The sequence below is a fragment of the Sminthopsis crassicaudata genome, chromosome 1, assembly GCF_048593235.1.
Source record: "Sminthopsis crassicaudata isolate SCR6 chromosome 1, ASM4859323v1, whole genome shotgun sequence".
Taxonomy (NCBI): Eukaryota; Metazoa; Chordata; class Mammalia; order Dasyuromorphia; family Dasyuridae; genus Sminthopsis; species Sminthopsis crassicaudata.
Genome location: NC_133617.1, coordinates 619,055,610 through 619,109,447, shown reverse-complemented (window position 1 = coordinate 619,109,447; position 53,838 = coordinate 619,055,610). Strand labels below are relative to the sequence as shown.

Genomic DNA, 53,838 nt, shown 5'->3' with positions numbered 1-53,838 from the left:
GGTAGTAATGTGAAAGGTAACTGGAGCCAAATTATGGAGAGTTTTAATTTCAGACTATGGAGTTTGTTTCATCTAGTAGTCAATAGAAACTCTGTAAGGGTTGAAACCTTGTAAGGATTAAGTTTTATTTCTGATTTGGGGGCTATTAGTGGGAGAGGAGAGTGTGGAAAAGAGTTGAAGTTAGTGATATGTTAGTAACTGCATTAAAAAGATTATTTCTGTAGCTGTATGAAAAAGCAAATACTCCACAACATTCAACAAACATTAAGGACCTGCTGTGTATAAAGCCCTTTCCAGGCCCTGAAGATGATACAAAATTTAGATAAGTCATGGTTCCTGCACTTATGTAGCTTTTAGTTGAGTAGGGAGAAGGTATATAATGACAATAAGTAAGCTGAAATTGGAGAAGAAAATGGCAAACCACTTCATTATCTTTGCCAAGAAAACCCCATGAACAGTATGGTTCATGGGGTCATGAAGAGTCAGACATGACTGAGTTTATGCTAAAAATAAAATTATTTAAAAATGTACATAGCTGATTAGTTTCAGTTAATTTTTTTAAGTATAGGTTAGAGAGACTATTTAACAAGGATTAAATTTAATAATGAGATTTACTTTGTGTAAAGAATGAAAAGCAAAAGAATGTATTCTTTCTTCTACCTAATGTCAACATTGCTGATTTCCAAAAAAGCAAGCAAAGACCAAAAAAGAAAAAACCACAAAGGAGGGTGAGGTCTTCTTTGAAACCATAACTATGTAACTTTTGGCAAGTCACTGTAGCTTTCTTTGCTGCAGTTTCTTAATCTCTACAACATACCCCCAAAGTGCTTATCTGACTTCTGCCTGAAAACTTCCATTAGTGAAGGTAGAGTTGGGGGAGAAAGAAACCAATGATTTCCAAAGACAGTTCATTCTACTTTCATACAATTCTAATTGTTAGGAACATTTTTTTCCTATATTCAGCCTAAATTTTCCTCTTTGTAACTTTTAACCATCACTCCTAATTCTGCCCCTCAAGCACTAAGCAGAACAAGTCTCATCCCTCTTTTCCTTAACAGCTTTTCAAATACTTGAAGACAGCTTTAAGGTTCCATCTAAATCTAGACATGAAACACAATTAAGCCATCCTAAGAGTATTTAAGTATGAAAATGGAAAAACAGAGAAAAAAAAAACCCTCTCAAAATTTTTCAAACAAGTTGTTTTCTTTGTAAATGATGATGGAACCCACACCCTTCAGCATCCAACCACATTTGAATCCTAAAATCAAAGTGCTAGCTGCATTGTATGGAAATAGAAATGGCATTAATGAAAATAAAGGTGGGAAGAGTTATTGTATCAAATCAAGTTTTCACAGAAACTGATGGAAGGGATATAATTTTAGGGCACAATAAGATTTTTAGGGTATTTCAAGTAATCTCAAAGAAGGGTAAAAGGTAAAATACCTGGGGGAAAAAGTCGACATTACTTTAGAAAACATGCAGTAAGGAAAAAAAACAATGAAAAATCTAAACCCATATTCTTGCTTTCTCATTTCTACAAAATCTTTATGAGAATAATCTCTATATAGTATTGATAAACGTATGACAGGAAAACTACAGATTTTGGCAAATGATATTATGTGGCAAAATGTGTCTTTTGCAATCAGAGTTTACTGACAGGTGTGGAGAATACAGAGTTACATTATGCTTATTGTTTATTGACTATACATTTTTTTTAAATTTTGGTCGAGCAAAATGCAACAAGGTCCATTGTTGTTCAGTAGTTTTTCACTCGCATCCAACTCTTCATGACACCATTTAGAGTATTCTTGGCAAAGATACTGGAGTAGTTTGCCATTTCCTTCTCCAACTTATTTTACAGATTAAGAAACTGAGACAAAGTGAAATGAGCAGAACCAGGAGATCATTGTATACTTCAACAATGATACTGTATGAGGATGTATTCTGATGGAAATGGATATCTTCAACAAAGAGAAGATCTAATTCAGTTCCAATTGGTCAATGATGGACAGAAGCACTTACACCCAGAGAAGGAACACTGGGAAATGAGTGTAAATTGTTTGCATTTTTGTTTTTCTTCCCAGGATATTTTTACCTTCTGAATCCAATTCTTCCTGTGCAACAATCTGCACACATATATTGTATCTAGGATAAACTATAACATATTTAACATGTATAAGACTGCTTGCCATCTAGGGGAGGAGGTGGAGGGAGGGAAGAAAAGGAAAAATCGGAACAGAAGTGAGTGCAAAGGATAATGTAAAAAATTACCCAGGCATATGTTCTGTCAATAAAAAGTTATAATTTTAAAAAAAATTAAAGAAAAAAAACTGAGACAAACAGGATTAAATAAATTTGCCCAAGGTCACACAGCTAATGTCTGAAACCAGATGAGAACTCAGGAATATGAGTCTTTCTGAATCCAGGCCTGGCCCTCTACTGAGGGCACCACTTAATTGCCCTATTAGATATACAAATGCATTTCCATACATCATCTATCCATCCATATCATATCATATATCTTGTAATATGCTTTGAATGATGTAACAAGAGATTAATAATCATTACCATCTACCATTCTAGTCATTACCATCAAGCAAAGCAAAAGATGAAAATATGTTGCCCCAAAATGTTTGACACTAATATGGAACATGTTCTAGTAGAAGAAGGATCCTTCTTCTGGTAAGATTTTCTAGATATTTCTTTTTTCAGATTACTTTGTATTGATTGCATTAAAAAAAAAAAAAACCTAAGTAAAATGCACATGCACTTTTAAAAGTCTGAAGAGTATATATACAGGAAAATCAAATGGATAAAAAGTACATATTGTTTTGATTCTGCTCTACAGTTGAATGGACAGCCCATAATGATGTTCTGTTAGTGCATATATCTTGGACAAACTTTGCTGATGGACCTAGAATTGAATGAAGGCAAAAGACAAGCTGAATTCCATTTTTGGGAAATTGTAGCACTTTTTAATGAACTCCAAACTTCTCTCTGAAACAAAGGTCCATTTCTTTTAGTACCAATATTTTTTTTTGGCAGCATCATATGATTGTAAGGAATGGAATACTAGAATTTCAAAACATTAAAGTTATGAATAACTCAAAAAACAAAAGGGAAACACATTGGTGGGCATAAATAGGCTGCAACAAGTTAACTTCAATAAATAAACATCAGAAATGGAATAAAATCAAAGAAAATTTTGATCCAAAAAGCAAATGGGCTGGTCATGTTACAAGACTAAGGGATAACAGTACATTGGTTCTCTTGGTAACCACACAATGAAATTGGTTTTTAAAAAGACACTCAGAATGACAAGGGGGGGACCCCAGAAACTCTCTAAAACTACTTGAAGGACAGATTCTCCTTGAATCCTGGTTTCTGTAAAAGATCCCAACCAAGGGAAACAGGACAAACAGCTTCACTCTGTTGTCTAGGTGGGGCTAGTTCAGTGCAGGAGTTGGAGATTCTAACCCCACTGAATTTGAGATTAGTGGAGAAACACTCATTCAATTCCAAGATTCTTTTCAAATTTCCACCTCAAGCTAAAACCAGACCCCATCAAGAGCATACCCCAGCTTGTTTCCAGAGCTTCTATTATAAATAGAGCCAATTTTAAACTTAGTCTTTACAGAGTACCTAATATGCCAAGGAATCTCTCTGCCTGGCATAGCAGCAACCTCTGCCCACTGAAATGATATTCTCTTTCAGCATTACCCTCTCTTTATCTTCCTCACCTATTTCCCTAACAAGACTTTATATCTCTCTGTCGGGATTTCTCAATAGAAACTTTACTTCTGCCAGACCTTGCCACTAAGGAATTCAGTCTTTCTATTCATGCATAGCAAAGGCTGACTTCCCAATGCCAAATAATAAACTTCTTTTTACCAGTCTAACTTTTCGGGTTTGTAAATTCCTTTACAGAGGACCTCTGCACCACCAGAAGGGGATTCCCACAACTCCCTACCCTGTACCGAATCCTAAGGGGATTTAGGGGAGCCAAACATCTTCACTTGGTTCCCTGAACCTGCCACTAACCTCATCATCACCCTGACCACCAGGAACCCTAATCTCATGAGTTGTTTCCCTAACCAGAAACTCTGAAATCTATATCTCATCAAGACTATTAGGTGGATTTCTAGAATATAAGTTTTTTGCTGAGGTAATTGGGGTTAAGTGACTTGCCCAAGGTCACATAGCTAGGAAATGTTAAGTGTCTTGAGGTCATATTTGAGCTCAGGTCCTCCTGACTTGGGGTCTGGTATTCTATCCACTGAGCCACCTGACTCACCATTCTATCCAGCTGACCCTGTGAGATTCTCTTCTGATGAGAATACAAGTGTAATGAGTACATCTTTGAGAGACTTGAAAGCCATATCTATCCCTCAGGGTTCTAACATACTTTTGAGGGATCAGATGCTATAACTAGCCTCCCAGTTTCATTTAGTCACTTAACAATCTAATGAAAGAGTCAACTTGTTAACAGCTATGAAAAAACAAATAAAATTCAGGGAAAAATAGAAGATGGGGTTTTAACTGGCTCTTGAAAGTGATAGACTAAAAGGATGCTATAGAAGTAGAAGCAAGACTTTGTATTTGATTTGGTGAGGTAGATAAAGAAGATGAAAGAATAAAAGATAGCTCCAACATTTAGAACCTCAGTGATTAGAAGAAAAATTTTACCCTTGACAAAAATTTTTTTAAAATTAAGTGTGCTATTTTTTATTAATTATTATTAATAATCATTCAAACAATAATCATTAACAATTTTCTCTCCTCACATCATCTACCCATCACTGGACAAAAGAAAGAGAAAACTTTTAATACAAATATGTATCATGAGACAGAGCAAGTACCCATTCAGACCATGTCCAAAATTGAAGGTCTCATATTATATTATGAATCTACCACCATTCAGTCAAAAGGTGAATGGCATGCTTCATTTTTAGTCCTTTTTTTTTTTGAGGCAATTGGAGTTAAGTGACTTGCTTAGGATCACACAGATAGTCAAAGGATACAGATTATTTTCAGATGAAGAAATTAAAACCATTTCTATTCATATAAAAATGTTCTAAATTAGTAATGATTAGAGAAATGTAAATTAATACAACTCTAAGGTACCACTTCACACCTTTCAGATTGGCTAAAATTAGAGGAAAGATAATAAGTATTGGAGGGCATGTGGCAAAACTGGGGCACTACTACATTATTGGTAAACTGATCCAACCATTCTGGAGAGCAACTTGGAACTATGTCCAAAGGACTATAAAAGTGTGCATATCCTTTGATCCAGAAATGTTTCTGCTGGATCTGTAATCCAAGGAGATCATAAAAAAGGGAAAAGAACCTATGTGTGCAAAAATGTTTGTGGCAGCCCTTTTTGTAGTGACAAGGAACTAGAAACTAAGTGGATGTCCATCATTTGGGGAATGGCTAAATAAATTATAGTATGTGAATGTTATGGAATAAAAATGTTCCATAAGAAATGATCAGTGGCTGATTTCAGAAGACTGGAAGAGACTTACAAGAACTAATGTTAGGTGCAGTGATTAGAACCAAGAGATTATTATACACAGCAACAAGATTATGTCATGATCAACTGATGGACTTGGCTCTTTTCAACAATGAGTTGATTCAGGCCAATTCTAATACACTTGTGATGGAGACATCCATTTGCATCCAGAGAAAGAACTATGGGGACTGAATGTGGATCACAAAAGTATTTTCACCATTTGTTGTTTGCTTTTTTTTTTTTTCTTTCTCATTTTTTCCCCTTTGGATCTGATTTTTCTTGTGCAGCATGATAACTGTGGAAATGTGTTTAGAAGAATTGCATATGTTCAGCCTATAGTAGATTATTTGCTGTCTAGGCGAGGTGGAGGAGGTGAAGAAGGGAGAAAAATTTGGAACACAAAGTTTTGTAAGAGTGAATGCTGAAAATTATCTTTGCATGTATTTTGAAAAATAAAAGCTATTATTATAAAAAATAAAACATGGTTTACAAAGAATGGAAAAAAGAAGAAATGGGTTACTTAGTATAATTGTTTGTTGTTAATGACCTCTGAAAACAATTATTCTAAATGTCTTCCAGCATTTGTTCATATCCACATTGTGGTATGTTGGGAAAAGTACTGAATTTGGAACCAAAAGTATCCAGCTTCTGTGTGACTTTGAACAAATCACTTAAACTTTGTGGGCCTCAGTTTACTCAGATGTAAAATGATGGGAATAGACTAGATGATATTTAAGGTCCCTTCCAATTCTAAATCTATGATCCTTGATCTAGCAATCACTATAGTATACAAATGGCCAATGTAAACAGTATGGAAAAGAATCAAAAACAGGCATCTTATTTTGAATTATTTATTTATAAGTCAAAAGGACCTGAGCTCAAATTTGGTCTCAGACACTTAACACTTCCTAGCTGTATGACCCTGGACAAGTTACTTAACACCAATTGCCTCAGCAAAAAAAAAAAAAAAAAAAAAAAAAAAATCTTTCTAGTTCAATTATTTACATCTTATCTGTTCCATTAGTTTGTGAATTCTTTTTATTGTTCTTTGTATATCTTCTATCCCAATAGCACAGTGCCAGGCGCATAATAGAAACTTAATAAACATTTATTAACTTGATTAACTTAAAATAACTATGAATAACTAATAGGCATAGCACTCCTGGATGTTATTTGTGAGAGCTTGTTAAAATAAAAGTCTTGGAATGGCCAAACTTAATAGTTCTTTATTGTGATCGTTTTTATTATTATTGACTACTTGGAAATTTTACGAAATGCTGTTATTCTTATGTTCATGTAAAAATGCTTTGTAAACCTTGAAGTATTATATTAGCTATATTAGTTAGGTGTAAACCTCTAATTTTTGGAAAATTTTTATTAAAGGGGCTGATTCAATATAATAAAAATCACAAAATTAATCATACTTTTTGACATAGTGATTCCCACTATCATCACTTTACTCTAAGGATCCTATGTGAGGAGAGGGGAAGAGCTGTCTTTATAAAAACATTCATAACATTTATTCTGTTTATAGAATTTATTGTGTAAAACAATATATCATATATTTATTACACAATATCAGGATATTATTTACCTATTACATGTAGAATTTATTCTAATATTTATAGAAACTATCAGACAAAGGAAGAGCAAGTCAGCAGATGAATGCTAATAATACAAAAGAAACAAATTTATATAAGAGAGTTAAAGCAATGAAGTTCTATCATGGGACAGGGCATTCATCAAAAGGGAAGCAATAAATCAATGAAATACATAGACCTCTCTGCCTGCTTTATAATAGCAATCCCACATACATATACATGAAATAATCTATATGTCATACATTGAAGAATAACTGACAAATGATAGTGTCTGAATGGAATGGAAAAAATGTTGCAACATAAGAAATGATAAATATGAAGAATGAGAAGTAAAATAGTGCATACTGAAGAAAGCATTGTAGCATAGCATACCAAAGCAACAATTAAGTAAAAAATAAAAATAAGCAAAAGAATAGGACCAGAAAGAAAAACTAAAACTTTTATTAAAATTTTGTGAAAATTAACACGCATTCTTTTATAATAAACTAGCAGTACTTTGTAATTTGTAATTTGATGAATGATCGCTCTTGTTCATTTGGAAATCAATTCTAATTGATGGTTATAAATTTAAAATAATTTTTAAAAAGATAACACAATGAAATTGTGATTGTCAAAACAGATAAGGGGACTTAAGATGTTTTTACTCATTGTGAAAATCCAACTCCTGGTTACATTTGCATATTGCCTTGAAATGTGGTTTGAGTATAATATGGCTAAAGTTTTCAAAGGTTCCTATAGGAATAACTCAGGATGGGAGTATTTGTTTTTGAGGTAATCAAGAGTTGTATAACTTGCCAGGGTCACACAGCTAATAAGAGTCAGAGACCAGATTTCATCTCTGTTCCCCCTGATTCCAAGACAGGTGTGCTATCCATTTTGTCACCTAGCTATCCTTGGTTATGGGAGTGTTCTTAAGATCAAAGGTGCTATAGTTTCAAAGCCTTTCGATGGTTTTATCTTCTCTCTATAAAATTTTTAATCATCTTTGAGTTTTGTGGATGCTCAAAACCCATCTGTATATATATGTGTGCATATATGTATATAGAACTATTCATTTTTAAAAATTCTTAAGTAAATGTAAAGTCTATGTTAAGTCTGACAATAAAATAATTGAAATTGAATACTTAGAAATTATAATGACTAAGCATGGTATCAGAGATATAAGTAGATACCACCTCCTACCCCCTACATGTTCTTTGCAGGAGCTGGAGACAATAAGTGTGGAACACTGTATATAATAGCAAAGCTTTTCAATATATTGCTTGGTTTTGCCCAATTTTTCCCTACTTCTTTTCAATTCTTCATCATAAGACATGATTCTGAAGGAAGCTGGTTGTTGTCCTTTGTTCTCGAAGAGGACCAAAATGATACCACTGTGTTAGAGTCAAGTTACGGTGTGTCCCACGGTGGCTAATCACACTAATATAAGCTAAGAAGGCTGTGCCACAGGTTGGACACAAATAATCCCAATGAACATTTGGGGTGGCATATCAAGCATTTCTTCTGAGCTAATTCAATTCTGCTTCCTTATAGAACAGAGCATCTTTTGTGATGAGAGCAGGCTATGCTGGTGTCTCCAGTGTCTCCAATGTCAATACAACCAAGTATTTAAGAGAGACGTTGAGAGTGTACTTGTGTATGGCTTTTCCTGATCACCTTGTAAACACTTGCCCTATTCATAAAATACTCTTTGGTAAGCATACATTTGGCATTGAACCAATTGAGCTGGACAGCTCAACTGAGTTGTGCCCTCTGCATTAGAGTTGGAATGCTTGGCAGTTTAGTTTGAAAAAAGATCTCAGTGGGTACTACCTCACACCTCTCCGATTGAATAAGACGAGAGGAAAAGATAATGATAAATTTTGGAAGGGATGTGGGAAAACTGGTACACTAATGCATTGTTGATGGAGTTGTGAAATGATACTACCATTCTGGAGAGCAATCTGGAACTATGCCCAAAGGGCTATAAAAATGTACATACCCTTTGACCCAACAGTACCATTACTAGATCTGTATCCCAAGAAAAATCATCGAGGTGGGAAAAGGACTCACATGTGCAAAAATGTTTGTAGTAGCTCTTTTTGTGATAGCAAAGAATTACAAAAGGAGTGGATGCCCATCTGAACAAGCAGAACCAGGAATACATTGTACACAATAACAGCAAAAATGTGTGATGATCAGCGGCAGCTAGGTGGCATAGGAGAAACTGAGTTCAAATCTAGCCTCAGACACTTAACACTTCCTAGCCATGTGACCTTGGGCAAGTCATTTAACTCCAATTGCCTCAAGGGGTGGGGGGGAAGAATATGTGATGATCAACCTTGAAAGACTTGGTTCTTCTTTAATAGTTCAGTGATCCAAAACAATACCATTAGACTTTGAGCAGGAAATACCATTTGCATCCAGAAAAAAAAACTGAGACAGAATGTAAATAAATCAACACATGATACATGCTATGTTCACTTCTTATTTCTTTTTTTGTTTGTTTGTTTGTTTGTTTTTTTGTCTCTCCCATGGTTTTTCCCTTTGGTTCTGATTTTTCTCTCCCAAAATGTGTATTAAATATAAATAAACTTACTACTATTAAAAAAAAGAAAGAAAGAAAAGGATCTCAGTGTCTGGTAACTTGTTGTGCCAGGTGATCTTCAGAATCTTCCTAAGGTAATTCAAATGGAAACAATTCAGTTTCCTGACATGTCACTGGTATACTGTCCAGGTTTCAGAGGTATACCACAAAAAAAGTCAGCACAACATCTCTGTAGACTTAAGTTTGATAGTTTAATATCTCTCCTTTCCCACACTTTCCTTCTGAGCCTCTCTGGTAATATGTGTCTGGTAATATGTGTGTCAATCTCATTATCAATATGGACATAGCTGGAAGGTAAATGAATTTATCCATAGCATTCAAAAACCTCAAAACCTCACCATTTACTTTAATTCATGGTTCCACATATGGATGGTTTGGTGCTAGCTGATGGAATTCCAAGGTTTTCATAGTGTTAATTGTTAGGACAAAATTAGCACAAGCAGCAGAGAATCGATTCAGTATCTCAGTTTTGGAGGTTATATTGAGTGCACAATCATGAGCAAACAAAAAATCAAGAATTCACACTCCCTCCACTTTAGTTTTGGTTTGTAGCCTTTCAAGTTGAAGAATTTACCATCAGTACAGTACTTGACTTTGATTCCGTTTGTCCTCATTAAAGGTGTTTGACAACATAAAAGGTGTTGACAAAGCATGGGAGCAAGCACACAACAGCCTTGTTTCATTCCCTTGGTGATTGGGAAAGATTGAGAGCATTGTCCAGAACCTGAACAAGCATGTTATCGTGAAATTGAATTACTATACTCATAAACTTCTCCGGGCAACCAAATTTTGACATGATTTTTCATACGCCCCACTACTGACAGTATCAAAGGCCTCGGCCAGACTATTCTGCTCCTGGCATTTCTCCTGGAGTTGTCAAGTAGTAAGCAGCATATTGACTATTCCTTGGCCCATTCTGAAGCCGCACTGGTTCTCAAGTAGATGACCTTTTTCAGGTACAGGATTCCCTGTATTCATTTTTAAAAAGAACCAGAGAAGGACTCTGTGAGAATCTTGCCAGCAATGACAGAGAGAGAGAGACAGAGAGAGAGAGAGAGAGAAAGAGAGAGAGAGAGAGAGAGAGAGAGAGAGAGAGAGAGAGAGAGAGAGAGAGAGAGAGAGAGAGAGAGAGAGAGAGAGATTTCCTTTTGGTCTGTCACAGAACAAAATATTCCTTTTATCTTTATAAAGATGGACAATGAAGGCATCCTTGAACTCCCAAGGCACATAATCTGGAAAATTGCCATATAATCTGGAAATTTTTAGTTAGCTTTTATATGAGCAATGTACCTTCCACCTTATAAATTTCAGTTGAAATAGAATCAGTACCGGATGCTTTGCCACACAAAAGTAGCCTAATGGCCTAAAAAACCTCTTCTTCAGCTGGAATTAGCAGTAGCTCAACACTGATTAATGATGGTGTATTGAAAATACTATGAAAGTGTTCAGTCAATCTCTAGAATTATGTCCTTATCACCATCAGCAATGAGTAGTTGAGATCCACCACAAGTCTTTGACCCATTAATAATCTTTAGTGCATCATAGACCTATGAATAGCATTCAGTGCATCAGAAAAATGCTTTAGATTCTTATCATCATCATCCAAACTGGATTTCATCTGCCTTTTTACTGAATCAAGAATCCTGTATCTAAGTTTTCCTTGTATTTTATTTTTGATGGAATTGAATACTACCTTCTTAGAGATGAACTTTTCTGCTAATACACCCTGTGGAGTTTTCATTTATCATTTAGCAACTTCTGAATTTCCCCATCATTTTCATCAAGCCAGTCTTGATATTTGTGAGTGTTCTGACTCAGGTTATGAGATGCACAAGTTTTCAATAGTAAATAATCATTGCTCTTGCTGTTTCCAACTCCATTCCTCCCAAGGACTTCCTGATATGTCTGGTAGTTTGAACCTACTCTAGCCCTAAAGTCAGCCAGAATTATAAGCTTGTCCTTTTATGGCACATTGACTATAAGTGTCTCCAAGTTTTCATAAAAATTTTCTTTGACTTCATCACGATTTGTCAATGAAGACATTGTTGAAGAGAGCCGCATCCATTAGAATTGAAATGTATAATGATCTCATTTCACTCAGCATTAATTCATCTAAGTCTCTCCAGGTCATTCTAAAATCATTCTGTTGATCATTTCTTACAGAACAATAATATTCTATAATATTCATATACCACAATTTATTCAGCCATTCTTCAATTGATGGGCATCCACTCAGTTTCCAGTTTCTTGCCAGTACAAAGAGGGCTGCCACAAACATTTTTGCACATATAGGTCTCTTTCCTTTCTTTAATATCTCTTTGGGATATAAGCCCAGTAGTAACACTGCTGGATCAAAGGATATGCAGAGTTTGATAAATGTTTGAGCACACCTCCAAACTGCTCTCCAGAATGGTTGGATCCATTCACAACTCCACCAACAATGTATCAGTGTCCTAGTTTTCACAATCCCTCCAACATTCCTCATTATCTTTTCCTGTCATCTTAGCTAATCTGACAGGTGTGTAGTGGTATCTCAGAGTTGTCTTAATTTACATTTCTCTGATCAATAGTGATTTGGAACACTTTCATATGAGTAAAAATAGTTTCACTTTCGTCATCTGAAAATTGTTCACATTCTTTGACCATTTATCAATTGGAGAATGACTTGATTTCTTATAAATTTGTGGCAATACCTACACCAGCTTCATGGTGCTCCATTTCACTTCAGGCACTCCAGAAAAAGACAATATCCAACTCCTACTTCAGTAAGTTGGCCTTCATTTGCCAGCTTTGTTTCAAGCAGGACTGCTATTTGGATGTTGAGTTCTCAGCAACAAGAGCTTTCTTCTTTCAGGTCTATTAGATTTTGTGTTTCTATAGGTGTGTGCACATTCCTTGTTGAGCAGAAGCAACTTTGCAGAAGTTTTTGTACATTTTTGTGGTTTGATACAGGGTCAAATCCCCATCAGGCCAGGGCTAAGTAATCAATTTAAAGGCACCTTTTCTATCTCTTTCCTCAACATGAAGGTGAGAGATGTGATCCTCAAAAGTCTTCTCAGATATCCAGGGGTTTGCCAAATCCCTCTGCTGCACTGCTTCCCCCGAGAAGATGACCCTATAGCCTAGGCTACCTATTTGCAGGGTTGTTATTACAGCTCCCAGTGTATCCATACCAGCTATTTTTTCACTGGCCCATTGTCATAGGGATTTGAGTATAGAAATGATAAGAGAGTATGGTAATTTCTTTTAATTCATATGCAAATTGGATTTAAATCTTCCAGAGTCATCACTGTCCAGTGGCAAGACCAGAGTCAACTGATGATGATTCAAGATGCAGTGGATGGCTTGATGTGTTCAATGTCTAACCAAGCTCTAAGCACACCACAGTACCTGCTTTACTTGACTTCGTGGCCATTATTCTCATCCACCCATTGTTTTCTTCCACTTATTCCATTAGAGGAAGTCTTTACATGCTTGGTGTGGATACCCCTCTAACTCATCTTAGATTTTGAGACCCAATTTAGTCCGGCAGCCAAAATGGTTTACTAGAGTGGAGTTGCTGTTCATTCTACAGCTTCTTGGAGCCATAGGTGACAGGTAGATTAGGTGAACACCAAAAGTAGAAAGCAGCTCTGTGAAGGGATCAACCTTTACCCCAGAAGTACTAGTTTTCCTTGAACACACTTTATACCCCATCAGAAAAACAAAAAATAGTGGGACACCTTGAGAAATGTAGGTGATAGGGAAAAAAAAAGTCAGTTGTTTGTTTTTTTAAAAGATTAGGTTGAACCACAAAACTAGTGAAATATATTGTAGGAAAACTCTCTTTTTTATAATGTTGGCAAGTTAGTGTGTGTGTATGTGTGTGGGTGTGGGTGTAATCATGGAATATGGAATAACCAAATTGTTTTTCATCTGATACTTCATAAAATTCTTATTTTTCTGGTTCATCACTGTTTGAAGTGACCTTGGATTTCCAACATAGGCGCTGACAGATCTTATCTGCCAGAAAGTCTTCAAGCACAGACTAGATGATAGATCATAGTTGGTAGTTTGTGGATCAATCTATTTAAAATTGGAAAGGTTCATTACCAATGTCAATGAACAGATGAGGAATTTATTGTCTAAACAACTCTTTAGGACCATTCACCGAAACAGACTTGTAGAATTTTTTTTTTCCCCATAAACAAAGCAGTATGGTGGTGTGTGTGTGTGTGTGTGTGTGTGTGTGTGTGTGTGTGTGTGTGTGTGTGTTTAGAAGAGGGGTATAATATATAGTCAGGGAGTCTAATGGGTAACTTGCCCAGGATTAATACAACTATGGTCACCTGACTCCAAAGTCAATTCTGTATCTAATAAAGAGTGCTGCCTATAGTGATGTTGCTGTTCCTAGTGGAGTCACATCATGTGTATATTTAATAGGAGAATTCAGCCATAGACACTGGAAGATGGAAGAAAAATGACAAAGGAGAGTAAAAGGAATGTGGAGAAGAAAGAGTTAAAAGGGAGGGGAAAGAATGGGAAGAGAATAAAGATAGAGAATTATGTAAATATGAAATCATAGAGAGGGACCTAGGAAGTAAGTCTTCCTTCACTGATTTCCCATATTCCTCCAATCTAGCTTCAAAACCGGGAGCAGCTGGAATGATATATAGGAAAGTCCTGTCCAGAATCATTGTCCAGATCACTGATGCTCCCAGACTTTGACGTGCTCCTTTCTGAAATGCCTGCAGTCCCTTTTCCATATTGGTTGCAGAAACAATCACAAACTGATCCTTAACTTTTAAGACAAGGGCTGCTGATTTGCCTTTCTGAGTTAGGCAGGCTCTCCTGGAGCTGTCCATTCCCCCTCGTTTTGACTTTCCCTCTTCAGGGGTAGAGGTCAAGGGTTTAGGATATGGTGAGGGCCAAACTTAGTTAAGGATAGGAAGACTGAAATAATGTACTTACTATATTGTATGGCTAATTTAAGGGCTTCAATAAAATAATTTTGGCCATATATGATTTTCCTCTTCTGAGTCACTTTAAAGCATAATATCTTTTCTCTAAGCCTCTCTTCCATTTCCACTATGCAGCTGTTCCTTCACCTCAGTCTTACAAGATGGTTTAAATATTAAGTTGAGAAAAACTGAGCATATAGATGCTGACTTGGTCCTATTCAGAATTTTATAGTTGGAAAGGACCTTATAGTTTATTTAATTCAAATAAAGTCCTATTCAAATAATCAGTCCCATTTACAATAATTGATAAGCAGTTATTCATTCTTTGTTTAAACATTTCTGGTGAAAGGAAACTTTCTACTAAGGCAATACAGTAAGCTAATAGGATTTATAACTGGGAAAGCAGGACCATTGATATCCTAACTCCTAATTTTGCAAGATGAGGAAATCAAGGCTTACATAAACTGACCTGTCAAAGCACCCATAGCTAGAAAGTAGTAGGACTGGAATTTTGACCCATATCCTATGAAAATCACTGCTCTTTCTAGTACTTTCAATCTGTGTTGGTAGAGGAAGGACTGAAACTTTGAGAACTCTGTGCAAGGACCATTAGTGTGAAGTCTATCAAATCGAATACCTTTGATGTAAATAAAACTTTAGTATAAATAATTTCTCCTTATCAACAAAATTTGCATTTTCCCATTTCTTGGAAATAGATATTATTTTTAAAATAATGAATTATAAAATATTTCTTTGTAATTCGTATACTGTTGAGCTATTTTCTAAATTGTTATCTAAACAAAGACCAATGAATGGAAAAGAACTTGATACCATTTAAGTTGCATACAATTTCTAAAAAAAAAAAAAATCTCCAAAAATGTTAGATGTAAAAAAAGCATAGAGTGAATAATTCTTGAGAATTACAACCAGAAGGAAAGGGAGATCCCAGTGAAATCAGGGAAAGTGTAGTCAAGGACTATTAAAGAAAAGTCTGAGGCTACGGTGATGATCTTTTGTTTATTTGTGAAGCAATTAGTAAACACTTATTAAGTCTCTACTGTGTGCTGTCTCTTAGGTGCTAAGAGACAAAAATGTGTTTTCACATTTTGAAGCTCTGACAAAGAGCTTACAGTCTTGTTGCTCAGAGTATTAGCCCCCGAATTAAGAAGACCTATGTTTCTTTCTTTCTCTTTCTTTTAATTAAAGCTTTTTATTTTAAAAACATATACATGGATAATTTTCAACATTCGCCCCTACAAAACTCTATGTTCTATTTTTTCCCTTCCCTTCCCTTCACCCCTTTACCCAGCTGGCAAGTGATCCAATATATGTTAAATGTGAGATTCCTCTATACGTATTTCCATAAATATCATGCTGCACAAGAAAAATGAGATCCAAAAGAAAAAAAAATGAGAAAGAAAACAAAATTCAAGCAAAAAACAATAAAAAAAAAGTGAGAATATTATGTTGTGATCCATAGTCGGTTCCCACTGTCCTCTTTCTGGGTGCATATGTCTTTCTTCATTACAAAACCATTGGAACTAGCCTGATTAACCTCATTGTTCACGAAAGCTATGTCCATCAGAACTGATCATCATATAATCTTGCTGTTGCCATATATAATGAGGAAGACCTGTTTCTATGCAACTTCAGTCATCTACTAGCTGTGTGACCCTAGGCAAGTCATTTGATCTCTATCTCAATTTCAAATGGGATAATAACAGCACCTATCTTGAAAAGCTATTGTGAGGATCAAATAAGATAATAGTTGTAAAAAAAAAAAAAAAAATTAGTTAGCCTAGCACCTGGTATATAGTATTGCTTATTCCTTTCTCCTTCCTTTATTCCTTTCTGTAAAATAAATTTTTATTGATTTTTTTTTACATTGCCTTCAAATCCTCCCTCTAATTTTCCTTCCAAAAAGCCACCCCTTATAAAAATTTTAGCTTGTATTATATTGGGGAAATGTGAGCATAATAGTATACATAAAATATATATAAGAAACAAATAAAAAGTAGTTCATTTCTGGAGTAGGTATTTGTAACTGGGGATTAAGAAAGGCTTCATGTAGGAGGTGGCATTTAGAGGAATTCTAAACCGTGAGGATTATGAAGTGTGGTATCCAGTGTTGCCTTCTGGTATTTTCCTAAATCCCATATGGTGACTGAACTCAGATGCAGACACTTAAACCATCCCTTTTTCTTTTTTGTAAAATCGTAGCAGGCTTAACTGAAGTCAGAGGAACTCTATTATTCCCAGTGATGCTGAATTGTGGTAATAAATGTGGAACAAGAATCAAGCCTCAGCTAATAGATAAACTTTTTTTTTTTTAATTTGTAGGTACAGTAAACAAGAATTTCTCCTGAAGCACCTTGAAAGCTGAAAATTTTAGCTGACTTTATCTAAAAAGATAGGAAATGGAGCTTATTCTTGAATAAGAGGATGAAAGGCAGATTCCACAGAAACTTATTTTGAATAAAAGAGGCTTCAGAAGGATAAATCAAAGGAAAAGAGATAGTGGATCAAGCATTAGAAAAATTAACTTACCATTGTTGATCAGGAAAGGAGAAACTGCTATTGTAAAAGAACTTAGAAAAGGTTTAAGAAATAGAATAGAAATGAATGGGAAAGTGAGCTTTGTTATCAGGAGTAAAGATCATTATTCAGGTAGAAAAGCTACATACCTGGAAGAGGAAAGTAGCTGCCTTTCTCTCTCTCTTTTAAAAAATTTTTTTTTAAAGTAAGTGTTTTAGTTATGTTTTCTTAAAGTAATAAAGGTATCACTTTCTAATGCCTCTCTCTAATTTAAAACAACAACAACAACAAACAAATCTCCTTTATAACAAAAAAGTACAGTTAATCAAAATACATAAATATTGGCCATATCTGACAACAAATAACTTATTTTGTACCCAGAGTCTACCACCCATCTTCCAGGAGGAAGGAAGAAATAACACACCACCATTCCAGTGATGTTAAATACTGTGATATTGTGTTGTTATTGATCAGGAGTTTTCTTGGGAAGGATACTGAAGTGGTTTGCCATTTATTTCTCCATCTCATTTTACAAATGAGAAAATAGAAGCAAACAGGGATAAGGGACTTTTCTGGAATCACATAGCTAGGATCTGAGACCAAATTTGACTTCAGGAAGCTCTCCTACCTCCTAGTTTATTAAGGAGATATCATTAGATCATAGGAAATCATTCAGCAAGCTTAGTAATTTCAATATTTTCTGTGTATAAAAGAATTATTAATTTAACTTTGAAGAATTAAGAGTTAAAGCTGAAAGAGTGCTTAATAAGTATACTGCCTTCCATTAGTGTTCAAGTCATCTTGACAATATATTATGTAATTTTACTGCTTACAATTTTCCTTTTGCTGCTTCTGTTATTGGTTACAGAGATTACCCCTGATTTTCTGCTCCAGTACTTCTGTTAATGACTTGAGCTGTACATTAATTTAATAAGAGAATATTAATAAATACAATTCACATGAACTAATTAAAAAAAGAATGTTTTTCCATAAAATGTATTTTTGGTCAATCCAACTCATTATAAATAATTCCTTTGTTTATTTTAAATACAGAAACTGTATCGCAAAGGAAGGTCTCAAATAGTTATCTCCAAAGAGGAAGAGAAAAACATTTTGAAGTTGGAGTAAAGGGACTAGAGTAAGGGAAGAGATTTTTAATACTTTAATTCAATAAAATAAGTATAATTGAAAAAGGTCACAATGCTTATGACTACTCAAATACTACTATAGTTTCATATTTAATTTTTTAAAAAATTTAGTCACACTAAGATGACAGGAAAAGATAATGATAAATGTTGGAGAGGATGTGGGAAAACTGGGATAAAAATGCATTGTTGGTGGAGTTGTGAAATGATCCAACCATTCTGGAGAGCAATCTGGAATTGTGCCCAACTGTGCTTACCCTTTGACCCAGCAGTGCCATTATTGAGTCTCTATCAAAAGAAAATCACAAGGAGGGAAAAGGACTCACAGGTGCAATTTTTGTGGTAGCAAAGAATTGGAAAAGGAGTGGATGCTCATCAATTGTGGAATGGCTAAACAAGTTGTGGTACATGAAGGTAATAGAATATTATTGTTCTATAAAAATGATGAACAAGCTGATTATAGAAAGGCCTGGAAAGACTTACATGAACTGATGCTGAGCAAAGCAAGCAGAACTAGGAATACAATGTGCACAATAATAGCAAGAATGTGTGATGATCAACAATGAAAGGCTTATTCTTCTCAGTAGTCCAGTGATCCAAAGAAATCCCAATAGACTTTGGATAGAAAATGCTATCTGTAACCAGAAAAAGAACTAAGGAGACAAAAGCTTTTTCATAAACTTATTTATTCTAAGATTCTGTAGTTTTTTATAATCTGTTAAAAAATACTTATTGAAAGAAGTTAGATGGCTATCCTAACGAATTAATTCATCAGTATATTTTCTTGGGAAAATACTATAAATGGACAATCAATCAGACTTGTGGCCCTACAATTGATAAGAAAGATAAAACTGACTGGATTGTATTTGGTAAATTATTGCAATTCTTTTAGCAATTCCAAACTGTTCCCTGGAGGAATCTCAAAGTTTTGAGAATTAAAAAAAAATTTTTTTTAGTGGGATGAGAAACCTGGCCACTGTTGGTTCTAATAAATATATATGACAAAGCAGAATTATTCCAGAATTATAGAAAATTTTGAATAAAGATGAACTGTAGCAACATGAATATACAGTGCCAAATGTCACAAAAAATTAAAAGCATTATTGAAATGATCCAGCAATACCACTACTAGGTCTTTATCTTAAAAATAACATAAAAAAGGGAAAAAAGATCTACATGGGAGGAAAAGCAAAAATATTGTCTTAGTTTCTATATGACATTTTCCTTACTTTCAAATATCCCATTACCATTGAATGAGAGCATATCTCAGTTAGATCCTAAGGTTTTTCTTTAGGATCTTGATCATAGGCTGTTTGGTTATTAAATCTAGCGTGGACTTTGCTCGTAAACCTTCTTGTGGCTCACTCTCCTGATCCTTTAAACCTCATAAACTCATAGACTTTTCCAATCTTCCTCTGCCATCTCATTTGTATAATGATTATTATTTTTACTTTAACTCTGCCAATCTTTTGAGCTACCCTATTGTTGATATGAATCTTAAAAGTGTAAAACAGTTAGTCCATGTTGGTTCCTTAAAACTGATCTTTGATATTGGCTTTTATGAATTTTCTGTTAAATCTGGGTTTGGTTGATAGAAAGTCCTAAAAATCTGCAAGTTTGTTTGATGCTCCATTTTTTTCTCATTATAGATAATTTTGCTGGATATGATATTTTTGGTCGTAGGCCTACTTCTTTTGATTGTCAGCAGATATGACTTGGGGACCTGTGGTCTTTTATTGTAGCTGCTGCTAAGTTTTGTATATTTTACTGTAACTCCAGAATATTTGAATTTTTTTTCTTGTTTCTTGCAAAATTTTCTCTTTGAACTGGGATTTCAAAATTTGGTGATATTATTTCCTCAGGACAATTTTCTTGCACTGTTTCCTGCATTACTGTGTCAGAGTTCTCTTTTTGGTCACCACTTTCTGACAGTTCACTTTTTCTTGTATTTTTTCTTCTTGATCTGTTGTCCAGATCTGTCATTTTTCCTATAAGAGGTTTCATATTCTGTTATATTTTCTTATTCTTTATAATCTATTTTTGTTATTTCTTGGTCTTTCATAGCTTCACTGGCTTCCCCTTACCCAATTCTAATTTTCAAAGAATTATTTTCATTTTTGAGACTGTACCTCCTTTTCTTGTTGGCTAACTCTTTTTTTCATAATCTAGTTTTTCTTGAATGGTTTTCATTTCATTTCATTTTATTTTTTAAGTTTTTCTTCAATGTCTCTCATTTGCTTTTTAAATTCTTTTTGAGTTCTTCTATAAATTCTCTCTGGATAGGGAGCCATTTCACATTAAATCTTTTTGTAGTAGAAGTGTTTTTGTTGTTGTTGTTGTTGTTGTTTTTTACTAAAGTGTCCTCCTCTGAAGATGAACCCATCTTCCCTGTTCCCAGAATATGTTTCATTGGTGGGGGTCTCCTTTGCTGGTTCATTTTTTGTTTTCAAATGAGAGGTAGTAGTGTAAGTACCTCAAATTATGGGGTAGGAGAATATGTGCCTCAAGATTCCCTTCTGAGGTCAGAGCTTCCCACTCTGACCAGGAACCCCAAACCAAAAGTCCACCCTTCTTCAAGTTCCCACAGCCAATAGTACCAGTTACCCTGCCTCTGCATTCACCACATGCTGGTTCCTTCAAGCCCAGGGTAGTGTCTCAGAAGCACAATTGGGCCTGGCGTTCCTAATCAACCAAGGTTCACTAGTCTTCCAAGACTTAAATTCTGACTCAACAATCCCAGAGATGAGAGTCTCTGTGGTTTCTGCTGAGGTTCTAGCCACAACCAGCTAGCCCCAGGTGTCCCCATTTGGTGTTTTTGTGGAGCTAGCCTGGAGCTAGACAGGTTAATGCCGGCCTCAGGGTTCTTTCTTCAGATTTTCTCGAGATGCATCAAGAGTACTTCTCTTTTGTTTTGCCTCAAGTTTTCTTGATTTTTTACTAGTTTATGTTTGCCTTGAAGTGCAAATTTGCTCTCTGTGGAGGAAATCGGGAGAGCTTGAAATTTACCTATCTACTCTGCCAGCTTCCTAGAATCCTCCCATCTAACTTTTCTAAAATTCTATTTAGGTTTTAAAATTTTTTCTTGTTTATCGTTTTGTTAGATTTGTTTAGGTGAGGTCCCAACTTTTATAGTTTAATTGTCTTTTTCTTCTTTTGACTAATTTAGCTTTTTCCATTATGCATTTAGAGTATGTCCATGCATATATGTTAAGTATTGATATTAATTCATTGTTTGATAGCTTTCAGCATAAAGTAGTTTTTTTTTAAGTCTTTTTTTTCCACTATTGCCTTGAGATCATTACTACAATTAAAAAAAGAAAAAAAAAAAAGCATAATAGATTTTGCTCCAGCCCCTTATTCTAATAATTTATAATTATTTCAAACATGCTTCTTGTAAACAATTTCTTGTTTATTCTGATTTTTATTTCAACATGGTTATATTTATTCCATATATAGTTAAAACTAACATTCTGCCAAAAATCACCAATGGAAATTTGTATTGATATAAATACTTGTACATGATTTGTACTAATGGTGTGAGATTTCCTAGTGTCAAAATTAAATCAATAAAATGAAACATTTGTCTAAATATAAGTTTGCCCTTTTTTTGAATGAAGACAATGTACATAAGATGGTAATCTGTGCCAGGAGACTAAATACCAGACTTTTTTCTGTGATCCCTTCTAAGAATGTGTGCAAATTTCAGCCAGTCTTTGATCATTTTGAAATAGCATTTGCCATTTTAGATATTGATTAGCTAAGCTCTTGACTTTTTTTCCATAATTGTAGAACCCAACAGTATAATTTTTGATCAGTCTTAACTTTCTGAAGACTGCACCCTAATTATATGCAATATTATCTTTATGTCATAGGGATCCAAGGCATAGGACAGAATTTAAGCCTGTATCTACAGTACTGTGCTCCTCAGAAATGATTTACAAATATATGTATTCTGATTTCTAATCTATTCTGCTTTGCTCTTTCTCTTTTAGGGAAATAGCCTAGTATCACAGTGGATAAGGTTTCAGGCCTGGAGTCAGAAAGAACTGAGTTCAAACGGGATCTTAGATTAGCTATGTGATCCTGGATGAGTCATTTTTTGCCTCTATTTCCTCATCTTTCAAATGAGTTGGAGAATGAAATGGTATCTTTGCCAAGAAAACTCCAGAGTTAGGAAAAGTTAGATACAACTGAAACAACTGAAGAAAAATGACAAGTTTTAGTTAATTTGTACATCACTATATGTCTTTAACAAAGGTACCCACATATGCCAGGCAGAATATTCTGCCCAAAATCCAAATGAAAGACAGATTCCCTGTAGTAGGTGAGTTTCTTCAAGTGTTTCTATTTGTAGATGTTATTGTATCAGTCATATTATCCTCCTCATTAAGATCCATAATCAAATCTATAAATATATTTATTTTAAATTATTCAATCCCTATGTTGGATAAATCAAATTTCTCTCCTAGAATCTTTTATCATAAGTTACTGCACTAAGTAACCAGAAGATAGGCTTAGGAAATTTGCCAAGCAAATCCAATGCAGAAAACTTGACATGCATTTTATTGGTTCAGCAAATAAAAACTGAATGTGATTCTCACCTAGAGTGCAAAGTTTGCATATAATAATAATTGACAGTTATACAGCACTTTAAGATCAATTGTTGTTCAGTCATGTCCAACTCTTCCAGATCTCATTTGAGATTTTCTTGACAAAAATATGAGTGGTTTGCCAGTTCCTTCTCCAGCTCATTTTACAGATGAAGCGACTGAGACAAGCCCACTTACCCAAGGTCACACAGTAAATATCTCCAGCTACATGTTAATTCAGGGAGACAAGTCTTCCTGACTCCAGACTAGAAGCTCTATCCACTTTTTTTTTTTTTAAGAATTTTTTTTCCACAGTATATATGCATGAGTAATTTTTTTTTATAACATTATCCCTTGTATTCATTTTTCCAAATTATCTCCCCCTCCCTTCACACCCTCCCCCCAATGACAGGCAATTCCATACATTTTACATATGTTACAATATAACCCAGATACAATATGTGTGTAAATACCATTTTCTTGTTGTACATTAAGTATTAGCTTCCGAAGGTATAAGTAACCTGGGTAGATAGACAGTAGTGCTAACAATTTACATTCACTTCCCAGTGTTCCTTCTCTGGGTGTAGTTATTTCTGTCCATCATTGATCAACTGGAAGTGAGTTGGATCTTCTTTATGTTGAAGATTTCCACTTCCATCAGAATACATCTTCATACAGCATTGAAGTGTACAGAGATCTTCTGGTTCTGCTCATTTCACTCAGCATCAGTTGATGTAAGTCTCTCCAAGCCTCTCTGTATTCCTCCTGCTGGTCATTTCTTACAGAGCAATAATATTCCATAACCTTCATATACCACAATTTACCCAACCGTTCTCCAATGGATGGACATCCATTCATCTTCCAGTTTCTAGCTACAACAAAAAGGGCTGCCACAAACATTTTGGCACATACAGGTCCCTTTCCCCTCCTCAGTATTTCTTTGGGAATATAAGCCCAATAACAGCAATGCTGGGTCAAAGGGTATGCACAGTTTGATAACTCTTTGGGCATAATTCCACATTGCTCTCCAGAATGGCTGGATTCTTTCACAACTCCACCAACAATGCATTAGTGTCCCAGTTTTCCCACATCCCCTCCAACATTCATCATTATTTGTTCCTGTCATCTTAGCCAATCTGACAGGTGTGTAGTGGTATCTCAGAGTTGTCTTAATTTGCATTTCTCTGATCAGTAGTGATTTGGAACACTCTTTCATATGAGTGGAAATAGTTTCAATTTCATCATCTGAGAATTGTCTGTTCATATCCTTTGACCATTTATCAATTGGAGAATGGTTTGATTTCTTATAAATTAGGGTCAGTTCTCTATATATTTTGGAAATGAGACGTTTGTCAGAACCTTTAACTTTAAAAATATTTTCCCAATTTGTTACTTCCCTTCTAATCTTGTTTGCATTAGTATTGTTTGTACAGAAACTTTTTAGTTTGATGTAATCAAAATCTTCTATTTTGTGATCAATAATGATCTCTAGTTCTCCTCTGGTCATAAATTCCTTCCTCTTTCTCAGGTCTGAGAGGTAGACTATTTTCTGTTCCTCTAATCTATTTATGATCTCATTCTTTATGCCTAAATCATGGACCCATTTTGATCTTATCTTAGTATATGGTGTTAAGTGTGGATCCATATCTAATTTCTGCCATATTAATTTCCAGTTTTCCCAACAGTTTTTTCCAAATAATGAATTTTTATCCCTAATGTTGGTATCTTTGGGTTTGTCAAAGATTAGATTGCTATAGATGTACCCTTTTTAGCTCTATCCACTTTGTCACATAGCTCACTTTAAGTACTACAAAGCACTTTATATGTAGCATCTCATCTTGTCACAACTATTAGGTTAAATGCTACGAGTATTATTATCCCCATTATACAAATAACAAAACTGAGACTCAGAGAGGTTGAGACCCTTTCCTGGAATCACACAAGCTATTAGGTATTTGAAACAGGAGTTCCATGAATTCTGGACTTCAAGTTAAACCCTCTATCCACTTTTCGGCAGCAAAGGAAAAAAAAATTTGCATAGTGATTTCATATACATTATCTCATTTGATCTTGATGATAACCCTATTTGGAAAAAGCTATTATCTTCATTTTATAAATGGGGGGGGGGAGGGAAGAAGTTTGCAGAAAGCCAGCTGTTGATAAAATGCAAAGGGCTGTTGATAAAATGAATGTCTCCACAAGATGACATCACAGGTATCAATAGGAGAGTGTAACATGTCTTTTTTTTCCCCCCCTATATGTACCCTTGACCCCACATTAATATATCTGTGGACATTCTTTCCACAGAGAAGTTATATGACCAAATATCTTCTGTGGCTCTCCATTGCCTATGAGTAAAATATCAACTCTTCAGGCTGGTATTCAAGGCCTTCTACATACTCACATTTTCTTTTTTTGGAAATTTTGCAAAGGGTCCTACTTAGAAGTGTCTTCCATTCTCCTTCCCCCTTCCCCTAGATATCTCTCTGAAACTCTCTTAGTACTTTTTCTAACTTGTATCATACTTAGATTATAAGGTTCATATTGCATCCCTATTCGACCAGTGTCTTAAACTTTTTAAAGCTAAAGATATTCTGTCTCTCTTTTATCTTTGTACTTCCATCCAAGAGCACAGTGCTTTGCATATGATAGATACTTAATAAGTGATTGTTGCATTGACTTCTAGTTTTAGGATAGTTAATATTATACAGGCTTTACTGATTTTGTTAACAACCCTATATAGTGAGCTTTATAAGTTATATCCTTTATTTATAAGTTATATCCTTTATTTATTTATCTTTATTGGTGGGGAAAAAGTAACTAAGAATTTAAATAGTTGTTTTCCTTCATGCTCAAAAGGGAACAAAATGACATCACTATATTAGAATCAAGATTGACTGTGGCTGAGGAGACCAAAAGAGCTTGGAATGCTCTATCACAGTGGACACAAAAAATCCACATGAACATTTGTGGGGGGAGAAGATTTAAACAACTTCTTAAAGGAATGGCTACAGAGTGAATGGGTTGAGGATTTCTACTCAGGTTTCCCAATTCCCGGAGCCACTGGATGGCTCAGTGGATAGAGGGCTAGGCCTGGAGTCAGGAAGCCCTGAGTTTAAATCTGACCTCAGATACTTATTATTTGACTGGGCAAGCTGTTTAACTTCTGTTTGCTTTAATCTACTGGAGAAGGAAATGGAAAATCACTCTAGTACTTCTACCCATGGCCAATATGGTCTAGCAGGGTTTCTCAAACTACGGCCAGTGGGCCAGATGAGGCCCGCTGGGTTATGGCAAATGGGCTGAGGGGCAGAGACAGAGTGTGAGTTTTTGTTTTTACTATAGTCTGGCCTCCAACAGTCTGAGGGACAGTGAACTGCCCCCCTATTTAAAAAGTTTGAGGACCACTGGTCCGATCATGAAAAGTTGGACAAGACTGAACAACTCTCAAGTTATGCTTTTAACACTCTGCCACAAGTTAACATCTCTACTGACAAGTTTTTCACATACATATTTTTAATAAATTTTTGATTTTGATATTTTTAATAAAATAAAATTTTATTTTTTCAATCAATGACAATCTGCCTTCTCTTCCTATCTCCCCCTCTACTCTACTCTCTCCTCAGGAAAGCTCTGACACATAGTCAAGCACAACAAATACTTGCATTGGTCATGACCAAAAAAAAAAGTTTGTTTCAACTTGCTCTCTCTTCACCTCTGTCAAGGAGTGGGCAACATGTTTCATTGTGAGTTTTCTGGAAGTATGGTTGCTTATTTCTATTGAAAATATCCCTTCTGACTTGTGAAGACCTTTGTTTTCATATTTATTTCCCCTTTTTACATATAGCCTATTGAGAGTATTTAAGAGTTCGAAAGAGCTTTAGAATTAATTTATCTAGTAAAATTTCATTTCACAGATGAGGAAAATGAACCTGAAAAATGAGGTGACTGACCCAAAGTCATAGGTTATAAATAGCAAGGCAAAAATTTCAATTTGGATCTCTGATGTTAAGCTTATTATTCTTTCCATCATAGTTTTTCTTTCAATCTCATATGACTCTCTGTGACTTCATTTGGATTTGTCTTAAAGCTGTCAGTTATGGCTTCTGGATACTCTAGTTTTGATGTTAAGACAACACGGGAAACCTCACCCGGCCCGGCTTTCTCGATTCTGTTTGAGTCAGTTAGTTACAAGCTCTGTAACCAAGTTATTCAACTTCTCTAAGTTTTCTTCCTTATCTTCTAAAGGTGATAGTAGAGAAAAATAAATTCAGCCTCTTAAAATGTAAATATTTGTAATAACTACTTTGATAAATCAAAAATTGGCTAAGAAAAAGTTGGATCTTCTCTTCTCCAAGTTACACCTTTGTTAATGTCTTTTTCTTTTTTGCTGAGCAATTGGGGTTAAGTGACTTGCTCAGGGTCACACAGCCAGGAAGTGTTAAGTGTCTGAGGTCATATTTGAACTCAGATCCTCCTGTCTTCAGGGCTAGTGCTCTATCCACTGTGCCATCTAGCTGCCCCCACTTAATGTCTTTTCTAGGTGATTTGCTCCCACTATTATCTGGATTTTATTTTCTAATCTTTATTAATTCCTTCCTTGTTGTTTACAAACATGCCCATCTCATTCATCCTTAAAAAACTCTGATAAAACCCTGCAATTCCCTTAAGCTGTTGTTCCATATTTTTCCTCCATTTCACAGCTAAACCCCTAGAAAAAGCTTAGAATCTATCGCTTCTACTTCCTTTCTCCTCTTACTCATTTCTCAACCTTTTGTAATCTAAACTCAACACACAATGAAACCGTTATGCTCAAAGTTACCAATCATCTCTTAATTGCCAAATCTGATGATTCTCATTTTTCTAGCACACTTTCTTGTAGATATTACCTTTCCTCGATTTTTCTAACATAGCCTTTTTTCTATTTGTTATTTTAGTCACTGTCAGTAGTTCAACATCCATATATCTGATGGTGATTGTACTCTTAAGACTGTTCCACTGACAAGCTTAACATATCCAAAATTGAATTCATTATATTTTTTCCAAAGTCACCCCCCTCTGTAACTCTTCCATTTCTGTCCAGGGCACCAACATCCTTCTAGTTTCTCAAATTTGAAATCTTAGTACTATTGATTTTGGACCCTTCATCACTTTAACATAATCAAACAGTTGTTAAATCTTGTTATTTCTACATAACATTGTATTGGAGGTATTAGAACTTCTGCTCATTGTCAGTGTCATATTGTCCCTCTACCTCCATCACTAAACAATCTCTCATCTTTTGAGTTTCATTCAATCCACACTCATTTCTCAATTAAGATTCTGGCACCTATTTTTTTGACTTCTAGGACACTCTTTTCTTTCTCAATGAGTTCAGTGTCTGGGTTAGAAAACAACCATTTATTACATGATTAAAAATATATGCCAGATACAGCACTAATTACAGATACCATAAGGAGAAAGTTTCTGTTCTCAAGTAGTTTATACTATACTAGGGAAAATAATGTATAAAAGGAAACTGAAAAGGTAGGAAAAGGGGAATTACAGTAGCCATAGTGGGTCAGAAAACAGCACTCAAATTTCCTCAGTTTAAATATGGACACTAATTGCTGTGACCCTGGGAAAATCACTTAAGCCCTATTTACCTCAATTTCTTCATTTATAAAATAAGCTGGAGAAGAAATTGGCAAACTACTCAAGCAACTTTACCAAGAAAACCCAAATGGGGACACAGTTAACTGAATAAGTTACTATGCATGTTTTTTTGGGGGGGGCTTCTTTTAGATCTTTCCATGCTTCCCACATGTTCTCTGGCTGTGCCCCAATGTTTGGAATTCTCTTACTTTTGGCTTAAGTCCCAACTAAAATCCTACTTTTGTTTTCTTCCCCAATCCTTTCCTACTGCCTTCTCTTACTAACAACTTATTTGTATATGTCTGTTTGCTCATCTCTCCCTCAGTAGACTGAACTCCTTGAAGTCAGGGGCTGTCTTTTTGCATTTTTTAATTCTTAACACAGGTATATAGCAGGAATGTAACATTTATCTAACACCTACTATGTATCAGGCACTATAATAAGCACTTTATAATAATTCATAATTCTTATTTTATCCTTGCAACAAACCTCAAGGATTAAACTCATTCTAGAGATAAAGAAATTGAAGTAAACAGATTGAGTTGCTTAAGGTTATATACTGACAAGTGACTGAGGCTGAATTTGAATCTTCCTAACTCCAAATCTTCACTATTACCTAGCAACTCATATTGAAAATATATGAACTTTCCAAAGGAAACAGTTGACATTTATTTAAAGATTTAAACTTAATAAGCACTTTACATACAAAATTAACAATGTATATTACATATAACTGTATTAAGGCTTTTGGGGTACCCCATCTTCTCACTTCATGAGAGATAGATAGTACACACATGCTGACAAGTATAACACCCTACTTTATAAAGAAAAAAATCATATACATGGATATTTATTTTACAAGTTATGGTTTCCTTAATTTTTAAATGTTCAATTCCAAATTCTATCAGACCCCCTCTTCCAAGAAAACCAAAACCTATTACAAAACATTAGTCATGTAAAAAAATTCTAAGTATTAACCACAATCCCCTGTGCCAATCAATATCCTCCCCTTCCACCTCAGAAAACCCAAACCAAAACATGCTTTCATTTATATTTATACAGCTTATCAGCTCTCCATATGGAAGTGAATATACTGCACCATGCTAGCATCTTGGGTTGTAGTCATTGTATTGCTCAATTACTATTGAGTACAAATTCATTATTCTAGCATTCAAAATTACTGAAATGGCTACTACCCACAACAACTTTTTTTTACCAAATGACCAGTTGCTTAAAGGGACTTCCCATCTGTTTTCATTTGTGTGCATTTTATTTTTCCAAATGGTAGCCAAGATCCTTGAGAGAAAGGATCTTGGGTATCAGCAATTGCTATACAGATGCTGATTTACTTGATGCCAAATTACTGCTTTGATTTATAAAAATTATCTAAGACTAAGCAATTTTTCATCTGTAAAATACTACCATGTAGTATTATGTAGCACGAAATGCTACATAAGATGTCTTATGGTAGTTATAGCCTTATTGCCACACTTATCCTCAGCTTTCTTCAAAAGGTAGTTTTGCAATAACATTCCCTCTGGACACTAGTAAGCAATGTATAATCCAAGTGTCCTTTCCCCTGAAATGCAAGAAACCCATTCTAGTATTTAAACTTCCATTTAATAAATTACATATTTTGTAAGCTTTCCAAATATATTCTTAATATAGAAGCCATTTATCTGAAACAAAGTTGATATACCATGCTAAAAATGAAGTACAAACACTGCATACCCACGTATAGGTATTTGTAATGAGACAGGAATCACAGATGAACACACTCCAACAAAATGTACAAGATGAAACAAAATGGTAGAGCTGGAATTAAAAAAATAAAAAATGGCCAGATTCCAAATGTACTACTTTCTATTATGCCTTCATTTTTTCCAATTTAAGCTTTGCTAGCACAATCCAAACTAATTTAGAGCTGTGAAAACACCTTTGCTCCTTCTTGCCAGATATCAAGCTAATTTGTTAAAGAGCAGAGTTTGGTTACTAATTCAGTCTGATATTTAAAAGCCTGTAACAGATTTGTATACATTATCCTCACAACTCCATAACATAGGCACTATGTGTGGCAATCTTTTATAGCCCAACTTTTCTTAAATCATACACATGAGATCATATTGCTAAATAAGTCTAGAAGCTAGAACCCATCAAAGTAGACACAAACTTACTAATTCAAATTAGGTGATCAATGGATCAAAAGAAACTGACCACAATTATTTTTTTGATTCAGGACATTTATTTTAACAAAACAGTTAAATCCTTAAGATGAACTAGATGCTGCAACAGCTGCTCTCTTGGGCTTCGGTGTTGTTCCTTCACGGAATCCATTCCTGTGGCATTTGAAAGGGGGAAAAAAACAGGAAAAGACTTTAGTTTTTCAGGGTGCATTTTAAAAAATAATAGTGTACTCTAAAAATATTTTACTCAGCTTATCTCAGTTAAATGCTGAAATCACTATTAATTCATATGTTCAGACATTTTTTTAAAGTGCATCACTGACAAGCTGCAAACAATTCTTAGTTTCCTCCTGTTAAGGACACAAATTCCCAATTGGTATACTACTAATTTTTTAAAAAGGAAAGGTCCAATGATTCAAGAACACTGTGTTGGATAATAAAATCTACTTTAAAAATTCAATTACTATCAAAATGCTGTAATGTTAGAATTAATTTCTATTTTTTTCTGAATTACACTTATAAAAGTGCCAATTCTATTGTTTTAATATTACTTTCTCCATAGCAATATAAGAAAACAAAAGTGAAGAAAGCTGCTGGATCCAAACACTTGTCAGATAAAACACCACACAAAAAACCCAAAATCTTAAGCTACCTGTCTTAACAAGTGAAAAAAATAACTTTTCTTTAAAATAGTTCTAGAGCAGAGGGTTTTTGAAAATGTAACCCTGACATTAACCATTTTCAAAAATCCACACTGAATTTAACAGATCATGGCTATCACCAGGCATGTCTTTGGTCCTACAATATAAAGACAATTTAAGTGAGACTTAAGTTTATATATATAACCCTAAATACATCTTTGTTCATGTCCACCTTGATAACTATACCAGATTTTAGATGAGCCAGTCCTGAACACTGAATAAATACTAACAAGAATGAAATTCAAGAATTTCTTATAATTACCCAACACTTTAGTCTAACACATGAATTGATCTGTGAAGTGTCAGAAACTCTTAAGGAGACCCATATAAGTAAGTTCCTCTTAAGATACTCCCTTCCTCCCCCTGGCAAATGTTCTCTGCTTTTTAGGGGCCATCCTTATTTCATGCAGTTTGGAGGAAAAGCAAAACAAAAACATTTTTAGCACTTTACACATTATACTAAAAGCTACTCCCCAAAACTGCATACCACTGTTGGAGATAATACCCTTAAAACAATTCTACATACACACAAAAAGGGAACTAGTCATGATTTTGTTGCTTTTAAAGCTCAATAAACAAAACCCAAAATTGTACCTGAATCGGCGATAGACAATCTTTAGGTGCCTCATTCGACCAGTACCAGTGGTATTTCGTCGCTTAGCCTTTGCACTCCAATTATCTAGAGCAAACACACAAAAAGCAAAATTTAAGCCTTCAGGTCTCCAAATAGTTTTATTTCCCTAGTATTTTTTCAATGGCAACCAGTTTCATCAAGTTTAAAAATAATTATTAACAAGCCCATCAGATTTATTGACTATTCTATTTTCAGATTGGAGCCCAAATATCTATCCTAAGTAGTAGACTCACTGGATCAAACTTACAAACTATCCAAACAACTCAAAAAACCCCCCAAAAAAACCCCATAACATTATCATCATTAAGCTCACATGCAAAGTTCCAGAGATACAAAAAGGGAACGAACACCAATTCCTGTAGTGATAGGATGTGGGGGTAGGGAATGATTATGCAGCAACATAAATATATACAAAATAATCTTGTGGATTAAGAGAAAGAAAACTGTAAAGGTGAGTTTTCCCTTAAGAGGTGCTATTTGAGTTAAGCCTTGAACAAAGACAAAAAAAAAAAAAATCTGTTATTTTAACTTGCAGCTTTGGTTAGTGGGGTTTTTTCCTAAGTGATTTATCAACAGTTCTTCACTAACCAGCAGGACCTTAATGAGTTTTAAATTTGCATCAATTGAAGTTTCCCTAAAACTTTTTTTTGCTTGTACAAATTAAAAATATTTACCTCCATCTTGTCCCACTCCTTTCTCTTTTTGGTGTTTTGACAAAGAAATTTCACATCTCAAAGCTTTTCTTCCAATTAAAAAATTCAATAACTTAGAAAAAAATTTTTTTTAAAAGGAGTTTAGATTTAGAAGTCGCAGAGATAGATTACCCATTTAACAGATGAAGAAGAAATTGAGGTTCCAGGCAGTTAAAACAATTTATCCAAGACCATTTAACAAAAACAATTATTTAAATTCACCTCCTTTTGACTTAAAAAAAAAGCCCAACCTTTTTTCGCTCCAAAGGAAGGTATTATAATTTCCTAAGAAGTGACTGTTGAAGCAGCTGCTTCTAACTTGTCTCAGAACTTTTAACTTCTTTAATCTCATTTCACACACGTGGTACAGGAACCCAACACACGCACACTACAGTCTTCCTTATGAAATTTCCCCTACAACGAGACTTACACTTTCTCTTGCGTTTAGCAGGGTAGCCACACTTGCCACATGTTGACTTCTGGAGATGGTATGCCTTAGAACCACATCGACGGCACAGAGTGTGCGTCTTATTCCGGCGCTTACCAAACGAAGATGTTCCTTTCGTCTAGAAAACAAACACGAGACGTTCGAAATTGTGATGCTGCAGTTTGTCACCAAAAAAATGGTAGCAAATGCGCCGTTAAGATAAAACACAAATTCCCATTCAACCGCCACTGGGGGGATCCCAAACTGTGAAACCTTGTAAGCAACCCCACCCGATCATGCAGTGCCTCTCCTCCAACATTCAGAACTTGGGAAGGTTATTTTAAGTTACGGGAAGACTAGGGGCCATCAGAGTCCCGAACTTCTCGCTATTCCACACTACGTCGGGCCGGGCCGGCCATATGTTCTATCCCGGGAGCTCCCGGCATACCGAACGGTCCCAACCCGGACAAGGCCGCGCACTCCGATCTCTAAGGACAACGTGGGGCTGAGGGGCGTGAAGCTCAGCCCCAGGAAAAGCCGCCCCTGGAATTACTCGGGGCCCAGCTTTTAATTTCAGGTTCCCCCTTTCGGCTTTCTGCAGGATCCCCCTTCTTGGTGCCGGCAGAAGCCACTGCCGCCATTGTTGGTCGTCGCAGTCATCCGGGGAGAGAGGATGGATACCGATCCCAAGTAGACACGAAGGAAGGACTCACCATCTTCCTCCAGCCGCCGGGACGAAAAAGAAAGGAAGAGAAAGAACACTTCCGCTATATCAAGTTCGAGGGGCTTCCGTCGAGATAGTACTTCCGTCGGTCACGGTGCACCTTGCAAAAGGTTCCGCCGGCGGAAGTAAGAAGAGGGGGAACGGCCTGGACTCGGCGCCGATTGGTCCGCATTCTTGTCTTTCAGGCGGGAAGAAGGGGACGAATACCCTCTCTTCCGGTTCCTGGTTATTGGTTCCGCTGTGTCTCGGCTGCCTGCTGTGGCTTTTCTCGTAATCGTCGCCTATATCTCTTGACTACACCCTCTTTAGGCGCTAACGTGAGCCTGGTCGCATCGGTGACCAACCTCTCGGAAGCGACGATAACGCGGGAGCCTCTGGGATAAAAGAACACCGCTGGTTTTAAAAGGACCAGCTCCAGCCGCGCTGTAACAAGGAGGAAGGGGCCGCTTACAACGTGTGGCGGTGCTGAGCCAGTTACACCGCTCTGGGCCTCAGTTACCCCTTCTGCAGAATGAGGGAGCCAGATCCGCTAAGGGAAAGGGGAGAACGAGCATTTACGGAGCGCCTACTGTGTGCTAGGCGATGTGCTAAGCTCATTGCAAAGCGCTTTAGTTTTCAATTCGGGTTCTTAAAATTATGAATCATGGATCACTTTAGTATTGGAGAAGCTTATAGATCCTTTCTCAGAATAATTTTTCTTTTTTAATGCATTCAGTAAAATTCATTTGATTACAAAGGAAACCAACTAGAGTTGTAAAAATATCCGAAAAGGAAATAACCTCTGCACTGGATGGCCTCTGATGTCCCTTCCAACTCCACATCTGTGACATAACAGAAATTTTTAACTGAAGGACTGTGAATTTGTCTTATTTAGTATTACAATAATTAATTTCAATATAAATAATTTCCATTGTAATATTATAGTTTTTATTTTATGCATTTAAAAACTTGTGGGAAGGGATCTATAAGCTTCGCCAAATTGCCTAAGGAGTCCATGACCAAAAAAAAAAAAAAAAAGAAAAGAAAAGAAAGACTCCCAAGAACCCCAGCGGGATACTTCTTGATTACAACCAAAGTTTCAACCAAACTGGTTATTACTCTCTAGAAATACCTTTAAGGACATTTCATTTCCTACATTTTGTCTTTAAATCGAAAGACTGTCTTATCTGAAGTGAACTTCCTTTTTATTTGGTCTTGTAGAATCCCCAGTTTCCTTCAAAACTTAACGTGACATTTGTACTAATTTTCCCCAGTTTCTAGTGATCCCCCCAAAAGCAGCCCTACAGAGCCACCCACTAATTACTTTGTATTTAATTGGCATTAATTTTCAGTGTGCAACAAGGATTTTAAAGCACAACATAGTTAGAAATCTCATTTTTTGGTCCTTTTAACCCCATACCTAATAAAGTACCCAAAACTGTCCTGGTTCCTCCCCTCCCCCTCAGGCATTTTGGATTAAGTGATTTGACTACTGTGTGCTAGGCGATGTGCTAAGCTCATTACAAAGCACTTTAGTTTTCAATTCGGGTTGACGTAGACTGGAAGTATTAAATGTCTGAGGGGGGATTTGAACTTAGGTCCTCTTGATTAAAGGGCAAGCTTCCTATCCACTGCACCATCTACCTACCCCTCCTTTCTGCAGTTTTGAAGGTGTTATTACACATTCTTTGCCCTGGTTGTACTTAGATATGGATTATATACACACGCACATACTTATATTAATTATTATACACTTAGAAACCTCAAGAAGAGGCAGATTGCTATGAATCAGCTTATGGGTTAAACTTAGAACTGGGGAAATATGGCTTCAAATCTATTCTGACACTATTCATTTTCACTTTGTGCGCCACACCCCCCACACTCTAGAATTTACTGAGTTATAGACTTTTAGGTGGAGGATGTGATTGTGGCGGGTATTTTCCTAACAACATCCTCAACAAACTGTACGCACAAAATCCAAATAAAAACGTAAGATACAAAAAAATCACACTTATTCAAAGGCCTACTAGAATGGGAGGGCATAAATGGGCTCTTACTCTCTTTCCCTCTGATTGGAGGATGGAGCTACAAACTCCCAAACCTCTATTTCTGGAGGGAGCTCAGAGTGGACCATCTCATTTCTCTTCTGGTTGCCCTGCCTTAGGCTTTTTTTGACATCATCATGTGTTGGGTGATGGAGATAGAGATAAAACTGAAACAGCCCAAGTTTTCCAGGAGGTTACAAACTATGTGAGGACTAGAAATATAAACAAAATATAGTTAATAATAATTGTTAACCATCTATGGAGTTCCTTTACAATGATTAACTCTTACATATTGCTGAAATTATATTTTTTGACTGATGAGATTGGTGCTTCCCCTTAACAGAAATGCGAGTTAGGAAGGAGAAAAAAATGGTACCTCAAAAGTGTTTTAATTTTTCTAATGATTAAAGAATTTTAATTAAGTCTTTAGAGCTGAATTATTAATTTGCATTTCTTCTTTTGAAATTTATTCAAATCCTTTGATAAATTATTCTTTCAAGGTAAGGGAACTGAAACAAAAGTAGCTTATGAGGATCAGGAAAAACATACACAATGATGGCAATGACATAAATTGAAAAAAGAATAAAACAGTAGTGTGAAATTAGAATGGTCAGACATAAAAAAAAATGACCAAAAAAGAGATATGAAAAAGAACTAGGGATTATTGGGCCCAGCAGATATAAGAGTATTGGTCTTGGAGTCAGAAAGATGATGTTAGATCCTGTCCCAAATACTAGTTGTGTGGTCCTGGGTGAATCATTTAACCTCATCTTTAGTTTCCTGAACCTGTAAAATGGGAATAACAGTGTCTCCCTTTCAGTGGTGTTGTGAGAATAAATAAGAAAAATTTAAAGTAATTTAAAAACAGCACTATGTAGGTGCTAGATGTTATCATTAACAGTTAGACTTTTTCAATATATTGGTTGGATTTACTCTGGGAAATGTAGATAATACAAAAACAAAAGATAGAAATGAAATTTAAAAAAATTATTAAAAAGTCACTAGTCAACCCTTGAGGAAAAGGAGATTACATTAATACTGATACTGTTGGAATGGTCTAAATTCTTGGTGATCTACAGGTTAGAGGCTATAAGAGAGTTATTAAGAATCCTGTCCCGTCCAGCGGGACTCAGTTATTCGTGGAGAATTGAGGGGGATCCAGCCTGAAAGAGAAACGGGCAGGAAGGAGGAGGGAGACAGGCAAATGGTTGAAGCAAGTCTCGTTTATTGTTGGAAACAGCTCAAGTTATATAGGGTAAAGCTGGGTGCAATACGTGAGGACAAAGTTGCAGGGGAAAAAGGGCGCAGGGGAGAGTGAAGCTATGTGCGCTGCTTGTAATAAGTGTGCTACGTGGGAGAAAGGGTATGGGGGGAACTGCAGGAAGGAGCAGACATTCCGGGAGGAGGAGGAGGAAGGGCATCCTGTGGTGATAATTCTTATCTGAGTCTCTAGGGTTGTTAGGCCCCGAGACATCTCTGTGGTTAACACAATACCATGGCTATGTGTTCTGAAGTGTGGGGGTCGTTCTGCTTCTCTAGCCACCTGGTTGCCATCTATTGCTCAATGCAAAGTTTATGGTCTGGTAGTTTTCCATGACTATAGTTCCCGTCACCGACAGAATCCCTTTTAAATCAGCCGCAGGTTTTAGGAGTGAAAGAATTCACTCACTCTCGAATTATTAGTTGCAAAATGAAAGTTTATTGTTAGATAGAAATCAGTTTACCAAGAGCCTGAATTCTATAGTGGCAGATCTATGGGAGAATGGAGTTTTGCCACCCAAGAATGAAGTTCTCAGTGGACAGAAAGTCCTAGCAGCTAAGTGAGCGACCAAGGTCCATCTGCAAAAGACCTTCCTTGAAGGAAGCTATTATATTGGGTTTTAGTAGGGGCTGGGACAGCTCAAGTAGGCCAGACCCAGTGGAGGCTGGGACAGCCCAAGTTGGCTCATCTACAAGCTGGGTTTCAGCTTGAACTGGAATTTGAATAGAAATGAGTTTCTTTAATTCAATAGGGTTGGAATTCTTTTGCTCAGGACTGAACCAACCCCACCTAGATAACAGAATGAAACTGTTTGGCGGGGTCCCTCACTGAGGCAGAGTTGAAGATTTTCTCTTTCAAGGAATTAAGAATTTTGGAATCCCTTCTTCAATACTGCATTGCCAAGTTGTCAAATTCAAATATATAGATCTCTTCCAGCCACACATTGCCTTAGAAAACTACATATTTCCATTATCCATGTTGTACTGTATTTTTACTTATTTTGTTAAATATTTTTTAGTTACATTTTAATCTTATTCAGGGATATTATTGACTGACACATATGATACCTTTGCTCTAATAGATCTGTGAATATTTGCTACACTCAAAGTTAGCAAAATTCATCATTTATTATTAGCAAGGAGATCTAGAGAACAAGAAAAATGAAACACTATCACTTTAAGGAACTTATTTTTACACATAGCTCTTACTGGCTTACTGCCAACTGATTTCTGAAGTCCTGGCAATCGGGTTTCTATCCACTAAAGATAGTTCTTGCTTTGCTGGAGTGTTGTGAGGATGGAATGAAGTAATGTTTGCAAAATACTTTGTTGACTTCAAAGTAGTTTAAGAATGTGTTGATTATTTTTAAATTTGTTTTAAGAATGTGGTAGTTGAGAAAATGGAAGTAGTGTGTATAGATATATGAAAGTATTAGTTGAGGGCAAGAGATACTCTGAACATATATGTTGGAAAAATTGGTGGATTTTAATGTCATGGGTAAATGACTATCAACTGCACAGTTCTATCAAAAGCCTGACTTTTTCATTTCAGATGACTGCCCAAGAACTACTGTCTGTTTGTTTCCAGATCGAGTGAAGACAGGAACAATGGCTACTCTGATTATGGCTTCTTCAATCATTGAAAAAGAAAGACAAAAGTTAGTTAAAATTCTGCAGCAAGATCCTGATTCTGTGTTAGATACGTTAACTTCTCGGAACCTAATTTCTGAAGAGGAATATGAGATCTTGGAGACTATCACAGACCCACTGAAAAAAAAGTAGGAAGATGTTAATTCTGATACAGAAAAAAGGAGAAAGAAATTGTCAGCGATTCCTGGAATATTTACATAGTACTTTTCCAGACTCAGAAACCAGTTGGTGGTCTGCTCTTGGTGAGTTGAGATTTTACTTTTTTTTTTTAATTCAGATTTTCTGAATAAATAATGCATTATAAATTGTTTGCTTTTATATTTTTCCTATCACTTTTCTACAGATAAATTTCTTTTTTGATAAGGTTCAGAGGCACTTATACCTTTTATTTTGAATGAAGTGTACATTTTACCTCTCTAAGAACCTTTTGGGTTAGGTTCAGTGGCATAGATGGAAGATAGTATAAAGTTTCAATATAAATAGGGTTCCTAAAATCTTAATTTTAATTAGTTCATAAGTAGAGAATGCTAAATTTATCACATATATCCTACTCCAGAATTCAGATTGACAACATTGATTTTGCAGATTTATATTTATATTAGAATAAATTATAGATTTTTTATATTAGGGAAATTTGTGAAGTTTTCAACACTTAGATCAGTTGATGAAAGTATGTTACTAATACTTTCAAGGTTAGGGATTTGATTATGATGTAATTTTTTTCACAGAAAAAAATGTATCTTTTCATATGCTGTGCTAGCTATACCTACTAGCCATTTTGGAAATGTCTTGGATATGGTGAGCTAGTAGCTACATATTATATTTGAAAAATAGGTTTTGTGACTATCAGTGTAAGTCCAGTTTCCTAAAAAAATACAATTTATTTTTTTCCCTCTTAATTTCCTAAAGATACACAAATATATATATATATTTTTTTTTTCCCTGCAGAGGAAGAATTAACTTGTAGGAGGGAAAGTTGGTAGATATTTCCCTATGTGATTATTTAATATTTCTCTAGTTTTCCAATAGATAATAGAATCTCTATTCCTAGAAACCTTTTAAAAATACAGCAGGAATTCTTTAAATGAAGGCTTTGGAGAAAACAGGTAAAACTAAGAGAGAACTTCTGAAGGTCTCTTTTTCAGATTCTATGACAACCAAAGGAGCATAGACTTTATTTTTGAGATTTGCCATCTTATTTTGGAACTTCTAAACTTGGATCAATTTTGGGCTATCCCTAGTTCTGTAGAAATTTAATTGATTTTAGAGACTTCCATATAGTTTATGGGTCAAGATTTCTGATTAACACTGGGTCCCTTAAAGATGGCAAATTTTATATGAATCCAGTAAATATGCTCTAGTTTCCTTAGGTAGAAATAAATTTTTGGCCTACCTGAGTGAGTGAGGCTTCTTTATTCTTTATGGAAAGGTTATCAAAACCTATAATGCCAGAGAAACTGAGGCAAGATAGAGATTAGAGAGTATTTAATATTTTATTTGAAAGGGAGAGATTTACTGAGACCAAATGTATCCTTGGCTTGGTCCCAGGGCTGAATGAGACTATCGTCCCCAAGAATCCAGCAAACAATCTGAGTTTTCAGTGACATATATATACTTGGCTCAGACACAGGGGATAGACCGAGACAGGGGCAGAACAGGACTCTGACAGGGTGGGGGGAGGCACTGGAGATGGGGAGAGGCATCTTGATAAGACAGTATCTGATATTCTGATAGATTGGGATGGGGAGAGGCATTCTGATATTCTAAAATATAAGATTTTTTATTCTGATGATTAAGAGGGAGGAGTGGTTTTGGAGAATTGAGCAGAACAATTGAAGCATAACAATTCAGGGAAACTGAAGCAGGACAATTTAGGGAAACTGAGTCCAATTCGGGAAACTGAGTTAGGACAAAACAAGAGAACTGTGGCACAACAAACCCAAATCATTAGAAAATTCACTTTTTCAATTTGAGAGAAAATCCATTTTATTTTCCAGAATTTATTAAACAAGAAAAAGAACATGAGAAAGCAGAAGCTCTTCTGTTCATGGAAGAGAACAAGAATTCAGAAGTTACTCTGCTCACTGAAAAGAAACAGTACAAGAATATTGATGTTCTTATGTCTACAGAAGAGAGCCAAGATCTAAAAATTACTAGGCCTGCAGGGAATAAAGGAGCTAATAATTCACTAGTCACTGTGTCTTCCATGGAGGAGGAAGAGGAAGGAGATGAACTGAAAGACATAGAGGATGGAGACTCCTATGAAAATCCAGAAGCTGTTGTGTACTTAGGGGAAGAATGGGAAGATGAGAGTCCAGATGCTGATTTATACTTAGAAAAAGAGGATTATTTAGAATGTGAGGCATATTTTGAACATTCAGGATCATCAGAGGAAGAGGAAGCCTATGTGGATCTAGAAAACACTGAGTACTGTGGGGAAAATGACATGATTGAGTATTTGGATAGTGAACAGAGCTTTGAAAATTTAGAGGCTGAAGAGTATCTGGAGGAAGATGAAGCAGCAGATTTGGAAGGTAAAAGAATAAAATTAGTTCCACAAACATATATATTTCCATAAAATTTAAATCAAACAATAATAGAATTTTGATGTTACCATGAATCATTTAGGAGACAGAGAATAGCAGATTCTCAGCATCCTTTTCTACCTCTCCCTGCATGCCCTCTATGTCTTTTCATCAGTGGTAGGGATTGTAGGTGAGACTTCATCTCTGAACTCTTTGCTATACCCCACTGTAAATTACTCTCTCTCTTTTTTAAAAATTAAATTTCTAATTATAACATTTTTGACAGTACATATGCATGAGTAAGTATTTACAATATTATCCCTTGCACTCCCTTCTGTTCTGAATTTTTCCCTCCTTCCCTCTACCCCCTCTCCTAGATGGCAGGCAGTCCCATACATGTTAAATGTATCATAGTATATCCTTGATACAATATATGTGTGCAGAATCGATTTTTTTGTTTGTTGTTGTTGCAAAGGAAAAATTAGATTCAGAAGGTAAAAATAACCTGGGAAGAAAAACAAAAATGCAAACAGTTTACACTCATTTCCCAGTGTTCCTTCTCTGGGTGTAACTGATTCTGTCCATTCTTGATCAATTGGATCTGAGTTAGATCTTCTCTTTGTTGAAGATATCTACTTCCATCAGAATACATCCTCATACAGCATTGTTGTTGAAGTGTATAATGATCTCCTGGTTCTGCCCATTTCATTCAGCATTAGTTCATGTAAGACTCTCCAAACCTTTCTGTATTCATCTTGCTGGACACTTCTTATAGAACAATAATATTCCATTACATTCATATACCATAATTTACCCAACCATTCTCCAATTGATGGGCATCCATTCATTTTCCAGTTTCTAGCCACTACAAAAAGGGCATTTGGGGATAATATTTCATTCTTCAGAATTCTTCACACCAAGTCTTTGGGCTCTGATTGGCCCAGAGTGAATGATTGTTTCTATTTTGGCCAGAAACTTTGAGGGTCTTCCCCTCCCAGATTTTTGCTTTTGACTATGTAAGAGAGGCCATTTCCTGCTTCATTGACAATATTGTAAAATTACCCATGCAAATGTTCTGTCAATAAAAAGCTATAATAAGAAAAAAATTAAAAAAAAAGAAATTTTGAAAAAAAATTGCAAAAAGAATGACTCTTTTTTTCAGCACACATAAAATTTATTAATAGACCTTATTTTCCCAACTTGCCATTAAGTTTATCACTGACATCAATTACTATTTCCAAGAGAAGTATATAGGGAATACATTGGAAGTTAACTGTTGGAGTTCAAATGAAGTATTAACATTTTAAGAAAAGATTTGTAAGATCTTGTGACAATAAGGTTCATTTTTAAGTTTGGATCAATATAATGGTTCCTGCTGTGGTCATAGAGACTTTATTTTAAACAAAGCATTATGAGTTCAATCACAATTGTTCTGAACCCCCATATAGGAAAATGTCTAACATCATCTTAGAAAGAGATTAGGGTCTCTGCCTTTATTTATGAAATTTAAAAAAAGTTTTATTTGCCCAATGAACAGAAATCTATGATCTCTTTACCCTCTGCCACATTGAGAAAGAAAAATCAATTCTTTTTATTAAATGTTTATAGTCAAGCAAAATAATTTTCCTTAGGTATGTTAAAAACTGTGTATAGTTCTGTCCCCTGGATTCTTCACTTTTCTGTTAGAAGATGAGTAGCATGCTTCAGTATTAGTCCTTTGGAATCATTGATGATCATTCTCGCAGCTCTCAAAATGGCTTATCTTTATTATATTGTTATTGTACAACATTGTTCTCTTGATTTTGCTTATTTCATTCCTTTTCAGTTTATAAAAATCTTCAAAATAATTCCTTTTAATAATATTGCTATTAGAGTATAAGCTGTTCTTGTGCTTCTACTTATTTCACTCTGTATCAGTTCTTAAGTTTTTTTATGTTTTTGAAGTAATCTTTTTCCTCTTTTCCTTCAGTATAATAATATTCTATCACATTTATATATCACAATTTATTTATTCCCCAGTTGATGGGTATCTCTTTAGTTTCCAGGGTTTTTTTCCCTATCATTTTTCCACTTTATTTTATCTCTTTTGAGTATAAACTTTGAAGTGATATAAATGGGTGAAAGGGCCTATACTTTTTGGGTATAATTCTAAATTGCTTTCTATAATGATTGTGTTCAATCATAAGTCCCTCAACAATGCATCATCTGATTTCCCACAACCCGTTTGACCTTCCTTTTGTGTGTGTGTTAGTTATTTTTGCCAATATGACATATATTTATATCTACTTCTTCTTAACCTCTGGCCATTTTGTAGATGAGTTAGGTTATTGAAGATATCTGGATAATGAGATAGGATATTATATTGTAGTGTCTGTGGTTAGACAGGCAATGGGGGAGGGAAGTTGAAGAAAGAACATACCTTTTTTGTTAACTTTTCCTCAGTTCTTGAGTAGGTGGGTACACTTGTAGCAACAGCCCAGGTGTCCTCTTAGATATCTATAGAGCTAATGACTCTTCTTAATATCTCCATTTTCTGCCACATTTTGATCCTACCTTCTCTTTGTGTGTTGCTTATTGCCCTGGAGTTGCTAGTTCTTGGCTTAGCTTTGTATGACCCCATCCTGTCCTCTCTGCTTCCAGATCCTTAGAATTCCTTTTGTATAAAGTATTAAATTTGATAAATTTAATAAGTTAATAAAAGTTTCTCATACAATAGCTTTGATTACTTCAAGGAGATGTACAGGCTCTATTCCAACTTAGTTTTGCTTGATTTCTTGATTCAAAACATGTTATTATCCAATTTATGTAATTACTTTTACGTTGGTAGAATTCTCAGTGGAGCTCCACTCTTACAAACTAAAAAGAGAATGTCTTGTTGGTTGCAAGTCAAATTTATATTGTCTCTAAATTAGATAGATTCCATAAATTACTCTCTAAAGTTCACATTGTTTTTAATGATCATTTTACCATTTGCTATGTTTCTTATTTTTCTTTAGAGAGAAGAAAAACATTCAGAGAAATCCTGTCACATTTGGAAATGGACAGGAATAAGAAGCTTCTACCAAGTTTTGTTCATCAGTTCCATTTGGACCATGGATGTTATTGGATCCCTCAGACATCAGCAGACTTAGCCTGGAATTTCCTACTAAAAATTCAGTCCTTAGATTTGACTGCCAGAGATACAGTCCTTGGCCAGAAGATTGCAAATGAGGATAGCAAAGAGGGACTGATCACTAAGGTAGAAAATATGGGTCTTAGAGACAAAGATACCATTAATCCGTTGGATGTTCTTTGTGCCATCATGCTTTGTTCAGACACCTCTTTGCAGCAGGAGGTCATGGGGAACATGTTTAAGTGCCACTTTGCCCTTCCTTTGCTGCTACCAGATGCAGAGAACAATAAGTGCATTTTGATGATGGGGGCCATGAAGAACATTGTACCAAAGGACTTAGTATATTCCCTAGGAGATGCTGCTGAGGTTGGGGTAAAGTCCTTAGTGTTTATGAAAATGCCACTTATCTCTTTTGTTCGATTGGGGTACTGTGGTTCATCTAAATCCAGGATCCTTAATGCAATGCTCAGCCTTCCCCAAGAGCAGCCTCCTGACATCTTTCTCCATCGAGACTCCCATACCTCATTACTTCCTCGGCAAATTTCTGATGGTTTGGTAGAGATTACTTGGTGTTTTCCCAACAGTAGCACTGGTAAGGAAAATCCTGACTTTTTCCAAGAGCCTGTGGCTATGGCCAATCTTAGGGGAGATCTGGAGTGTTTCTGGATGCAGTTTGGCTTTTTAATGGAGGTCTCCTCTGCTGTGTTCATTTTTACTGACTGTCCAGGTGAAAGGGAATGGAACCTCCTGGCATTTCTAGGAGAATCTGCTAAGGAAAGATGCTACTTCATTCTCAGTCCCCAGTCTAGGGAGAGTGAGGAAGCCCAATTATTCCAGAGAGTTTTGAAACTGAAGCCATCGCAACTGCTGCTTCTAGAGGAGAGTGAAATAGGGGATAGAGGAAAGGATGCAGAGGGCCTCCAAATAGCCCTGAAAGAGGTGATGTGCTCTCCTCTCAGATATGTGTCAGTAGAAGACATGGCATCCTTGGCCAGAGAGTTGGGAATCCAGGTTGATCAGGACAGTGAGAAAACCCAAGGTGTTCAAGGTACCCTTAATGAAGCCATACCTGAAGCAGGTAAGGTTGAAGTACCCCAGAGCCATACCCAGTTCACAGATCTACCAGGAAGCCAGTGTGAAATGCCTACAGAAGGGAGTAGGATTTTTAGGGAAATCCACTGCCAACCTCGTGCTTTCCATTGTCCTACATCATTTACCTCTGACCCATGGGCCTGGAGACACCCAAAGACCATAATTAAGGGTAATCCTAACTGGCCCCCTCTGAGACAGCCCTGGACCAGAGATTCCAATGTGTGGGCAGGGTTTAGTCCCAGATGGTTAGGCTCTTTGGCCTTTCACAATAGAAACACCGATATACGAGGCAGAAGTCCTGGCAGAGGGGCTTTCCAACCTCAGAGAATTCGTCAAGCTGCAGCATTAGTAAAATCTTCTAGACCACCTAGACCAGTTTCTCAAACTGTACAGGCCCCATGCCAGGGATCTCAGTCAAAAATTTTAAGAGCCCGTAGATTCGCTTCTCAGGCAGGTCATTTGCAAACCATAGGACCACAAGCAGTAGGAACATCTATTCAACCTAAGGGACAAGCTTTTCATTTAATAGGTTCCAGGAACTCAGGATTCCTACCTATAGGAATGACCAAGAAACCCATCAAAGAAGCATCAAAGTTAGGACAGGATCAGATTGCAGAAGAACAGTCCACAAAAACATTTAGGAGGCCAGCCTCCCAATCATGGGGAGCAAAACTAAAAAGAACATTTGGGACCCAGAAATCTCAGCAATCAGGAGTAACTGGGCAGACAATGAAATCATCCTTTCCGATAGGAAGCTTCATGCCCCAGCAACCTCAAACAGCCAGAGTAACTGGGAGGCCCATAAGACCTGCCTATAATCCAGGAGCAAGTAAACAGCATCAGGGCCAGACCACAAAACCTACTTCCCAAACAAGACATTCATCCAATTATAGTAGTAAATCCCCACCCAAGTCTCAGTTCAAGCCTCCTCACAATAAGCCATCCTGTTCCACTGGAGGAGCCAAGAGAAGAGGAACATAATCCAATACTTCAGAATTGAGTGAGTCTAATTACTAAGAGGCAGCTAAGCAGTGCATTGGATTGAATGCTGGACCTAGAGTCAGGAAAACCTGAGTTAAAATCTGCTTCAGATATTTACTTACTGTAAGACTCAGGATTTAACCTCTGTCTGCCTCAGTTTCCTCATTTGTAAAATGGAAATAATACTAGAAGTTACCTTCCAGGATTATTTTGGGAGTATATAATATTGGGAGTATAAATACTATATATGTGATACTATTTGTAAAGGTCTTTGTAAACCTTAAAATACCATATGAATGCTAGATTATTATTACTGTTGTTACTATAAACTAAGTCTCCTTAACTATTACTCTGTATCTCATATAACCATTCAATTGCCAGATTAGTTTATTTGATGTGCCACTTGATCTTTTTGATTATTTCTCCATTGCTAGAGATCCTTAAATAGCTAATCCTTGCCCAAAGAATAAGTTAAAATTCCCAAGACTCTCTATAATTTGGCTCTAATTTATTTTTTGGACTAGTGAGGATGAGGGGCTTGGATTTAAGGAGCCCCCCCCTTTTTTTTTCTTTATTTTCTCCAGGATAAAGGCAGTCCTGGAATTATGGCACTTGCAACCTTATAGTGTCAGGATAGAGTAGATGTTCAGGCTCAGATTATTAATAGGAAGGATCCCACAGGGTATAGAAACAAAAACATTTCTCTTTTATTCCATTATTCTTTTACATTCCACAAATATTTCTTAAATGACTGCTATCTTTATAGCCCTGTGCTAGGAATTGGGGATATTAGTTCTGTATACAAGTACAGTACCTAATAATACTTGTTAATAATATACTTGTTGATTGATTGTTTTTTTTAATATGAAATATACATATATATATTTAATATGAAATATATATATATATAGTTTATTTTTAATACACATTGCTTTATGAATCATGTTGGATGAATAAAATCAGAATAAAAAGGAAAAACTAAGGGAGAGAAAAAAAAAACTTTTGAAAAAAGAAGTGAATATAGCATGTGTTGATTTACATTAAGTCTCCTTAGTCTTTTTCTAGATGCAGATGGTATTTTCTTTATAAGACTGATTGGTTTTTAATCTAATTGATTGTGAAAGGAAGGAAAGATATATGATAATAGCTTGAAGGAATGTTCGAGTTAAAAGAAGGTCTTTTAAGGTTGAAAGAAATCTAGAAATCTAAGGTATTTTTACTGCTAGTATAGAAGAAACCAGAAGATAAAAGATTGAAGATTAAAGAGAGCAGGGATGGGATTATGAGCATAAGTAGAAGGGCTATCTAGGTAAGAAGGGCTACTTCATCTCCAGAGAATGGGGAAAAGGATGAAAGAATAGGGACCAATGGACATGGTAGGGTATACAAAAAGTTTACTTTAAATGAACTTAATTTTCTCAGTAAAATAGGAGATAAGGTCCTTTGTTGAGAATGCAGTGGTAGAATAAGAGAATATTAAGAATATTATTTTAGGCCATCACAGTTGATAGAAAGTCAGTGAGGAGGAATATAACATGTTTGGTGAAGTGTGGGGAAAAAGCAGGACTGGGAAAACAACATACCCAATGATTATAATACTAAATGAAAACAGTAGAAAAACTCAAACCAAGTACTGTATAATTACAATAAGCAAGCTTTACCTGGAAGAAAAGATGAAAAAAAAATGCACTTCCCCTTTCTTTGCTGAAGTGGGGACACTATGGGAAAATGGGGGAATGGAAACACAAAACATAAAACATGAAAAAATATAGTTAAGAGGAATGAAGATAAAGATTTTGAAATTTAATATTTAATATTTGGTAAATTATATTAATACTCAATGTTTGCATATAAATTTCCATCAGTATATCATTAGAAGACAAGATATAATCAATGCATAACTGGAAAAACTTAAGGAAATAAATATATCTTGTACCTAAAATTTTATCAGTGCAGTATTACCTAAATCAAATTATTTTCAGTTTTCTAATTCTTTATGGTTTTTCATGGCATTTAATATTTCTGTTAAAGACTTTCCTTTAATTGTTTTATATTTCTAGGGATTAACAATGTACTACCTAATGTACAATTGTCCATCAGTTATCTCATTATGACTATATGATTAACTCATCTTTTTTTTACTGATTATCTACTTTTTTTTCATGTAATTTCTTAACTGTCTAGCTGAAGTAGTGGGAGGGACAGTGATACCATCAGCACCTTCCCCCCAGCAATCACCCCCTCCTATGACTATATTGCAAAGGACACTACTTAAAGCCACAGAAGAAGGCCAGGATTTAATTGATTTGAAAATTGCTATGTATCCAGTGATTTAACAGTTTAACTCTTCAGGAAAAGAAAGTAGAAGATACACTCCTTTTGATCTAGAAATCCTCAAAGACCTGAAAAAGGCTTGCGCTCTTTATGGGGCTACATCAGCTTATGTTAAGATGTTATTACAGAATTTGGCTTATGAAGTCTTAACCCCTAGTGACTGGAAATCTATAGCAAGGGTATGCTTAGAAACTTGCTATGGCTTTCTGAAGTATAAGCCCAACAAATAGTCATAGTGGAGTTAATACTCCAATCACCTATGATCAACTAACAAGTGTAGGTTCTTATGCAGACATTTCAGTACAGATTACCCCTTAGTAGCACATGAGCAAATTGCTACTGCTGCTATCAAAGCATGGGCTTTTCTTCCCAATAAAAATGACAAGGGTGAGGCCTTCACAAAAATTACAAGAGGGCCCAATGAATCCTTTGCTGATTTTGTGGGACGTTTGCAGACAGCTGTCATATGGACTAATGGTGAAAATGCAGTAATAGACATTTTGATAAGGGAATTTGCTAAAGAAAATGCTAATGAAGTTTGCAGAAGAATTATACTAGGACTACACAAGGATACTCCTTTAGAGATGCTGTGCCACAGTGGGCACAAATGCCTTTTATATCCAGGCTATGATTCAGACTTCCAAAGATCCCAACATGGGAAGAAAGGATCACTTTTGGCAAGGGACTTCCAGAGAGACTCGTCAATGCTTTCAATGTGGTAAAGTGGGGCATAGAGACAAGAATGAGAAAACAGGGTGGGAGAACAAGACCCAATACCTCATGTCCAAAATGCAATAGAGGCTTCCATTGGGCATCAGAATGTAGACTAATTCAGGGAAATAGGATGAGGGGCTCAGCACCAGGACCCAAAGCAAAAAATACTTGGTGCATGATGACAGCCAATGCTATACTTAGAGAGCCTTTAGAAGTTCAATACCCAGAAATGACCAATCAGCCAGGAAGCCATCTGATGGGAAAAAGGGATTACATAATCAACAAGCCAGGAAGCAATCTAATGGGAGAAAGGGATTACAACTGGGGAGAATAGAGTTGTATGTAGCTGGGACTACTGAGATATCCCCTGGAGAGGTGAAATCTGTTCCTCTCCAGTTTTTGGATCCCTTGCCTCCAGGCACAGTAGGCTTGACCATTTCCTCTCCTGAGAGTACTTACAAAACAGTGTCCATTCATACACTGATGTGGGAAACTAGGGAATGTGTAGATACTATTCCAGTCACTAATACAGGTCGACAATGTGTGACTTATCAACCAGGATAACTCATACAGGTTTACTCATACAGACTCCTAATGGGCAATCTAGTGATAGTCGCCCAGATTCTGACTCCAAGCAACAAAATCCAGGAATATACTGGACTGCAGCTGTGACAGCTGACCGAACTATGCTCACTATCTATAGAAATGGCATACCATTAGAAGGATTGGTAAACAGTGATGCAGATCAAACAGTCATTAGAGGTGCCAACTGGCCTGGTCACTGGCCAAAGACTAAGGCAGACACCTACATGTCTGGCGTAGGAGGATCAATAGCAGCTGAAGTTAGTGCTACCTCTTTGAGATGGACTTTTGAAGGCAAAACAGAAGTTTTTACTCCTTTTATAGTTGAAAAAAATCCCATTAATCTGTGGGGAAGAGACATAACAATTAGGATTAAAAATGAGTGCTTTAGATTTTTAGGCAGCACTGCTGTTGAAGGCCTGCCACCACTTTCCCCTGTTCCTATCCAATGGAAAACTGATACACCAGTGTGGATAGAACAGTGATCTGTAGGTAGCGATTAGATATAGTACAGGAACAACTTGACCAAGGACACTTACAACCTTCTCTAAGTCCTTGGAATTCTCCAGTATTTGTTGTAAGAAAGAAATATGGAAAATGGAGGATGTTGACTGATTTAAGAAAGGGAAATGAACAGATGGAAACTATGGGAACTCTTCAGCCTGGACTTCCATTTCCTACTCAGTTGCCTAGAGAATGCCCTCTGTGAGTTATAGACATTAAGGATTATTTCTATTCTATTCCTCTGGATAAGGAGTTTATGAAAAGATTTGCCTTTTCAGTGTCCAGTGTTAACTTAGCTGAGACTTATAAAAGATATGAAAATTTTGCCATAGAAAATGAAAAACAGTCCTATTATGTGTCAAATATATGTTGCTGCTACTCTTACTCCAGTAAGAAAAGCATTTCCAAAAGTAATGTTATTACATTACATGGATGATATATTAGAATGTGCACCTGAGGAATACATGTTAGAAGCATGTCTAAAAAAACCCCATAGAAACACTAAGGAATTATAAATTATACATAGCTCCAGAAAAAAGTCAAAGACATGCTCCTTTTCAATATTTAGGTTATGAAGTATATCCTAAGGTGCTTACAGTATAAAAATTCTCTTTAAGAACAGAGAAGCTAAATACCTTAAATGACTTCCAGAAATTGATAGGAGATATCCAGTGGATGTGTCCAGTGTTAGGTTTGACTACCTATCAATTGCAACCATTATATGACGTTTTAAGAGGAGACAGTGCTTTAAACTCACCACGCCAGCTTACAAAAGAAGCGTAAGCAGCTTTGAGAGAAGTTGGACTGGCTTTATCCAATGTGGTTGAAAGAGTCACTCAAAAACCCTTGGAAATATCTTTTGCTACAAAAGAGGCACCCACAGCAGTCATTCATCAAGGAGACAATGTGATAAGAGTGGGTGAACCTCTCAGCACAACCAGAACAAAGCCTTATTCCTTACCCAGTGCTTGTGGCTAGAATTTCATTAAAGGCCATTAAACGAGCAGTACAATTATCTGGGATAAGACCTGACAAGATATACACCTTTTATACTAATGCACAAATTAATGTATGCTGTGAAACCATCCCAGAGTGGCAAACTTTATTAGCCATGGCTCCAAATTTTACACACAGGTTTCCATTAAAGTTTCCAGATACATAATTGGCGATGGATTCTTAAAGAAAAGGTTTCTAAAAGTCCTTTTAAAGGACCAGCTATCTTTACAGATGCATCCAAACATAATATTTGCGCTGTATACTCTTGTGATTTAGCTATAAAGAGAGTAGTCAGAACTCCTTTTCAGTCCATTCAGCAGAATGAATTGTATGCAATCATTCTAGCTCTTGCTTTTTATCCGGGAGACATAAATATAATATCTGATTTGGCCTATTCAGTAGGTGTGGTACAAAGAATTGCCACAGCCCAAATAAAATTTGTAGGATCTAATATCTATCAGCTGTTTAAGGAATTTCAAGAGCAAGTGAGAAAGCATCCAAGTAAGATTTATATTTTTCATGTCCACTCCCATAGTGGACTTCCAGTTGCTATTTTTGATGGTAATTCAAAGGCAGATAGCCTTTTAACTATGTTGGCCAATACTCCTTTATTTCAGGAATCCCAAGAATCTCATTTTAAATATCATCAGGTTGCTCGAACTTTATGTTTACAATTTAGAATAACAAGAGAGGAAGCTAGGAGCATAGTAAAAGCCTGTACAGCTTGCATTCCTTTTCATGTTCCTATACTCCCTCCAGGGAAAAACCCTCATGGTTTGAAACCAAGTGAAATTTGGCAAATGGATGTGACCCATTATAAATCTTTTGGTCGTCTGTCTTTTATCCATGTTGTGGTAGACACCTTTTCAGGATTCACTTTTGCAATGCCAGCAGCAAAAAAGACAGCCTGAGTAGTCACTGAATTCCTTATACAAGCATTTGCAACCATGGGTGTGCCATAAACAATAAAAACAGACAATGGATCTGCATATACTTCTAAACATTTTGTACACTTTTGTGTACAGTATAAGATTTTACACACTACTGGCAGATCCTTTAATCCTCAAGGTCAGGCAATAGAAGAGACATTAAGATGCTCCTCCAAAAACAAAAGAAAGGGGGAGCCACAGGTAACCCTAGAGAACTTCTAAATCTAGCCCTTTACACTATTAACTTCTTAATCTTTGACAAAGATGCACTGGCTCTGGCAGACAGGTTTTAAAATCCACTGGAAGGGCAGTGTCCAGTATGAGCAGCTCCACTGTCTTTAGATTATCGCCAGGTTATGTGGAGAGACCCAGAAAGTGGTGAATGGAAAGGACCAGATTGGTTAACTGCTTGGGGGAGAGGGTTTGCTTGTATTTCCACAGATAGAGAAGGATTCAGATGGGTGTCAATGAGCCATATTCACCTTGTCCATCAGAGAGAGATGGAGCAGACCCTTGAAACAAAGAAGACCCAAGCAACATCAGGTGGTTCTGTTGTTGACTGTGCCCACCATTGAAAGAGCATGGCAGTTATGGCATTTGACTCATGGACATCAAGAATTATTGGACTTCAAAACCCTCAGGAATCACGGGATTCTCTGAGACATGATAAGACTGTTGTAGGACTTGAAAACCCTCAGCAATCACTGGATTCTCTGAGACATGATGAAACTGTTGCAGGACTTCAAAACCTGCAGGAATCATTGGATTCCCTAACATATAAAAAGACTGTTGCAGGACTTCAAAACTTGTGGGGATCATTGGATTCCCTGACATGTGAAGCAATGAACAATAGATTGGTTTTGGACTATCTCTTGGCTGCTGAGGTAGGCGTAGGTTTGTTTATATACTCTCCTTCTAGGATTTATGGAAATCTTTTACAACACCATGTTGATTCATATTGTTTGTTATATTATTACTTGCATATACAATTCATGTTTGTTGCATCACATTGAACCTGCACTGGATGTGGGGAGAGTCATCACTAATAGCCTGTGCATTATTGCTATGTGCTTGTGTAATACCTCCCATGCTGATGGGTTTGTGCATACCTGTTTCTAATAAGACCCTTTAGCCCAGAAACCCTCTAGCAATCCCCACTTCCCTTTGGTGCTTTTCATTTCCTTTCCTGAGATGTCAGGAAGGGCGTGATCACCTCCTTTTTGGAGTT

General features: G+C 36.0%; 2 protein-coding genes and 1 non-coding gene across 5 annotated transcripts; 1 reads left to right on the top strand and 2 right to left on the bottom strand.

Annotated features, from left to right (window-relative positions):
• Nucleotides 1-29,191: 29,191 nt before the first annotated feature.
• Nucleotides 29,192-34,021, bottom strand: RPL37 (ribosomal protein L37). Its single transcript, XM_074282599.1, has 4 exons — nucleotides 33,897-34,021; nucleotides 33,187-33,322; nucleotides 32,025-32,109; nucleotides 29,192-30,882 (listed from the first exon to the last, which is right to left on the bottom strand). The coding sequence occupies exons 1-4, from the start codon at nucleotides 33,897-33,899 to the stop codon at nucleotides 30,813-30,815; spliced, it is 294 nt and encodes a 97-aa protein (XP_074138700.1). The 5' UTR covers nucleotides 33,900-34,021; the 3' UTR covers nucleotides 29,192-30,812.
• Nucleotides 30,979-31,057, bottom strand: LOC141552386 (small nucleolar RNA SNORD72). Its single transcript, XR_012485180.1, has one exon. It is a non-coding gene; the product is annotated as a small nucleolar RNA SNORD72 (small nucleolar RNA).
• A 4,821-nt stretch (nucleotides 34,022-38,842) lies between the features above and the next one.
• Nucleotides 38,843-53,312, top strand: CARD6 (caspase recruitment domain family member 6). 3 transcript variants are annotated; one of them, XM_074282595.1, is made up of 4 exons: nucleotides 38,843-39,083; nucleotides 40,839-41,375; nucleotides 44,363-45,556; nucleotides 53,052-53,312. In XM_074282595.1, the coding sequence occupies exons 1-4, from the start codon at nucleotides 38,978-38,980 to the stop codon at nucleotides 53,183-53,185; spliced, it is 1,971 nt and encodes a 656-aa protein (XP_074138696.1). In that variant the 5' UTR covers nucleotides 38,843-38,977; the 3' UTR covers nucleotides 53,186-53,312. The 3 variants fall into 3 exon arrangements, with proteins under 3 accessions (XP_074138696.1, XP_074138697.1, XP_074138694.1); XM_074282596.1 differs by having other exon boundaries at nucleotides 53,105-53,254; XM_074282593.1 differs by having other exon boundaries at nucleotides 44,363-46,570; nucleotides 53,105-53,176.
• Nucleotides 53,313-53,838: the final 526 nt, after the last annotated feature.

Coding starts and splice junctions, on each gene's coding strand:
- RPL37 (XM_074282599.1), bottom strand. Junction 32,110..33,186: donor TGCTAAACGCAAGAGAAAGT/GTAAGTCTCGTT, acceptor TGTTTGCTCTAG/ATAATTGGAGTGCAAAGGCT. Junction 30,883..32,024: donor ATTGTCTATCGCCGATTCAG/GTACAATTTTGG, acceptor CAAATGCCACAG/GAATGGATTCCGTGAAGGAA.
- CARD6 (XM_074282593.1), top strand. CDS start 38,978: ATGTTAATTCTGATACAGAAAAAAGGAGAAAGAAATTGTCAGCGATTC. Junction 39,084..40,838: donor CAGTTGGTGGTCTGCTCTTG/GTGAGTTGAGAT, acceptor TTTATTTTCCAG/AATTTATTAAACAAGAAAAA. Junction 41,376..44,362: donor TGAAGCAGCAGATTTGGAAG/GTAAAAGAATAA, acceptor ATTTTTCTTTAG/AGAGAAGAAAAACATTCAGA.